Source organism: Leopardus geoffroyi, chromosome C1 (assembly GCF_018350155.1).
Source record: "Leopardus geoffroyi isolate Oge1 chromosome C1, O.geoffroyi_Oge1_pat1.0, whole genome shotgun sequence".
Classification (NCBI taxonomy): domain Eukaryota; kingdom Metazoa; phylum Chordata; class Mammalia; order Carnivora; family Felidae; genus Leopardus; species Leopardus geoffroyi.
Window position 1 is genome coordinate 207,042,640 of NC_059328.1, and position 72,089 is coordinate 207,114,728.

A 72,089-nucleotide genomic window follows, 5' to 3' on the forward strand; every position below is an offset into this window, starting at 1 on the left:
GAGCAGTTTGTAGGTACGGCTTGGACATGCTGAGGAGAAATCCCATCTACGTCTTTTAAATGTCTTCCTAGCACACAAAATGGAGCTGAATATCATGGCCATTTCAATCTATATGGCTGGACTTTTTGGCTACATACCCAAACATAATTTGTCATTACTTTTTCATTATTTCTAACTGAAAAGTAATTAGCTTTTGTTCTCGTTGGGTGTTATACACTGAATGTTTGTGTCCCCACCAAAAGTCAGATGTTGACGCCCTAATATCATGAAGTGATGGTATTTGGAGGGGGCAGCCTTTGGGAAGTAAGTAGGTTTAGATGGGGTGCTGAGGATGGGGTCCTATAATGGGATTAGTGTCCTTAAAAAAGAGAAAGAGACCAGAACTCTCTTTTTCTACCATGGGAAGACACAAAGTCATTATCTGCAAGCAAGGAAGACCAGGAATTGACTTTTCTGGCATCTTGATCTTGGACTTAGCCTCCAGAAATGTGTTTAAATCACCCAGTCTGTAATATTTTGTTGTAGCAACCTAAGCAAAACAAGACAGGCTGCCATTATTATTTATTGCATATAAAGCTCACCAAAACCTAAGGGATAGAAATTATGGTAACTGTATAAATGGATAAACTGAGGCTCAGCGTGGTTAAGTAACATTCCTGCCCCAGGATGAAAAACACTGGAAAGAATAAATTTACCACAAAATCCAGGACTGAGGCTACAGTAAGAACTTATCTAGAGCTACCCTGTCCAATATGGTACCTACTAGGCACATGTGAAATTAAGTTTCAATTTCAATAAAACATTCAGTTCCTTAGCTCCTTCAAGTGTTTCAATAGCCACACAGAGACAGTGGCTGCCATATTGGTCAGTGACACGAAATTGGATGGCACATTTCTACCAACACAGAAAGTTCTGTGGGACAGCGTGGAGATCTTCCTCTCACCAAGTGACTCCAACTAACTAACAGTGGACAACGTCACTCCATTCTCTGACAGATACACACAGCATGGGAGGGGTAAATGTCGCTCAATACTGGTCACAAGGTACCAGTCCTTTCGCCATGTGTCGTGTGGGGAGAAAACACACTCAGGAAGCACTAAAGGGGAAAGATCTGGGGTTCCATCAGGGTCCCAAATAATTACTGAATCATGCACACGTGGAAAGTGTTAAGATCAGAGATAGAAAGTAGAATGGCAGTGGCTAGGAGCTAGAGGGAGAGGAGAATGGGGCGTTACTGTTTAATGGGTGTAGAGCCTCAGTATTACAAGATGAAAAGAGTTATCAGGATGGATGGTAATGATGGCTGCACACCCGTGTGAATATGTTTACTCACAAGACCTAAATCATTGAACTGTACACTTAAAGAATTTGTGTTATGTGCATTTTACCATGATACAAAAAGAAAAAAAAAAAAAGGTTGTACTGTATAAATATCACCATGTTAATAAATACTGCAACATAAAAAAAAGTGTATGGGGCAAGTCTAATTTCCACGGCATCCTCTTCCCCACCACCCCCCCTCCCGCCCCCGCCCTCCACCTATTTTCTCCCCTCTCAGTAAGATTTGGAGTTCGAGACAATTCCAGGATGCACTGTGGGGTCCTCGCCAAAACTCAGTGACAGGGAATGGAAACGAGACCTCTGAAATCACCTGCCCTTGAGATAGTTTTCTCTCGGCAAGTTTGGGTCAGCAAAGCCATCCCAGGAAAAAACTGTACCCGCAGAGTACCGCAGAACTCCCTGAAAGCGAGGGTGCCCGATGACAGGGAGACATGATGTGATGGTCGGCCGGAAGAGTCTGGTGGGTCTGTCTCTCTGCCTGGCATTTGGAAGTAATAACTGGCTCTCCGCTATCCCCAGATCTAGATCATATGAGCCTCCAATTAGTTTTATGTTTCTGGGGGAGCACGTTTCAAGAAGAAACTGGTGGATTTCCCACTAAAAGACTAGGTCCTAAGCGATTAGTCGAAGCTACATGACTGTTATTCGTGCCCTGTTTGTAGAACAGGTCTAACTATTTACTCTTACCTACCTTGACTGCACAGTGAAATTGTCTGGGGAGCTTTACAAAGTGCGGATGCCTGGGTCCATCCCCAGAGATTCTGGTTTAGGGTATTCAGTGTTCAAGAAAAACAATGACAAACGACCCCCCACCCCCAACCAAATTCCCTAGGTGATACTAGGGATTGTAAAACCATGGGCCAGAACATAGAGGTTGTATGAAATGTATTCATTAATATATGTACAGTGCTCAGGAGATTTCCTGGCACGCAGGAGAAGCACATTCAATGTTATAGTTTTTGTTGTTGTTGTTGTTGTCTGGCTCAAAACCAGAACAGACACTGAATAAATAACTAGTATGTCTCAAAACTCACATACTAACCACAGCCTGACCAAAGATCTGGTTTAGATTTCTAACTGCTGGAAGCAGTTATCCACCTAGGAATTGTGTGTCTCTCTCTCTCCTTAGGTGATCCACACTGGGAAGATGTGGCTTCCTTTGATGAATGCCTTCCCAAAGGTTTAGTGGCTCTGGCGTCTAAAATGAGAACGAGTTTGCAACACTGTTATGTTTCGTCATTTGTTAACACCTCCAAAGCTTGGGAGAAGACTTAAGATGAATAAATAATGAGCCTTAAGAATAGATTGGATGGAAGCACATTTGCCATCTTTTTCCCCTCTCTCATGGGGACATTATTGCTGATTGATTTGCTCTGAGCATCTATTATGGGAAGGACACTTTGGAGACCCAGTGTATGATGTACAGAACACAAGACCTAAGCTCTTCAACTAAGTAGCTCACCATATTTATTCATAACACATATAAAATTTTAATGAGAGTAGAATTCATTTCACATGCTTAAATAAAAATCACCAGGCTATTTCTTTTAGAGTTGTGGAAAGCCCATTCAGTGAGTATAACAGATTTCTATCCACTTTGTTACTCGTTGCTCATGTGTGACTGTATCAAATATAACTGTATACACAATATTTCAGTGGGTTTTCTCCTTATTCTCTTTCCTTTTCAGAAAAAGAAGAAACATCGACGCGTGAATAAAAGAATACTTGTTCCTTCCCATTTTTACTCTTTTAAGGTTTTAAATCTGTCTTTACCAGTTGAAGCCGCCCAGTTTCCCAACAAACTGAAAAGTAACTCTCCATTGCCTTTGCATTTTAGATCTGTTCCCTGAAAAAGTCTCTGCGCAGATTATCCTAGTAGAATCTTGTTTTCCTTTGACTCAGAACTTCAGCAAGATGATAGTGTTGCGGTTGGTCGGTTAGGGGGATGTACTATACCTTGGACGTGGGACTTAGGACTTGTCTTCAAATCGTGAAACTGTCACGGGTTCGAGCTGTCACAGGAAGGCCGGGCTGGACCTATTACACAGTAGCCCAACCTCTCACAATGGAAAAGTACACAAAGTCTCAGCGCATGCTACTGCAATCGGGTTTTGGCTCTAGTTCAGAACGTAGGCTGGCCAGCCTCCCCGGTGCCTCTTTTTAAATATAAAAATGGAGCCTCTCACTGTTGACACAGTTTCTTTGGCTTAATTGTGTTGACAGCTCTGCCGGTGACGGCTTGTCCTCACGAGAGCTGTGGAAGGTGGCCCTTGGAGGTTTATTCTGTAAATGACCCCTTCCCCCTTAATTATGCCAATAGGTCTTTCCTGCAAATTAACAGTGCGGGGATAAAACCCCGGGCGGAGTCGGGCTTCTGTAGTCCTTCAGTAATTCGCTGGCTTATCTGTTTACTTCAGGCATGGAGACAAGTATTTATTGGATGAAAACCTGATGCCAGGATGGCTTCTGGCAAAGACCTTGGGAGAAGCCTCGCTCTGCCACTCACTCTCTGGCTGGCCTGACCGTGTGATTTTGGTGCCCCTGCCTGTGGGAAGATCACACACCCCCATCCTGTTGAACGCCGAGGTCCTCACGTGCCTGGCTTTGACCAATGAAATGAACAAGGGTGGCGCCCGTCACTTCCACGTGGAAGCGCTAAGAGCTTGCTGTGGTCGGCCATCTCTCTCTGTCTTCCCTCTTGTAAGCCCAACGTGTCCCTGGTGCGGGGCTACGCCTTCTCTTTAGGTCCAGGAGTGAAGGCAGGGTGGGGTAGGTAGGAGCTGTCACCTGCTAGCCAGGGATCATGCGAGAAGAAACCATCCTTCAGGTTTGGGAGTCATTTGTTGCCACAGCCCAACCTAGTGCGTCCTGACTGATGACGTGTGTACTTCTGCCCCCCTTATAACTGAGGTCTAAAAGTCCCTTCCTCGCAGCCTCCATCCCCTCGCCTCTAGTCAGGACCCATGTGAGCCTGCATCGTCCCTTAAGCCATGTTGTTTCTATGTTGAAACTTTCGTGAGTGAGATTTGCCTCCTGCACACTCGAATGTGAAATTCCTCACACATAGTCGCTTGCTGTCCCTGCTCCCCAGCGGGGAGGGGGGAGGAGCCGGGAGTAGGGGAGGGGGAGGGGAGGCAGGGTGTCCTGGGGAACTTTAGAGCAGAGCAGGGGAGAGCTGGGGAGCTGCTTCAGGGATTTGCGTCTGCAGGAACTTCTGCTCGATTCTTGCCCCCGTGTCACAGCCCACAGCTGCTTCCAATCACTAGATGCATGCATTTCCTGTCCAAACCAAATAATAAAAAAGTAAAGACGCACACCACCAGGGCCCTCGTCTCCCCTTCCCCTCCAAAGCTCCAGATTCATAGTTCTGGATTTAAAGAAACACATGCAGAAAGGTATAGTACTATTATTTGGGAAAGCAAAAATACTTTCTTCAAATCATTTTATTTTTTGAAAACGAGCTCCTTCTGGAGTCAGAAGCGACTCCCGAGTTGGTGGTGCGATAGCTCTCTCTCTCGGCAGTGGGCGTTGGCCTCAGGATTCAGTCCTGATGCCTGAGCCTGTGCTCTGACCTAGTCCCGGGGGTGGGGGTGGGGGGGGGTGGGGGGGGGGGTTGAGAAGCACTTGGAGGGAAGTTAAAAGCCTTGGGCCAAGGCTCTCTGGTTTTAACCTCAGTTTATCCCTCAGCCCATTGGTTTCGCGAAACAATATTAATTCAAATATTCATCCAATCGTTCTACAGTTATTCACTGAGCATTTATTATGTGCCAAGATGTTTCCAGGTCCTGGATATAATGAGTTTTCGGATCCCACTGTGGCTTGCAAATGAACACATAAAGCATGCTGCCACGTTTCCATAATGCTGCCATTGGAATTATATTGAGGATCCTTGAGAAGCCAACCCATCTTTAGATCACCACCAATATACTCTGCTGGTGCCTCAGGCTGAATTTCCAAGGAAACTGATTCTGCCCCTGAACTTTGCACACACACAGTTTTTTTTTTTGGGGGGGGTGGGGTGGGGTGGGGGGAGTGTGTTGGGCAAGAATGCTTTGCACACTTCGGGGGTATGTTCAACAGCAGTGCCTGTGAGACAGTGCAGGCAGCAGGGCGGGACAGAAGGGAGAAGGTGAGCTTCGAGGAAGCAGCGAAGAGGCTTCGCCAAGCCCACTGCAGCGGAGGAGCCGAGATGGCTGTTGTTTATTGCACTTTGGGGTCAGGAAGCTTCTATTCTTTCCCTTCCTGGTATCTACTGGTTGTGGGATATAGATGGCTTCTGCGGAAGGAATGGAACTTTGGAGGTGCCTGTCTTTGCCGGAGGGCAATTCCGTCTTTCCACTTGGGCTGGCGGCTGTCACTTCCAGCGGCTGGCGGATGGTCCCTCGGGGGCCCTGTGCAGTCCAGTGGCGCAACCGCTAGGGACAGAATCAAAGCAAGACCCCCACTACCCTCTGTTTTCCATAAAGGATCTGCCTGAGTCAAACTTGGGAGCTAGCAGAACTTGTCTTCAGCTCCCGTACTCTTACTCTGCAAACTTTCCTGGCGTTCTCATTCTACTCACTGAGAAACCAGTGCCTGGATAAAACTCTCCTCTCCAAAAAAGAGTCGTTTTTTAATTTGCTTGGAGGAGGACGCTATAATCCTGGAGGAATGTGTCTGCACTAACGCTTCAGAGAAATAAAGTTTATGTCTCAATAGCACTTTCGAGGAGAGAAAACTGAGGTATTCATTGTCCATTCCAGGCAGTTTCACAGACGGAGCACCGAGGTGGGGACAAGTGAAAAGACCTGCCCAAGATGCCTCGGTAGCCAGGGCTGCACTCGGGGTTCGAGCCCAGGCTTGAACACTTTCACTGCAGCAACTGCCCGTAAACTCCAGGAGTCCAGCGGGTGGCCAGGAAGATGTCAGGGGCAGGCTGCCTCTTCTGCCTAAAGCCCAGCCTTGATCTTCTTGTTAATGATGTCCAAGGCCATTTTCTAAGTTAAGTGGATTCACTTTCATCTTCCTTTTCTTTGGGAATAAAAGCCCATGTTTGGTTTTTACTAATAGTATGAATTTGGGGTCATTGAAGAAAAAGTGTTCATTGAAAGACTGTTTGGATTGATACATTTAGTGAATATTTATTAAGGACTATGAGCCAGGGACCGTTCTGGACACTGAAAGAAATGAAACTGAATGAAGGTCTGTTTTTCCTGTTTCACATGAAGTTTTTCATTCAGTGGTTTGTTCCAGAAAATCATAAAAGAAAACTGATAGCACCAAATACTCTTTTAATTAGAAATCACTTGAAAACCCATCTCACTGGTTTTCATTTTCTCATCAGAAGGATTTGGACGAGGGGATACAATTGGGTAAACAGAGGGGGACATGCCTGAACCCCTTAAATTCCTTTGGTCATGAAATCCAATCTCCTAAAAACGTAAAGGGAGTTGAACATTTTCCAAATGAGTACGTGTTATCTGGAGTTTTAGACACATTTCGGTTGAATCTGATATGTGCACAGAGATCACAAAGGCAGGTGGTTGTAAAGAGTGACATGTATTGTTCACAGAATCACCAGTTTTCAGTTTAGGTATTTCTTTATGTACGATGGGGTCGGACACTTATGTCCACTCAAAAGAAAAACAGAATCACAAGTAAATATTAACTCTTCTATGTCCAATAGATAAAAGTTTGCTCCTTTGTTCAGGATTCAGGACATTGATTTTTTAAAAATAAGTTTTAATGTTTATTTATTTTTAAGACACACGGAGAGAGAGAGAGACAGAGCATGAGTGGGGGAAGGGCAGAGAGAGAGGGAGACACAGAATCTGAAGCAGGCTCCAGGCTCCAAGCTGTCAGCACAGAGCCCGACGCGGGGCTCAAACTCACGGACCGGGAGATCATGATCTGAGCAGAAGTCAGACGCTTAACCGGCTGAGCCACCCAGGTGCTCATTTTGATTTCTATTAAGTTAGCAAATCTTGTCACCTTGAGCTAATCCTAGGAGCAGAAGCTTCTTGTAAGTGTCGTTTGACAACATAACCCTGGCTATGGAGGGCAAGGAGAGACCAAAGAAAGAGACAGACCACTCCAGATTGGTAGGCGGCAATTTTCATAGGCAAGGGAACTTGCATATGAGACTCGTCTTAAGGTGGCGATTTACAAGGCAAGTAAATTCTTACACCTGGCCACCAGAATCCTGAAAGTTTATGTAGAGTCCTTAACTGAGTTCAGTCACATATTCAGTCCAGGTGATCTCAACACCATGCTCTCTCAAGGCTATGTCTTTGGAAGAGCTCCAGCTATGGGAACTGTGGACAGAGCATACTTTCCAAGGACAGGGGAGGGGGTGAGGAACCTCCCATTAATTACCTGAGTCCAGCTCGCGGGTCAGCTGGCAGTCACATCCTCTTGATGATCTCCCTCAACAGTGAGTGCTTTGCTTTGGAGCTTTGCTGGTGAAAAGGGCTCTCAGGGGGCCAAGTCACCTCCATAGCATCCATGTGGACAGATATGACATGGAGGTCTAGATAGATACAAGGAGATGGGACATTTTTATTTACTAGAATTCAGGGGCACTCATTAAGAGAAAAGGGGGTTTAGAGCTGATATCCAGAATGACTTCATGCTGTGAGGAGGCGTGTGTGTTGACAGCAGGAGCTCTTGGAAGGTGGCAGGAGCCACATAGCAGGAAGCAGAAGAAATGAGAGTTAAGTGCCATATGCTGGTGGCTGAGCTACATGGAGAAAGAAGAGAGAAGGAAGCAGCTGCTATGGGGTGAGGCATTTTGGGAAAAGGAGAGCCGTTTAGAGTGGATTTTTATAAGGTTTGCATATGTTGTGTCCCTTCTGTCAAATCTACAGCAAAGTATGGTGTCATTTTTCAAGGCCTTTGGATGACAGATGGGAGTGAACTGACTCTCTAATCTAAGACATGCCTAAAGGACAGTCTGGGACAGGTTGCATTATGTGCTCAGAGAGAAGGGACACCTACACACAATGGGTTTATGTTGTGGCTTCAGTGCTGGGGAGATGGGTTTCGTAGCCTAACATCATGTCACGGGTTGAGAAGCGTTAGAGCTACTAATCCAGTTTATTGGTGAAAAAACTCATGGGCGAAACTTGAGATGCCTGGGTAGCTGTCCCGTTGCTGACCAGTAAGTGCAGAGCTAGAACGCAGAACCTTGAAATCCCAACTTCTCCTCCTGCAGTGTTCTTTCTAATTTCCACTGTACCCACACTGGTTTTTGAAAAGTGGAAGGGTGGGGCGCCTGGGTGGCGCAGTCAGTTAAGCGTCCGACTTCAGCCAGGTCACGATCTCGCGGTCCGTGAGTTCGAGCCCCGCGTCGGGCTCTGTGCTGATGGCTCAGAGCCTGGAGCCTGTTTCCGATTCTGTTCTCTGCCCCTCCCCCGTTCATGCTCTGTCTCTCTCTGTCCCAAAAATAAATAAACGTTGAAAAAAAAAATTTAAAAAAAAAAAAAAAAAAGAAAAGTGGAAGGGAAATGAAGAAATAATTTAGCCTAGGAGAAGCTGATAAAGGAATTCCTTCTGTGTGTTAACTACGAGAGAGGTGACTTCTCTATGCAAATAAATAATATACATAATTTTCTGATGTAGTATAAAGTTATTTGCCTGATAAGGAAATTTCGAAAGCTCAAATGATGAAGAATGCTACCCATAGAAAACTGGCGGAAGAACAAGGCCTGAAATTCCTCCTTTATTCTTCTTTTACATCATCTCAGCATGCTTGGCTTTGATGTTCAAAGTTGTCTTTCTGCATATTTATATTGCTGCATAATGGTGTTTGGATGCCTTCATATTCAAACTTAACCAAACAGGGTTAGATTTTATTCCTGAGGATTTAGATACTGACCCAGACAGGCATCCTCACCACGTCAATGGGATTTTGGTCCCTAATTTGACCAGAGTTAGGTTAGTTCTTCCCATCACAATGTGTCTATTTAGTGGAACAGCTAATTTGCAATTGATGACAGCATTGTTATGTCCCGTTTGTCTAATCTTCCCGGGGTCTATAATCCAATCACGGATTGCACAAGCTGTACAAGAGAAGACAGGCTAGTATTTGGAGAATTCATTAGGACATTTTTTTGGAGGAAAACATGTTTCCTGACAGATAGAAATAATCTCCAATCTTCAAATTTATTTCGTAGACGAGACTACAGAGAGAGACAGTTTTACTGAATGAGACCCATGACATCACCACCTCTTTATTCCTCAGATTCAGTGTTTTATCATGTCAACCTAAGAATAGGGATGGGCTTCTCGGGATGGTGGGAAGCCTTAAGACATTCTTCCCATCAAAACAATAATAGGAAGATGCTCCACGTTTCAGATCCTCTGTCTTTCACTCTTCAGTGGGTATGGGATCAGTAAAATCTGCCTAAGTCATCCCAGCCAGGTTTCAGAATTTTGGGGAAGAAGAATCTACAAATTCCTTGGCAAATCTTTCCAAATGAAACTGACTGTAGAACCCGTAACGACAGGCATCTTTAAGATCGAGTCTGCATCATTGCTATAGAAAATGTCCCCTTTCCATAAAGCTCCTGGCACAGTCAGAGATCCTAGGACTTGCTGGGATCTAGAAGTGTGCTCCGTTACGAGCCATGCTATGAGTATGTATCTAGCTCTCAGAGATATTTACTCAAAACACTAGTGAAATATGGTCTATTAACTACTAAAAGGTGGAATTTTAGTAACTGGCCTAGAAAAACTTATTAACTTTGTAGAAATGCTCATAGCTGTAGGCCTAGTGAACGAATTACTGAACACATTGATGAAAGAATTACTGAGATGACTTAGATTACACAATTCTTGAGGTGTGGATTATGGACTTATATATAGCATACATCTTCACTTTAATTCAAAGAGGAAATCTTGGATGATGACTCTTGGTTTTTAACTTAGCCATTTCAAGAAAGCCAAGGTACTTTCAAGAAGCCCAGGTATCCTAAGCATTGCTTTATTTTATTTTTTTATTATTTTGTTTTGTTTTATTTTATTTTATTTTATTTTATTTTATTTTATTTATTTTTTAGAGAGAGAGAGGCATGCACACAAGCAGGGAGGAGGGGCAGAGGGAGGGAGAGAGAGAATCGTAAGCAGGCTCCACACTTAGCCTGCAGCCTGGCCCAGAGATTGATCCTGCAGCCCTGTGATCATGACCTGAGCTGCAATACAGTCAGTCACTCAACTGACTGAGCCTCCCAGTCAGTTAGAAGAGATCCTAAACATCATTTAGAAGAGAGCCTTGTGAAAGAAGACATTATAAGAGGCAAATATTTTCTTGATCAACAGAACACTTGTTTCCTACTCATTTTCATCTGGGTCCCCTTTTTATCTGCACCCGAATTTCCATTTGAGAAGGGCCCTTCCGCATTTGTAGTCTTCGTTGGAATTGGACCATTTCCACCCGCAGCTCCAGGGGTTGGCCCTAATTGGCTGAAGCACAGGGCACTTCCCTCCCACAGTGCTTGGCATCTGCGTGGGTATGTGAAAGTCCCCTTGCTGTGGAGCAGGCCTTTTTTTCCCCTTGTTTTCCTTTTTTTTTTTTTTTTTTTTTTTTAATGATTGAAGGAGAAGGACTCCTCCTCTCCCTTGCTCTCTCCTCATCTTCTTGAGTCTTGACTGACACATGGGCAGAGCATTTTTTTCCCCAGTAAAATTAATTTCTCTTGAAACTGAGATATCATGATAGAAGAGATGCTTGAAAATCTGGACACATTCTGAGATGTGTTCTTGGAATTTTCCATAGAAAATTAAAGCCTGATCCACAGTGACACATTCAGCAAGTATTTGCTTAGTGCAATCTCTTCTCAAATGATGAGATAGATCTGAAGGGCTTCAAATAAATCCAGGATTCTCCATCGAGCTTAGGGTAGTTTAACATGGTAAAGGGATGCTGGATGGATGTTTGGAGGTCAATCGCCTAAGCAACTGGAGGGGCTCACAGGGGCTCCAGAAGCCTTTACTTCCAAAATCTTTGAGGCCAAGGGGGCTCTTGATCAAAGCAAGTATGCAGTGTACTGAATCTCTTGGAGTTTCAGAATTTAGCCATCTGATTAGATTAACACGCTAAAATTTTGTATTCTACTTCAACCTCATCTAAAATGTTCTATGTAAGTTGACCGTGGTGGCTAAGGATATGAACGTGATGAAATCTTACTATCCTGGGTTCCTTCCCTACACACAATGGGATGGACAAAATTTATAGAGTTAGTATAGGGACCGTATACACCCACTGGCTGAGTGACACAATAGAAACTATGTATACAAGTCTCCTTTGGTTACTAAAATTCCCTTCTCTCTTTCACTGCCTGGATAGTTATGTGTGCGGCTAATTATACTTAGAATTACTTGTGTTCAAAAATCCTAGTAGGTTTAATTTTACCCACTGGCAGTGGATTCCTTGGTCCTAACCTGCCATAGAAAAGATTCCAGGAGCTATTCCTCTATCGCTCTCGATCACAAAGATACGGTTAACTTTATCAACTTTTAACATAGGTGCTTTGAAACTGATCTAAAAAAATTCACAAACTCACCTGAACCTCTAAGTGTAAGTAAGAGTTCCTTTAATGTAGGACTTTGTTTATACCAACAATCCAAACTCTGTTTCCAAACTTGAAAACATCTTTGAGTTTTTCTTTGCCATCCTAAAATGCTTTGTTAAATATTTACTTTTTGAGGATGGATTAGACTTTCAGAAATTTAAGTTGGACTTTGGTCTAGGCTCTCGGTGGAATAATCAAGCTGGCTAATCTTTTTGTAAAGGGAGGTAACACTAAAAGAAATGGGTTAGCTGTGCGTGTGTGTAAGTGTGTGTGCATGGGCGTGTGTGCACACACTCATGGGTAGGGATACATGGGTGTGCACCCTCATGCCTGAAGGCAATTTGGAAAGTTGAGTGCTTTCAGCTAAGGCAAATCACTGGGGTAAGCATCCATACCCCCAAGTGTGAAGAGAGCAACACTCATTTTTAGTTAAGTTTCCTATAGTTAAAAACCCAGTTTTATCATTATATAAGTAGATTCTGTATGTAAGAAAAGCATTGTAAATTGATTAGAATATTTACTTTGATTACTTTCATTTTCTGTATCTGTATTGTCTTTGCATATCAGCCCGTCTTTTCTATTTTAGGGCTTTGGGGGCACATGCATGTATGTATAAATCTTTGTATAGGCTCTGCTATAGCAGAATGTGGAAATAATTGGTCATCAAATTTTCTTGATAATTGTTATGATGGGTCTGCACAGGATTTTAATTCCATTTCTAATTGTGGATTAAGATAAATACTTAGCTTGCTGTAAATCTCCAGCTATTTCATACTTAATTAACATTTGGTTTCTGATTTATTCTGATAGAGAGACTATATTTAGATACCTAACTATTCACACAAATGACTTTACACTAGAGTGTGAAATATCAGAGTTCAGAGTTTTTAGAGGAACAAAATAAGATTCTGATGGTCCTGTCAACCTTGTAGCAAATCTGAGCAGAAACCAGCCAGTTGTCAGAAGTCCTGCAACAGATTCTCTTGGAGTTCTCATTTACAAAATTGGATGAATGAAAATCTTATATGAAGAACAACAGCATTAAAACATAGGCCAAAATATTAAAACACTGAATATACGAGAAAGACCTCTAAGTAATTAAAGCCACAGTTGCAATTTCCTAGGAAATGGATTTTAGTCTTTAAAACAGGAACATCATGGCTTCATGTCACTTATATTTATAATAGAAATTAATGCTGGAAAGAAAGGGCTGCAAAGCAAACTTTGCAAATCAATTGTTATAAAAACGATACAACGTTACCCAGTTTGCCCCTGGCTTCTTCCAAGATGGTTTCTGAATTCCCTTACCTTGATACATATATTTTTCCATTTTGTCTTTTTTGGAGTAATAATAAAATTAGAATTACAAGCTAAGATTAGAATCCTGTACATTCTTGGGGCACTTGGGTGGCTCAGTCAAGTATCCATCCAACTTTGGCTCAGGTCACCACCTCACGGTTCATGAGTTCGAGCCCTGCATTGGGCTCTCTGCTGTCAGCACAGAGCCGGCTTCAGATCTTTGGTCTCCCTCTCCCCCTGCCCCTACCCTGCTTAAACTGTCTCCCTCTTTCAAAAATAAATAAACATTAAAAAATTTTTTTTAAAAAGAATGCTGTACCCTCTTATACAAGGCCAGAACTGTACAGCACATTAATTATAGTCTTACTCTACTTATTAGTCTACTATATCATTAATTTGATTTTTTATACCTTAGAAAATGTTCATTATAGAATGTCATTCCATCATTTAAAATTGATTAAATAAGCCGCCTGAAGTCATTACTTCAAAAATTGTGCATCTGATCCTTGATCAAAACTCAGAAATACAAGAAAACATGCAAAATATCTAATCAAACATGGTTTTGCATGACTTTTTTTTTTTTTTTTTTTTTTTTTTTTTTTTTGCCATTGCTGTCCACAGTGAAATTTACTAGGGGAAAAAAAGGATCAATTTTGAATTTTTTTTTTAACATTTGTTTATCATCAAGAGACAGAGAGAGACAGAGCATGAGCAGGGGAGGGGCAGAGAGAGGAGGAGACACAGAATCTTGAATGAAGCAGGCTCTGGGCTCTGAGCTGTCAGCACAGAGCCCTATGTGGGGCTCGAACTGAACAAACCATGAGATCAGGGCCTGAGCCGAAGTCTGACTCTTAACCGACTGAGCCACCCAGGTGTCCCCACAAGGATCAATTCTGAATCCTAGTTTTCTTGTAAAGAATTTATTTCTTCTACCTTCATTCCAGGATAAAAAGAAAAAGAAAATGGATTTTAGCATCTTTACCATAAGAATCTCAATTCATTTTGCAAACACCAGCTGTGATGTATTAAGAATTTCCTGTAGAAGGAAACATCATAAAAGGGGAATCTTTGGTGTTCAAGCCAGTGTGATAGTGAAAAGAAAACCATTGACCACCATTGACCTTGGGAAGTTCTTAAGCCCTTTGAGTATCGGTTTCCTTTTCTGTTAAAATGGGGCATTTCCATGTTTCATTCACAGGATCCATGAGGATTGCTTCAATAATGCAAATAAACCACCTGCCCCATGGAACACAGTTGGTGCTTACTAAACTTTAGTTTGTGCCCTTTTCTTTATGCTTTTCATCTCCCTTGCTCTTATGTAACCCATTTCTGCTGTATCTCGGAAGCTACCAGAAAAAGCATACAGTAATCTGCAGCCCACAGAATTTAAATCCCATTGCATTGTTTCTGGTAATGAGTAAGAAGATGAAAATCACAGGGAAATATTCCTCACCTACAAAGTGAAGTTAAGCGACTTGCCCAGACCACCCAAGACTCGAGAGAAGGTAGTAACAGGAACTTCACCACCAAGGATGGGAGTGAAACTTGGTACAATGACTTTGGGAAGTATTTCAGAATTAATCTGTTTTTTTTTTTTTTTTAAGTTTTGCTTTTCCTAATGTCAAGATTTCAGCTTTATTTTTTTAAAAATACAAGTAGAAAAATGTAAGCACTTTTAAGAATAAACTTCTAGTAAGAGTTTCACATGGGCAGAAAATGTAGGCTTTCCTTGTACAGAAGTGTTAATTCTGTAAACGGTCATTTTTTTATAGATGCAACAGAGTTTCCCATTGAAAAATAGATGTCTTCTTACTAAACTGCTTCCCGTGGTATATGGGCACAAGCTCAAGTTTTATCATCAAGCGTGACCTCAAACTTCTCCATACAATCTTCATGTAGGATCATGGTAGAAAGTGCAGGATATCTTTCGCACTCTGATAGCACCAAGATCTGCCTGATTATGTTTGTTTGTTGATCAGGGTCAGGACATGTCTTCAGAAGGACTTTGCTCAGCTGGTGGGTCTCTGCAGTAGCTGTTGGTGCTCACGGGGTAGTTCTGCTGGAACGCTGAGAAGGTTCTGTCAGAGGGGAAGTAGGGCTTCTGGGGAAGCCATGACTTGGAGATGCTCCCTGATTCTTTGCTGGAGGCTGTTGCCAAAGCATGGGTTGAACGTGTGCTTGCTTGGCAGGCAATACAAGAAATACAGAAATACAAGAAATACAGAAAACATGCAATGCAAGAAACACAGAAAACATTCGGAAAGCTGCACTTTCCTGGAGAAGACTTCCAGAGAGATTCTTCTACACTGCACGTTGACTTTATATTCTAATGGCAAGAAAACGTGTGAAGAATATGCCAACCTTATCAGTTATCGGTAAATGCAAATAACCTCACAATTTTATAAAATTTATTTTTTTAATGTTTATTTATTTTTGAGACACAGAGAGACAGAGCATGAACGGTGTGTGTGTGGGGGGGGGGCGGGGTTCAGAGAGGGAGACACAGAATCCCAAGCGGGCTCCAGGCTCTGAGCTGTCAGCACAGAACCCGTCGTGGGGCTTGAACCCAGGAACTGTGAGATCATGACCTGAGCCGGAGTAGGAAGCTCAACCGACTGAGACAGCCAGGCGCCCCTCACATCACAATTTTATAATACCAGGTTCACAAAAACGAAAGCATCTGATGATGAAGAGCAGGAATCCATGAAATGCTGGTGAGAACACAAATGGGTAACATGGCTTTTGGGAACAATTGAGCATTGTTTTGTAAAAGTTGAAATTGACATGATTTTTCATCCAGAATTTCATCTTTCGGGTCCATACCCAAGAAATGCTCGTGCGCATACACTTCTGGATACACACATAATGATTGACATGCAGGATTGTTCCAAATACCTAAAAACCAGAAACATGCCAAATAATCCTCAACATGAGAATGTGTAAATAACTTGTATATTTAGCCAGCGAAATATTCTATAGCAATGGAATTGAATAAAGCATGGCTATGTATCCCAATGTAGTTGTGTCTAAAAAACATAATGATTGGGAAGCAAAGTAGAGATTCAGTTTATATGAAGTTCAAAAATACGAAAACTTTGTCAACATATTGTTTCAGGAGAATGGTAAACTATAAACGGAAAGCATAACATTCAGAATAGATGGGGTGGTAGAGAGGTTTGAGAAACAAAGGTCATTTACAAGATTTTTTTTTCCTTAAAATTTGGGGGTATGCACATCTTAGTTACCTATATTATATAATACAATAAATAATCATACAAAACATATGTAATATTCCTCCATGTGTATTAACTTCTCAAATTAAAATTTAAAGATTATTTTCACTGTAAATGTTTATGTAATGGGAGCTTGAAACTCTGCTTTAAGCAATGTAAAGAGTAATTCACAAAGACGAGAGGGATTCTCACTATTTTTTTTTTAAGTTTAAAACAAACTTAAAAATTGAGAGAGAGAGAGAGAGAGAGAGAGAGAATACATGTGGAACAGATAGAGAGGGAGAGAGAAAATCCCAAGCATGCTCCGTACCATCAGCACAGAACCCAATGCAGGGCTCAAACCCAAGGACTGTGAGATCATGACCTGAGCTAAAATCAAGAATCTGATGCTTAACTGACCAAGGCACATAGGCTCACCCTCACCGTTTCTATTACAACGTTTCATTTGATAACCTGAATAAATCCTCCTGGCTCTCCAACCAATCAGTCTCTTTAAACAGTCATATTCCCCCATCAGCTTTATTGAGATATAATTGACCTATAACATTGTGTAAGCTGAAGATGTACAGTGTGTTGATTTGATACATTTATATTTTGCAAAGGGATTACCACCACAGCCTTAGCTAACACCTCCATCCTGACACATAGTTACCACTTCTTTTTTTGTGGTGAGAACACTTAAGGTCTACTCTCTTAGCAACAAGTCTATGATACAGTATACTTAGCTATAATCACCATTCTGTTACATTAGATTCCCAGAACTTGTTAACCTTATAACTGGAAGTTTGTACCCATTATGCCAACATGTCCCCATTCCCGTGAACCCCCAGACCCTGACCAGTACCACTTCTACTGTCTGTTTCTCTGAGTTTGGCTTCTGATGTTTACATTTTCAATTATTATTTTTAAAATTTTAATTCCAGTATAATTAGCACTCAGTGTTAGTTTCAGGTATACGACACAGTGATTCAACAATTCTGTGCATTGCTCATTGCTCATCATGATAGGTACACTCTTAATCTCCTTCAACTATTTCACCCATCCCCCCACCCACCTGCCCTCTGGTAACCATCAGTTTGTTCTCTATATTTAAGAATCTGTTTTTTTTTTTTTTTTTTTTTGGTTTGTCTCTCTTTTGTCTTGTTCATATGGTTTTTTTTTTAATTCCACGCATGAGTGAAATCACATGGTGTTTGTCTTTCTCTGACTGACTTATTTCACTTAGCATAATGCCCTCTAGATCCATCCATGTTGTCGCAGATGGCCAGGTTTTATTCTTTTTTTTATGGCTGAGTAATATTCCATTGCATGTATATACCACATCTTTATCCATTCATCTGTTGATGGACACTGGCTGAATCCATACTTTGGCTATTGTAGATAATGCTGCTATAAACATCGGGGTTCATGCATCTTTTTGAATTTATATCTTTGGAGTCTTTGGATAAATACCTAAGTAGTGCAATTGCTAGATCGCAGGGTGGTTCCATTTTTAACTTTTTGAGGAAACTTCATGCTGTTTTCCAGAATGGCTTGAACTTCCACCAACAGTGCAAAAGGGTTCCCTTTTCTCCACACCCTCACCAAGAGCTGTTGTTTCTTTCATTGTTGACACCTGACAGGTGTGAAGTGATATCTCACTGTGGCTTTGAGTTGCATTTCCCTGATGATCAGTGATATTGGGCATCTTTTCATGTGTCTGTTCACCATCTGGATGTCTTCTTTGGAGAAGTGTCTATTCATGTCTTCTGCCAATTTTTTAATTGGATTACTTGTGGGTTTTTTGGTGTTGAGTTGTGTCCATTCTTTATATATTTTGGATATCAACTCTTTATCAGATATGTCATTTGCACATATCTTCTCCCATTCAGTAGGCTGTTTTGTTGATTATTTCCCTTGCCACGCAGAAGCTTTTTATTCTGATGTAGTCCCAATAATTTATTTTTGCTTTTGTTTCTCTTATATCAGGAGACATAACTAGAACAATATTGCTGCAACTGATGTCAAAGAGGTTACTGCCTGTGTTCTCTTCTAGAGTTTTATGGTCAGGTCTCACACTGAGGTCTTTAACCTATTTTGAGTTTATTTTTGTGTGCGGTATAAGAAAGGAGGGTAGTTTCGTTCTTTTGCATGTAGCTGTCCAGTTTTCCCAACACCATTTGTTGAAGAGACTGTCATTTTCCCACTGCATAATCTTGCCTCCTTTGTCAAAGATCAATTGACCTTTTGGTTTTTATTTTTTAAGGTTTATTTATTTATTTATTTTGATTGAGAGAGAGAGAGAGAGAGAGAGAGAGAATGAGAGGGAGAGAGAGTCTCCATGCTGAGCATCAATCTAACCACCCTGAGATCATGCCCTGAGCTGAAATCAAGAGTCTGACGCTTAACCGACTAAGCCACCCAGGCACCCCATAACTGACCACTTAATTATGGGTTTATTTCTGGGCTCTCTATTCTGTTCTATTGATCTATGTGTCTGTTTTTGTGCCAGGACTATACTGTTTTGATGACTACAGCTTTGTAGTATAGCTTGAAATCTGAGATTGTGGCACCTCCACTTTTGTTCGTTTTCAACATTGCTTTGGCCATTTGGGGTCTTTCGTGGTTCCATACAAATTTCAGGAGTATTTGTTCTAATTCTGTAAAAAAAAAATGCTGTTGGTATTTTGACAGGGATTGCATTAAATCTGTAGATTACTTTGGGTGGTATGGACCTTTTAACAATATTCATTTTTTTTTCAATGCATGAGTCTGGAATATCTTCCCATTTGTGTCATTTTCAATTTCTGGCATCAGTGTTTTATCGTTTTCAGAGTACAGGTCTTTCGCTTCCTTGGTCAAGTTTATTTTTAGCTATCTTATGATTTTTGGTGCAATGGTAAATGAGCCCGTTTCCTTAATTTCTCTTTCTGTTGCTTCATTATCAGTGTATAGAAATGCAGTGGGGTGCCCCTACAGACATTTTTTAAGAACAAATTCCAGTAGCCAAAAGTTACTAAAATAGAGTTGAATGCTTTATTTGGGACTCTAATTAAAGGAAATCCAGATTGTAACTAAGAGGAAACGTTCCCCTTTCCTACATCCTCCATTGTCTCATAACCTGCGATAGATAACTGGCCAAATGTGTCCCTTCCCCACAGGTTTCCCTAACAAATCAGATCCCACATTGATATTATTGATATTCTCTCTCTCTCTTTTCTTTTCATTGAAGCATAGTTACATAAAATGTATTATGTATCGCTCTCTTTTTTTCTACTTGCTGGTATGGTTTGTGTAAGATTGAAATTTTTTTCTTCCTTGTTGAAAGTGCTTCTCCAAAACCTTCTGGAATTAGTGCGTTTTCAGAGTTGGTTTCTGACTAGCAATTCAACTTATTTGATTATTTCTGGTTTCTTTGGGATTTCTGTTTTGCCTTAAGTCATTTTTGTTAATTAATATTTAAAAGTTTTTAAGTGTTATTTATGATTTGTAGAGCGCTGAACTATCATTCTTCTTAATAATCTCATTATTTCAAAATTGTCTATTGTGTATGAGTTTTGATCCATTTTTCATTCCATTATTGTTTATTTGTGTCTCCTTCCCTTGTTCAGTTTTACCAGAGGTTTTCCTACATAATATCTTTCAAAAAAACCCTTAGGTTTAAAAAATAAATAGCATTCTTTTTAACATTTTTATTTCATTTCTTTCTGCTATTGTGTTTATCTCTCCTACTTTACTTTTAATTACTTTGCAATTATTTTTATATTTACTTAATTCAAATGTCTAGGACAATAATTTTCAAAACTTAAAAAGGTCTATATGGCAGACAAAAGGCTCTGAGTTCTGTTTTTAAGTTAAGAGATGGTCAAAGACACTTCTACTTAATTCAAGCTTGTTATAAATAGTTGTGGCAGGAGAAAAGAAATATCAAACAATATTTCAGAAAAGTAGAAGTTGTATTGGATTTTTATGGTAGATCAGAAATAAAAAAATCAGCCTAAGATGGAAAAAGAGAAAAAAAATCATTTGTTTTTGTCCTGTAAGTTCAGTTATATCTGAAGTGATAAATAATAGACATTATTCATGAATTATCACATATTTTATGACTTCCCTCGATCATTCAAATATGCTTCAAATATACTCAAGCATAGAAGTTTTTATTTCCCTTGGATACAGATTCTGCAATAAAAAAGCTTAACAATAAAAGAATTTTTATTTTTCTTATGTCAAAAGGCAATGAAGAAGGAAATGTGCGGTTCACCAACGGAGGAATCTATTCCATATTACAAATAGCAGGAATAATCAGATTAGATACTACTTGGGAACTTGGCCTTAGTTGGTTGGCTAGCCCTGAAGCTGTTTGTTTAAGTCCCTAGCTCATGAGTTCAGCTTCCCTTATGTAACAGTGTACATCTCAACAGAGCACTTTGCCTGTTCTTATGTCATTTTTTTAAATTCTTATTCACAAGGTAGCTACCATCAGGTTTCCAGGTTTTGTTCATGACATGAAAAGGGAATTTTAAAAATGTGCATTTCAGGAATATTGTTTGCTAAGACATTTAAGAAATCAGTTTTGCCCTGATCTCTTTGAAAAATGACCCCTTGCAGGATGCACCTGCTCCCATCCTGAGGCAAAGAATGCCAGCCATTCAGGCACTGGGATAGCCATAGGGAATGAGCAGGTGTGGCTGAGCAGGAATGGAATGTTGTCAGTATTGTAACAATCTAAGCACATCAGTCACACTGATATCTTAGCACACAGGGCACTCGAGTGGCAGCATGGAGGATGGCTCTGGCAGCTTTGGGCACAAAGGAAGACAGCTGTTTTGGCCCGGGTACCCTTGATGATAATCCTGGAAAATAGAAAAACAGACAAGTCAGAGAAGCCTGAAGAAGGGAGAAGGAAAATGGCAGATGCCGCATTACAGCCAAGAATATTTATTCATGAGTGCTCCCTGGGGATTTTGTAAAATAATTGAAGGGAATTAAGAGGTGCTTTACTTGTTAGGTTTATTGTGGCATGTGGAAACTGAGACAACATGCTGTGAGGACCAAGATACCTGGAGTAGGAGTAGAAGAAGAACATGGGTTAGGTGGAAAAAACAATAATAATAATTATAATATCCAGCTTCTACTGAACATAAAGCTTTACATGCCATTTGATTTCTTTTTAATTTTTTTAACGTTTATTTGTTATTGAGAGACAGAGAGAGAGAGACAGAACATGAGCAGGGGAAGGGCAGAGAGAGAGGGAGACCCAGGATCCGAAGCAGGCTCCAAGCTCTGAGCCATCAGCACAGAGCCCGATGCGAGGCTCGAGGGCTCGAACTCACAAACCGCGAGATCATGAACTGAGCCGAAGTTGGTCGCTTAACCGACTGAGCCACTCAGGCGCCCCCATGCCATTTGATTACATTTGAATCTCTCAATAACTGAACAAATGAGGTAGAGAAAAATGTTTTCCCTGCTATTACAGATCATGAAGCTTATAAAGGTTATTTAACTTGCTCAGGGTCATGGTATTCAAATGCAGTATCACCATTTGAACTTGAGGATTTCTGCCTTTGGAAGCTAAGGCTGCCTTTACTTTTGTAGGCAGTGCTGTCTTGGGACCAGGAAGGAAACAGGAGTCCAGAAATTCTGGGGGCAGCTCACCGCATCCTTAAGGGGAGTTGTTGAGTGTAGGGCATTGGAGGACACCATGAGACTAGAGTTTCTGGAAAGGGGTTCGGCAGTGTAGTTACCAACAGTCACCATACAAAATTATTGTATCATTATTGACTATTTTCCCTATGCTGTACATTACAGCTCACCTGACTTATTTATTTTATAACTGGAAGTTTGTACCTCTTAAGCCCCTTCCCCTACTTCACCTGCCCTTCAACCCTCCCCACTCTGGTAACCAACAGTTTGTTTCCTGTATCTCTGAGTCTGTTTCTGTTTTGTTTTTTAGATTCCACACATAAATGCAATCATACAATATTTGTCTTTCTCTGTCTGACTTATTTCACTTAGCAGAATACCTTCTAGGTCTGTCCACGTTGTCACAAATGGCAAGATTTCATTCCTTTTATGGCTAAATAATAACACCACACATATATCTTACATCTTTATCCATTCATCTATTGATGGACATTTAGATTGCTTCCATGTCTTGGTTATAGTAAATAATGTTGCAATGAACATAGGGGTATTTCTATCTCTTCCAATTGGTGATTCTATTTTATTTTGATACATACCCAGAAGTGGACTTGTTGAATTGCATGGTAGTTCTAGTTTTAATTTTTTGAGGAAACTCCGTATTGTTTTCCATAGTGGCTGCGCCAATTAACATTCCCACCAGCAGTGTACAAAGGTTCCTTTTTTCTCCATATCCTCCATACTTTTGTCTTTTTTGATAATAGGCAATCTAACAGCGGTTGGGTGACAGCTTATTGTGGTTGTGATTTGCATTTCCCTGATGATTAGTGGTTTTGAACATTTTTTCATGTCTGTTGGCTATCTGTATGCCTTCTCTGGAAAAATGTCTATTCACGTCCTCTGCCTATTAATCACGTTGATTTTTAAATATTAACTTGTGTAAGTTCCTTATGCATTTTAAATATTAACACCTTATTGGCTGCCTCACTGGCAAATATCCACTCCCATTCAGGAGGTTGTTTTTTTGTTCTGTTGATGGATTCATTTGCTGTGCAAAAGCTTTTTTAGTTTGATGTGGTCCCATTTGTTTATTTTAGTTTTTGTTGCCCTTGCCTGAGGAGACTAGTCCAAGAAAAATATTGCTAAAACCAATGTCTGTTTTCTTGTAGGAGTTTTATGGTTTCAGATCTTACATTCAAGGTCCTTAATCCATTTTGAGTTTATTTTTGTGTATGGTGTAAAATAGTAGGCCAGTTCCATTCTTTTGCATGTAGCTGTCCATTTTTTTTTTAAACCATTGATTGAAGACACTGTCTTTTCACCATTGTTTTGCCTCCTTTGTCATAGATTAATTACCATATGTGTATGTTTATTTCTGGGCTCTTCATTTTACGCCATTGATCTATGTGTCTGTTTTTGTTTTGTTTTGTTTGCTTGTTTGGTTTTGGTGTTTTTGCCAATACCACACTGTTTTGATTGCTATAGCTTTGTAGTATAGTTTGAAACCAGGGAGCATAACACCTCCAAGCTGCTTACTTTGTATGACTAGGGTTTATACAGCAACCGCAAAGAAATACATGGCAGAAGTAGAAATGTTTGTGAAATTTTTCCACTATAGGTCTTTTAGCCTGTTTTCTGGTATAGTGTCAGTGTTTATCTTATTGTCAAGAAGCTAACACATTGCCTGATACCTAGTATGGTGACTGGGATTTGATAAGAGTTTAATAAATGTTAACAGAGTAAATGCATTGGGAAAAAAATGATATTCACCTGGTCTTAAATTTTTTTCTCTCACTGTCTTTGGAATTCTACTTAGCCTTTTAAATGATTTTGTAACACCTGGAATTAAAGTCGTTCATCTTTATTTTGCTGATTAAAATGCATTATTTCTTTAAGAATTCCCAACAACAAGAACAGAAAGATGAAAAGTTGTGAAATAAGAGTACACAAGCTGTAATTGGATGGTTGCCTTTGGAAACTGAAGTCGGTAGGCAGATTGTTGTAGCTTCCCAGTGTTCAAGTGTTTTTAAGGGCTGTTTTTGTTATGTTTAAGCATTTCCATCAGCCATGGCAGTGATTTTCAAAAAGCACATCTCCTCCAATAGTTGTCACCAGCCAGTTCTGCTAGAAATTCCAACTTGCAGGGCCTTTTGGCATTTCAGCCACCAGGAGGGAACGTTGCCTGCTCGCCTGGTTGTCATTAATGAGGTAGACTTTCCTGGGTACTCCTCCTTGTTGGGCACTATGCAAGGCACAGGGGGAAGCAAAGGCTTAAGAAAGCATGGTGTCTACCCTCAGTATGGCATGACCTAGAAGAAAGTCCTTCATTTTCACATTTATTTTCTGATCCATTCTGTTGACTTTATATTCATCTAACATTTCAACTGAGAGTCACAATAAAGGTCAATGACGAAGCTATTTTCCTATCTAATTCAATCAGTGTCAAGAAGATTTGTAACACATTGAACTCTACTTCCTCCCTTCTGGGAGGGTGAAGAGTTTTCAATTGAAGGAGGGGCCAAGGGTTTTTCCCAAAGGGACAGCGTGCCTCTGGAGAGATGCCTCAGATGGACTGATCTACTCAGGGGCTCACTGACTGATTGTGACCAGGGCTTCTTCTCTGAAGGGAGATTTGTCATTACATCCTGGGGCGTGCTCCGGGACCTTTTCTGCTGCCTCGTGGCCAAGTAACAAAGCTCTAGCTAGCTGCCTTCTCACAGTTGAAAGATTCCGTTCTGATGGCATTTGGATGTGGATTGACTGTCCTGCAGAATCTGGGGGAGAGTGGCTCTCTGTGAGCGGACACTCTTAGCATTCCCAGCGTTGAAAAGATCAGACTCGTGTCCTGATCCAGCTCGTTCACTTTATTACCGTATTAATCATTGGAACTCTCAAAATTTCTGAGTGAAAGGATGGCTTAGGGGTAGCAGTCTTTTTGAAAGGGTGGGCTTCAGGTCTTTCTTGAAGGTGTAGACAGTGTAACTTTTTAAGGTGATTTGTAGGTGATTATTTGAATGCTTATTTAGGATGCTTTGGCGCGAGGTTTTGGTGAGGGGGCATAAGCTACGTCTTGCTACCCTCGTTATCACAGCGCAAAGGACAGTCAACACAAAGCTCTGACAGAGGACAATTCTAATTTTAAGGTCTCCTTTTATACTTTCAAGACCTCTATTCCCTCCTTCCTTCTTCACTTTCATTCTCTGACATTATCTTTAGATGAGGATTCCGTCGACTTCTGTCATCAAAACTGCATCCATAGCCAGGCTCCTCTCTTCTCATTTGTTACTGTGGAAATTGTGCTTTTTTTTTTTTTTTTTTGTCAAAACAACCCTTCCACCTGTGTCCGGGATTCCATCTCCTTCCGTTGCCTCTGACACCACTTTTTACTTTCTCTTTGCCCCGGAGCCTCTGTTCCTCCATGTGGTTTATAGATGTGTTTTAAGTTATATGTAAATTTCTTAAAATTATATGCAGAAGTTTCTTTCTGGGTATTTTTGTTTTCATTAATTTTAATTTAATTTAATTTACCTTAATTTGTATACCAGTGATATCTACATATAGTCAAAGTGACAAATAACGCTTGTAAACTTGTAACGAAAAAATTGGTGACACTTTTCTTTACTTCTCCAAGGCCCACCAGTGCGACTCCAAAGGATGACTGTCTTCCAGCTAATTCTTTTTTATGTTCCTCCAAATTTGTAAATAAAGTGCTTACATTTTCCATTTGAAAATTTTTCATTTTACTTATTTATTTATTTCGGTGAGAGAACAGGGGAGGGTTAGAGAGGGAGCCCATGCTGTGAGCACAGAGCCCGACATGGGGCTTGAACCCACAAACTGTGAGATCATGACCTGAGCTGAAACTAAGAGTCAGAGGCTCGACCAACTGAGCCACCCAGGTGACCCTCCATTGGATAATTTTTAAACTTTAGACATTATCTTTTGCGGTTTCTGTGATGCTGGCTAAGAATTTAGCTCCAGTAAGCCACTCATATGCCCAGTTTTTATTCCTATATCTTGTCAATATAGTTGCATTGTAATTTTTGGTTATAATATTTTGCCTTTTTAAATATGATTGCTGCTTCACTAAGGTTTTCTTTTCTTATGCGTGGTGGCATTGAATTTTAATAGAAAATCATTGGAAGGTCTAGCTCTTAGTGGTTTTTTTTTTTTTTTTAATCTTTAATGTACGTAAATTTCACAATAATATGTTTGGTGCGGATTTTTTTCGTGAACTTTTCCAGACTCTCATTGAACCTGTTTACCCTGAAGATCCATGTCCTTAAATTCTGTTTTTGTTTGCTTGTTTGTTTGTTTGTTTGTTTTTTAATATCTCTTTGATAACTTCCTCCTCTTGGACTCCATCTGTGTGTTTTTTTTTTCTGCAATTCCTGTTAGATAGATGTTGGACTTTGTAATTTAGTTTTCTAAACTATAAAATTTTCATTATTTTTATTTTTCTTTTCTACTTTATGGGAAATGATCTTTACCTTATGTTTAAATCCTTCTATTTAATTTAAAATCTTGTTTACCATATTTCTTTAACTTCCAAGAAGTTTTTATTTGTTAATTATTTACTTAAAACCCTCTTGTAGACACACAAAGTGGTCTAGAGAAAAACAACGAATAAGACACACTGCCAATTAAAAAAACAATCACTAAATAGAGTCGAGATCCCTTGTGAATAATTTCTTAATTAAAGTGCCTTCTTTTCCTTTCCAGAGGTATCTGTATTGGTCTTTATCACTGTCATGGATATTTTTATGGCATTACTACATTTTTCCCTATGTATTTTACATTCCCAAACATTTTTGGCATATGCAAATGGCATCATATTGTAAGAATTATAAAGCAAATTTGCTTTTTTTGCTTAAAATTGTGTCTGTGAGGCTGACTCATGGTGACATACGTAGCTCTCATTTATGCATTTTCATAGTGCTCATTGTATGACTGTAGTCATACAACATAGTTATTGTTGTTTCCAACAACAATAGTTATGGTTGCTTCCAGTTTTCTTTCTCTTTTTTGCTATTTCCAAGAATGTCACCATGAACATTTTGTTCAAGATTCCTTGTGTACGTGTTTAAGAGTTTTTTAGGGGGGCGCCTGGGTGGCGCAGTCGGTTAAGCGTCCGACTTCAGCCAGGTCACGATCTCGCGGTCCGTGAGTTCGAGCCCCGCGTCGGGCTCTGGGCTGATGGCTCGGAGCCTGGAGCCTGTTTCCGATTCTGTGTCTCCCTCTCTCTCTGCCCCTCCCCCGTTCATGCTCTGTCTCTGTCACAAAAATAAATAAACGTTGAAAAAAAAAATTAAGAGTTTTTTAGGGTTCATACCTGAAAGTAGACTTGCTAGTCACAGGTTATGCTTACCTCCAACTTGGCAAGGTCCTCCTTTAAAAATTTACACTCCCACTACCAAACCTTTCCAGCATTTGATATTGTCAGACTTTTAAATTTTTTCCAATTTAATGATTGTGAAGTTGTATTGTACAGAATGGCTTTAATTCTCATTTTTCTCCTCACTAGTGACCTTAACCATTTATATTTTCTTTTCTTCTTTCTTTCTTTCTTTCTTTCTTTCTTTCTTTCTTTCTTTTAGTTGCTGGTTCATTGTCTTTGCTTCCTCTTCTACTGGGTTGTACATATTTTTCATATTGTTTGGCAGGATCATTCCTTTTGCATAGCACTGTTTTTGCTTTATAGATGCACTATCTTCTATTATCACTCTAAGAATATTGTTTTCTTCTGGTTAAAACACTGATTTTGTTTTTTCTGGGTCTTTACATTTTTCTTTCACATTTGTGTATTTCCTCAAATATCTGGTGATTTGTGGTTATCTGTTCATATTGAAGGGTGAGGCCTATAAAACTGATGTGCAGCTCTATGAGCTTGGACAGAGCCGACCAACTGCAGAGTTACTTATTGGCCAATTTGCCCTTTTTTTTTTTTTTTTTTTTTTTTTTTAAATTTTTTTTTTCAACGTTTATTTATTTTTTGGGACAGAGAGAGACAGAGCATGAACGGGGGAGGGGCAGAGAGAGAGGGAGACACAGAATCGGAAACAGGCTCCAGGCTCTGAGCCATCAGCCCAGAGCCCGACGCGGGGCTCGAACTCACGGACCGCGAGATCGTGACCTGGCTGAAGTCGGACGCTTAACCGACTGCGCCACCCAGGCGCCCCATCAATTTGCCCTTTTATAGAAGACTTTTATTTAGGGCCATTTAGGTTTTCCATCATTATTTGTCTTGGAATCTTGGGATATACTGGGAGAAGGATGGTATCTTGGTATATACTGGGAGCAGGGTAGATATCTTGAGATATACTAGGAGCAGAATAGGAAGAATGGCCCCTCTAATCAGTGTGTAGAATTATTCTTAGTTCTTAAGGGGCCAGGGTCTGGAATTTATTCGGATTGTCAAACCTATCACTATGATTTGTGAGGCCGTGGGAAAGTTAATTAGCAATATGTGCCTCAGTCTCCTCATTTGTAAAGTGGGAATAAAATCAGTGCTACCTTGTGGATTGTTATGGGAACTTACAGATATTCAGGAGAAGTTGTAACACATACTAATTAAAGACCATAATGAGAAAAAGAAAACTCCGGTATTCAGAAAAATACTTCAAGATCTAATGACTCAATCCTCATACTTAGAGAAGTTCATGTTCTAGACTCTCCCTAAGACCACAATCATGAAAATATAACTATGGTAAACACACACACACACACACGCACACGCACACGCACACACACACACACACAAAACCCTGGCAACTGAGAAAGTGAATGCTCATACAAACCTCAGAAAATTCCAGTTTGCTTCTCGACTTACAGTCACCCCTATAACAAGTTCTCATGAGCTCCAGATTTCTCTCTTCTGGGGTGGGAGGGAATCCTTGATCAGACTCCCTCAGTACCAGATTTAACTCCCGGAGCATTATCACTGAACTCTGAGCCCTGAGCAGGGGGCTTTCCTAGAAATAACCGGTGGCGTTTATTTTTTTTCCTGAAGAAATCTGGACCGAAGATTTCTTCCCAGAAAAAGTCTACTTACTGAAATTAACTCCTCCAGTTTCCAATTCTTAACCTTTGAGCAGCTGGAAATAAATCAAATTGGAATAACTCTCTTTGTTCGTAGTAAGCTTAGATCATCAAGAACCCAGAAGTAAAATAATTATTGCTTGTTTTAGGCAAAGAATCTTAACTTAACCAGAGACATTGAGTAGATGTTGAGGTTTCAGCAACTCTGTTTTAACTTGTTCTGGTTTGCAGATAAAAGGATTTTATTATCTGAAAAAAAAAAAAAAGTTAGCTTGGAGTGTCTCAAATGTATAATCTTAAAACCCACTTATTGGAAATGTGCCTTCTGAAAAACAATATACATATGAAAAAAATATGAAGTGTGGCTAATTTGTATTTGAAGGTTTTGATGGAATATGGCTTGCTTAATTTTTTAGCTACAGTTCAGGGTAATATCAAATGTCTAAACTGAATAACCAAAAATGCATCAAACTGTTTTAATTTTTTTTTTCAACGTTAATTTATTTTTGGGACACAGAGAGACAGAGCATGAACGCGGGAGGGGCAGAGAGAGAGGGAGACACAGAATCGGAAACAGGCTCCAGGCTCTCAGCCATCAGCCCAGAGCCTGACGCGGGGCTCGAACTCACGGACCGCGAGATAGTGACCTGGCTGAAGTTGGACGCTTAACCGACTGCACCACCCAGGCACCCCAACATCAAACTGTTGTAAAGCAATTTTTGTTAGTCTTCTTACTTCCCCACCTATAGAACAGTAAGCTTAAAAGGAGAAATGTAATTTGAGGTCAGAAGCCACACCCCAAGTCATTGGTAAGAGGATTGTGCCAGAGATTGGCCTATTAAAAAAAAGTTTAAAGCATTCTATAATAGTAAGAGCCCAGACTTTAGAAAAATGGGAGATTGAGCTTTTTTTTTTTTTTTCCTCCTCTTGCCACAACATTTATCCTAGATTTGTGGGTTTTTTTGGAGGGAGGGGGAGATATGCATTTAAATGTAAAAAGCTGATATTAACATCAGCAACAGAAAGAACAAAATAAGACTGGAAAAATTATTGTCTGCCTAACATCTAAAGAATGCATTTCTGTGTGTGTGTGTGTGTGTGTGTGTGTGTGTGCATGGGGATATGTTACTCTGAGTGGTAAATCCAATTACTAAATAATGAAAAATTGGGAATTAGTGTCATGGAATTTTTAAAACTTTTTAAAAAATTTTTAACATCTATTTATTATTGAGAGACAGAGAGAGACAGACCATGAGTGAGGGAGGGGCAGAGAGGGGGAGACACAGAATCCGAAGCCGGCTCCAGGCTCCGAGCTGTCAGCACAGAGCCCGACGCGGGGCTTGAACTCACAAACTGCGAGATCATGACCTGAGCTGAAGTCGGATGCTTAACCGATTGAGCCACCCAGGCGCCCCAAGGGGCATGGAATATTTAATTCCATGTTGGAATTTGGATTTCAACACGAAAAGTCAATAGCTAAGGCTTTAAGTAAATGTTTTGCAGAATAGGATTTTAATGAAAATGTATTATAATTAAAGTGTTACGGTTGAAAAACCAGTTGCTTTTATGATATGGTTTTAGAAGCACTCAATCTAGAAATTATATGTATCGAAACAAAAGTTTCCACTTCTACTTTTTGGGTATGATTTTATTTTATTTTATATACTTTTTTTTTTCAGCATTTCAGAATTTATTTTATTATTTTTTTTCAATATATGAAATTTATTGTCAAATTGGTTTCCATACAACACACTTTTGGGTATGATTTTATAGTGTAACATCTGATACACTTTCCAGGTTTAAAAATTTTAATTATTATCATTATATTTTAATATATTGACTTATATTTGATAAGCATTCTGTCTTGATACATTCTGATGATATTTTTTAATGTTTTGTCTTTAGAAAGTTTGACCTTGTATTACACTAAAGTAATGGATATAGTTGTACTTAACCAGAGGTCTCTACAAACTTGGGATTCTATACTAGGATTATCTAGGATGAAAATAAGGATATGAATAGATTATATAAAGTTTTATTTATATACGAACAAGACTTGTCAATGATATGTGATGTTTACCATCAGTGTTCTCTGTTAAACAGTCTTAGCACTTATGCCTCCCTGTCACAGGTATGTGCTTCCTTATCTGCTCCTGTGAGACTGTGCCCTCCTTGGAATTGGTGCCGCCTGTGTTTTCTTGGTTGCAATGCCTTGCACGGTGTCTGACGTGAAACCGAGGCTCAATAAACATTTATTCGATAGACTGAAAGCCAGAGTGGACTCGCTCATTTTATGACAAAGAACCTGAGCCAGAGCCACGTTAGAATGACACTGCTGGGTTTTTATTCTAGATCTCTTGCCACTGTTGCCTGTGGTTTTATAGTCCAACAGTGTTACGGTGTGAGGAGAGACACCTATCTCAGATAACAACACAAAACCCCCCACCCCATACCCTGCAAGTGTCCAAAAATGTTCAACAGAGAAAGCAAAGGACCTCGGTGGAGTCTTTGTAGTCAGATTACATTTCCAGCACGCTACTCCTATTTCTTCCGTGACTGCTTCCCCCAGCCTTTCCCCCACGTCCATCGCAGTAGGAGGATTTGTCTCATAAAGCCTCTGAAGGAAAGTTAGAGGTTGTAGGGAGACTGAGAAAAATGCCCATTAGTGAGACCTGCTTGATGGACAGTTAATGGCTATGTTGAAAGAGAAATTGGTGTTACTGAAAATCGAGGGGAACAAGTCAAAGCTTTGTGCTCAGTGGTAAGAAAACTAATTTGTTAGACGTGAAGAGATTGAATTATATACACCTTGAAATCTAAAAGCAGCTGTGGCATAACGGGACTCACACAGTGTCTGGGAATGATCACTTCCCACAAAAGCAAGACAACAGGCTTACTCTCCTTACGAAGGCATAGAGGCTCGATGCCCCTCCATGTGGGTCCTCATTCTGAGCTAGCTTTTAGACAATCCAAACATGCAGGAAAGGGACAAATTACTTTTTCATAATTCCCAATATTTCAAGGACCACCAAGGCCTCCTGGCGGTCATCAGTAACATCCTTTGGTCAGTGTAGAAATGAAAGAGGCTTCTTGGTAAGTTCACCAGAATGGAAATTGGATGAGAAATTCCACTTGACTCAAAACTTGTCCTGGAAGGGTTTTATTAGCTATGTGGCTCAAAAGAAATGGATTTACCTACTTCTGCCATATAAGCTGACCAAAGCACTTTATTCTTCCTCTACTGATGGAAAGAAAGGAGGGTGAGGAAAACACAAAGGGAACGCTGAATCCATCTCAGGACTGCTTGTGGACATTCCATCCTCAGATGGCAATTTTTTCTTTTATTTCTGTTTTTCTTTTTTAATTTTTTAATATATAATTTATTGTCAAGTTAGCTAACATACAGTGTATACAGTGTGTTCTTGGCTTCGGAAGTAGATTCCCGTGATTCATTGCTTACATACAACACCCAGTGCTCATCCCAACAAGTGCCCTCCTCAATGCCCATCGCCCATTTTCCCCTCTCCCCTGCCGTTCCATCAACCCTCAGTTTGTTCTCTGTATTTAAGTATCTTTTATCATTTGCCTCCTTCTCTGTTTGAAACTATTTTTTCCCCTTCCCTCTCCCCGTGAAGGGGAAACTGCTAAGTTTCTCAAATTTCACATATGAGTGAAAACATATGATATCTGTCTTTGCTGACTGATTTATTTCACTTAGCATAACACCCTCCAGTTCCATCCAGGTTGTTGCAAATGGCAAGATTTCAATCTTTCTCATTACCAAATAATATTCCATTGTGTATATGAACCACATCTTCTTTATCCATTCGTCAGTTGGTGAACATTTGGGCTCTTTCCATAATTTGGCTATTGTTGAAAGCGCCACTATAAACGTTGGGGTACATGTGCCCCTGTGCATCAGTACTCCTGTATCCTTTGGATAAATTCCTAGTTTAAAAGATGTTTTGTATCCTGCTGCATGGTGTGGAGGCTTTTTTTCAAAGGGGAAAAAAAGTCTCTTAATTGTGATCTATGAATGAGGTTACTTTCTTTTTCTTTTAATAATTTCTATGGTTTTTTTGTTTTTGTTTTTGAATTTTGAGTGCTGCTAGGGGAAACAATACCCCTTTCACTCTTCACAAGTCCGTTTCCTCCCCAGGCCAGCTTCTCGTGGAGAAAGCTTTTTTAAACTGGGGAGGAAGGGATGTTTTCCCACACCGGAGAGGCACTGTAAGGCGTGGAGAACACTAGGTTACGGAGTGAAGCAAAGTTGGGTTGAGAGCTGCTGTTGACTCACAAGATGGGACAGACACTAGGTCTTGCTAAGCCTCAATGCCCAGCATCCATGTCTCCTCCTGGGGACTGTACCCAATATCAATTTCATCTGGGGAATGACCCAGGGGAAACCGTGTTATGCCATGGTTTGGGTGAAATCGACTTTACCCTTGCTCTAGAGATAAGCCTTGATTAGCCAAAGCAAGTGGATCTTATTCTGTCCCTTGCTAATTATTCAGAGCCAACGTAATTTGATGGAGATATTTGCTACTGTTTTGGGGAAAAGGTATTTCCTCCCTTCTGCAGCAGACCGTCTCCCTTGCCTTCTAGGGCTGCCATAACAGAGTACCACAGATGGGGTGGCTTACACAACAGACATTTATTTTCTCACAGTACTAGAGGCCAGAAGTCCAAGGTTAAGGTGTTGGCAAGTTTGGTTTCCCCTGAAGCCTCTCTCCTTGGGCTGCAGAGAACAGTCTTCTTGCTGTGTCTTCACCAGTTCTTTCTTCTGTGTGCCCACCTCCCTCGTGTCTCTTTATGTGTCCAAATTCCCTCTTCTTTTAAGGGCAACCGTCAATGGATGAAGGCCTACCGTATAGGTTTCATTTTAACATAATTACTTCTTTATAAAGGCCTTGTCACCCAGTATGGTCACATTCTGAAGTTCTGGAGGTTAGGGCTTCACCATATGGATTTTGAAGGGACGTGATTCAGGCCATCACACCCTGACTGTGTGTGAAGATGTAAAGTCAAGAATGACTACATCCATCTCCCTACTTTGAGGAAAGCCAACCTGAGGACGAGGTTCACCCACAACTGACACGGCAGAATGATGAGAAGAAGCCGCATCTTTGAGTTACGTTATTTTAGCTGCTGGATTAAACCTTGGTGGCATCCCAGGATACTTTCTGGGCTTCTGAGTGACGTGGAATTTTACCTTTCTTTTATTGTTGGAACCGATATTGAGTTGGAGTTTGGCTAGGCATTCAGGACCAATAGTTTGGTCCTATAACCAAAGGATACCTAATTGACTGTTACCTTATGTAGCTTGGAGTTGTCTCAAGAATGAAATCACATGAGATGGTTTATTTAAAATGCCCAGTGTAATCACTAAATCTAAAATGCCACTGTTGTAAGGCATACCACTAATTATTATGTGCCATTTAAAAAAAGAAAGAGTATTGTCAATTAAACAAATGAGGACTTATCACTTAGACTTTTACATTTAAACATATTAAAAGAGTGGCTTTACAGCTGTTTAAACATAACTTTTTATTATATAAAGTCTTTTTTTCATACACAAAAAAAGGGAAATAGAAGCAAAATAAATTGGTGAAGGTACACCTAAAACTTCTCTATACCCACACTCATTTTATTTGGAATCAGTTTTCTTTCTTTTTTTAAAAAAATTTTTAATGTTTTTATTATTCTTGAGAGAGAGAAAGAGAGAGAGAGTATGGGGGGGGGGCAGAGAGAGAGGGATATAGAATCCGAAGAAGGCTCCAGGCTCTGAGCTGTCAGCAAAGAGCCCGACATAGGGCTTAAATTTGTGAACTGTGAGATCAGGACCTGAGCCAAAGTTGGACGCTTAATCAACTGAGCCACCCAGGTGCCCCTGGAATCAGTTTTCAATTCAGAGTTGTGGAAGCCTGAGTTTGCCTCTTTGTAAGTAAGCAAGAGTGTTGGTGATATAGTATTTCTGAAAAAGATGCTCTGTTATTATCTCCAGGATTTCCTTTTTTTTTTTTTTTTTAATGTTTCATTTTGAGAGAGCGAGCACGAGCGAGAGAGGGGCAGAGAGAGAAGGAGACAGAGAATTCCAAGCAGGCTCTGCACTGTCAGTGCAGAGCTCAATGCGGGGCTCAAATTCACAACTGTGAGATCCTGACCTGAACCAAAGTTGGGCACCTAACTGAGCCACCCAGGTGCCCCTCTCCAGGATTTTCTAAACCATAAAGTTTGATGTATATGTACAGACGATGATAATGTTACCACAGTTGCCGCCTATACAATAGTGATCATAAGATGCCTACTGATATCAGAGATTTTTTTTTTTTTTTTAATTTTGATTGTCTGAACTGTGTATCTGTCTTGTACATGCTGGATTAAACTTGTGCCATGATTTAAAACTCCTTTTTTTCCCACAATACTGAGCTACACAACTTTTTTGTGCATGACTTATAATTTTAAAGAGCATTTACATTAGGTTTGCTTAATTTTTACTGTTTTTTTTTCCAAAGGTGAACAAAAAACTAAATGCAATCATATTTATAACTGTATTCACCCATCTATACACACTTTATGGAAGACTAATCTTTCTGAAACTGAAAACTTTTCGTGAATGTTCTTTAATTTTTGGCACTTCAAGATCATCACTCAAAAGAGCACATTGTCATTTGACTTGAAAAGGTCAACATTTAAGATAGGAGTCTTCATTCACATTAAGCTTTACTTATAGTCGAAATTGGAGTTTAGCTACACATTTGAAAAATGTCAGAGAAGGTTCTCCCACCCCAAATGTCACCCTCATGTATTTGACTCAAGCCCTGAAATTTCATCATTGAGACACATTCATTTCAGCTAAGGCATCATCTCTCTTTGTACCTTTCATGAGAATGCTCCAGTGTCATACCGTTAGATCCAAAAAGTAAATTCCATGGGTTTGCCACCTCCTATAACATGGATTTTAGGCAAATTTTGAAAAAAGATTTTTAAACTAAGAAATTTTTATTCTTTGTAATGCACATTTCTGAGTATATTTGTCAATAGTGAATGGCAAATTAGGAGGTTAGAGGTTAGAGGCTGACTAAGGGAAAGACAAGCCAGCAATAACATTATGAGGTTATATTCCTAACCTTATATACATGTTCTAAATGTAAATCCTGCATAGAATATGAACCCTGTGCATTCAACCAAGCATGACCAGAGACACTGGGGACCCAATTAGAATATTATTGCAACGTTGAGGTTAGACAAGGGTGGACTGGCTGGCTGAGAACTTCATAATTTGGAAGGGCTGGTAGGGAGAGGATTCTTGCTAAGGAGACTCAAACTGCCAATCTTGGCCCTGGAACAGATCCTCAGTCATCATAAGACCTTCTTGGAATCTTCCTGGTAGGCCCAATGATCCGTGGGATCTTGTCTCGGGCCTGAGGAAAGAGAAAACAGAGTAAATATCAGAGAATTTTCTAGTAACTACTCCATACAAGATATTGGCAGACAGCGGAGTAGTGCTTCTATCCTCTCCTGCTTCCATATACATGCTATGTGGCTTGAGACTCTAGGGAAGCCACACATCAGTGGTGGTGTTGAGAGGAAGCCCTGGAAATGCCTGGAGGAATCAATGGCACCTGGTCTATGTGGAGGATTCGGCAGAGAAAGGGTGGACGAGGAAAAATGGTGGCTGTCACGCAGTCTGTGACTGAAATGGTCTGGGACTCATGTAAGATTTTTCTTTGAGGATTTTAGCAGTACTTGAGGGCCCTTTGTGGAGAGCTGTGGTCCAGCAATAGGGAAGAATTGTCAGCAAAATAAGTGATGGGATTTATGTGCCCTCCCTTTAAACTGGAAGCTAGCAAGACTTTTTGGGAATGAGGGTTATATACACATATATTTATGGCTAACATTAGAGAGTCATTCATGCATTCCTTCATCATTTATTCAGTACTTACTAAGTGCCAGAAAATTGCTCTAGATAAAAATACTGGGTATTTTTATACCCAGATCTTGGCTCATGGAATCAGGGTATAGACATATCTTCTCCCAAAGGAGTTAGTAGAGTTCCCTTTCTAGACAGTAACCATTGAAAGATGGTACAGAGTAATATCTAAGATGATAGGGTCTAGAGTAATTAGTAATTAGCGAGCTCTGTCCCTTGCTGTGTGGCCCTAAGCAAGTTATTCAATGTCTCTGAGCCTGTGTTCTCATCTTTGGAATGAGGATAAAAACACCCCCAAATGCACTGAGTTATTGAGATTATTGCAAGAAGTTCAATTAGATCATCTGTAGCAGGTGCATACGTGCACCACCTAAAGGTCTTGAGCCTATCTATTTCTCCCTGTGGATCCACTTCCAAGGATTCCTGTCTACATCTCTTTGCACAAGCCTTTCTCTGAATCTGTGAGAGGCTGCAGCTCTGAGATGTTAGGGAAATCATGCCTAAGGAGCACCTCACAAATAATGATGTAAGGGAATTGGTAGATAAATATCTTAGCTCCCTCACCCCTCAGGCAGGATAGCTGGGAGACATGTTTTATAATGTTTTCTAGCATTTTCCTCCAGACTTAGGTTCCCTTCTCCTTCAATGGTAACTGATTTGATAATGCACTCTTTATTGACCTTTATCTATCTCTTCCTTGTCTTATCTTTCTAGCCCAGTTCCAGTTTCCTTACATTTTGCAATGAACCACATGCCCTTGAATTTTTGTTTTAGAGTTCTCTTCTGGCTAACACAAATTAAGAATAATCCGTGTAAAGGATTTAGCACATGGCAAACACTCAAATACAAAAGAAAGCCAACAAAAATTGTTAGATAACTTCTTACTTCTTTTACATCCACGAAGTTCCTGATTGTTGAATATCATGAAGTAGTCATTGTACTGAAAGTATTCAGGATTCATTGTTCTTTAAGTCCCTTCCTTTTTAAGCTCTTAATTTCATGGTTTATCTAAGGAAAAAAAGATTTTTAATGTGAGATAAAATGATAGCACATGTGAAAGGTTGCTCCCCCAAGCCACAGTTTTTGTAACGTAATTTTCTCCCCATGGGTCTCTTGATATTTTGGTGGATAACCAATGAACTCCATCCTATTTATATTTCTGTATAAATTTAGTTGTTTACAGGATGTTTGCCTGATTAATGAACAGAGAAGAATGAATAACGGAAATATACCAATGATAATATGATAATGACACCAAAGTACATTTGTGTTAAGACATGAAAATTAAAGGTCAGGCTGTTCTAGGAATTCTAAATTTGTCTTAGAGGACATTTAAATCTTCAACTATCAGTTGAAGGTGAACTTCAAACAAAAGGACCTTAGACTTTTGTTTTGACTGATAGCTTTGACATAAATTCCTCTAAACAAAGTTTCTTTTTTGTTCTGTCATTGATTAGTGATTCTCCAAATGGATAAGCTCCATTATTTGTATGGATTTTATTTGTATTTTTTGCTTGAAAGAATGATGAAGAAACAAGCATCATGCACGAGGAATTTGAAATATAAGGCGTGTGACTCTTGTCTATATATTTAATTTCATGGGTTGGTTAAGATTAAGGGCTCTGGAGTCAGGCAGCCTGGGAACAAATTCTGGTTCCCTGACTAATGAAATATTTGATCTCAGTCCAGTTGTTCAATATTTCTACTTAGCTTCATCTTCTGTATCTGTAAAATGAGAATACAATAATGCTAGTCTCATGAGGCCGTTGTGAAGGTCAAATGGGATGATACGAGTAAAGCCTGGTACATAGGAAGTGCTCAGTAAGTGTTAGCTATTGCCTTTGTTTTTAAAGGAACCCCTTTTCTTCTATTTTTCCTCTTTCGAAATGGAAAAAACTCAATGGCATGAAAAATTTATAGATCTTCTAAAGTTTTGTGTATATGCGCTATGATCTGAATATTTGTCCCCTGCGCGCTCCCCCCCCCCCATTCGTGTGCTGTAAACCTTAAGTCCAAGGTGATGGTATTAGGAGGTGGGGCCTTTGGGAGGTGATCAGGTCACATGGGTGGAGCCCTTGTGAATGAGATTAGTGCCCCTATAATTAGTGGAAAACCTGGGGCAGTCCCAGAGAGCTAGCTCATCTGTTCCATCATACAAGGATACAAGAAGTCAGTGACCTGAAGAGGTCCCTCACCTGACCATGCTGATACCTGTATAACAGATTTCCAGCCTCCATTTCTGCGGTTTACAAGGCACCCAACCTGTGGTATTTTGTTACAGCAGCCCAAATCGATGAAGTCACTATGAAGCAATTAGTGTCTGTCTCCAAATTTAAGTCCTTATATTTTTGTGGAAATGTTGATGCGAGAGTTAACGTTATAGTTTTTCATAGATAAAACATCAGGTGTATAATATACATGTATCTTAGAAGCCACATTTAGAATCTAGATCCTCCTTTTAGTGGTTCCTGTAGTCTATTCTCTAATATTCCAGTGTATAATTTCTAATATCACAGTATTACCATCCTATGCACACACATTCACATTTCACCAGAAACTTAAAAGAATAATAGCTATTTGTTAGCCTTGTTTAAAGTCAGAAAGACAAGGGGCACCTGGGTCGCTCAGTCGGTTAAGCATCCGACTTCGGTTCAGGTCATGATCTCCCCGATTCGTGGGTTCGAGCCCCGCGTCGGGTTCTGTGCTGACAGCTCGGAGCCTGCAGCCTGCTTCAGATTCTGTGTCTCCCTCTGTCTCTGCCCCTCCCCTGCTCACGCTCTGTCTCTGTCTCTCTCTCTCTCAAAAATAAATAAACATTAAAAAAATTTTTTTAAAGTCAGAAAGACGAATATCACCAAAATATAAGTATAATATGGCAGTCTACACTTATTTTTCTGCTTCAATATTTTACTCAAGATTTCTTCTCAAGTCCATGCTTCTCAAACAACTAATATGGGGCTTATGATCTTCCTTCTTTCCTCCCTCTTCTCTCTGCCTCCCTCTGTCTCAGTACTTCAAATCTTTCTCTCCCTACGTGTTCCCTATTGTCTCATTCATATTAGAGAACCAAAAGGACTTTGGAGAAACATTACCCAAGGCAGTGTAGTGGGAAATATGTATTCATTGACTTTCATGGGTCACAGAAATGGTGCTATTTTAGGAGGGCTCCAGCTAAATGGGAGATCATTTGGTAAGGGATATCAAAGACTCACAAAGCTATTTAAACTATTAAATAGAAGAGAGTAATTATATAAAAATTTACATCTCTCACACTGAGGAAGGGAAATCTAATTATAGAAGGTGATTTAAAGGTAGACACACTTCATATCTTTTATGCTTTATCCTTGTTGTTTGGGGACTGATGTAGTTTTGAAGGAACGAGAGAAGAAGGAACAAAGTTCTTACAGAATATCTGGAAAACCTGGGGCGGTCAGATCAGTAGGGTCTAGTGAACTGTTCCTTAGATTCTTCCAAGAACTTCGGGGCAGCCAGCCAACGTTTCTAAGAAATTCTAGAAAGGGGCTGATGTCCTTTCAGAGCAGCAGGAGGAAAGTGGTGCACATATATTTAAGAAAAAAAAATAAAAAGGATTATTACTGAATGGTATAGTACCAACTCTTACAATTTATTGGAAGAATATTTTAAATAATAAAGTAACCACGACCCGCAGAGGCACAGATGATCAGAAATCAAAAAGCATAACTTCGGTGTTAATAAATCCTTCTGAAGTTAAGTAGTTATTTATGCTGTAGTAGTGAGCCATGCAGATAAAGGGAGAGCAGAAGGTACACTTTGCCTCAGTCTCCCCATGACTCATAACTCATAAGCTAGTTAAGAGATTCCGGGATATTGACAATACTTGTGAAGGAAACAACACCCCTGGTTTTCATAATGCATAGTTACTTATTGCTTACATGCAATATTTTCTTGCTCCACATTTGGAATATGAACTCCTAAAGTTCAATTATGTCAGAGCAGCTAAATCAGAATCTCGGAAGGTGGGGCTGAGATATCTGTCTTCGTAAGCTGCACGGGTGGTCCTGGAGCTTAGTGAGGGTTGAGAGCTAGTGTCTGGGAGAAAAGGTATTGCATCTCTACACTCCACAGCGGGGAGCAGAGACTGTCAACCCATTGAAAGCTTTCTGTTTGTCCCATTCGTTTTCCTGCCTTCCTGCCTTCAACCGTGGCATTCCCTGTGCCTAGGAGGTCACCTATGACTTTCTGAGGTGTCGATGTCCCACCCTCGCTCAATTGAGCCTTAGCTCAGCTTCCATCCCTCTTAACCAGCTTACTGCTCTCGCCCTTACTAGACAGTCCCTTTCACCTCTGGGCATCTACAGTCTCGCTATCCAGAGTGTGGTTCGTGAACTCGGAATATGAGCATCACGGGAGAGTTTGTTAGAAATGCAGACCTTGGGCCCCACCCCGCCCCAGACCCACTGAATCAGCAGCAGCTGCATTTTAAGAAGACCCCAGGGGATCAGAGCGCACCTCCAGGTCTGAGAAGCCTTGGTCGGCAGTACTTAAGCTGCTTAGCACTTCCCTGTGTGTGGTCACAAACTGATTTGTTTGTTTGGTTGGGCTCATCTTCTCGAATAGATTATGTGTTCTTTGATGGAAACGACCACTTCTTACAGCTTGTTGGATCTCTCTGTAACATTTTGTATATGGACATGCCCTGGCTAATAATAATAGTAGCATTTATGGAAACACAGATTTGTGTGCCAGGCAGGGTGTTCAATGCTTTATATGAATCACTGAATCCCCACAGCAGTTCTGTGGTGTAGGGTCGAATACCCATTGCAGATGAGAAACTGAGGTTCACAGGGGTTGGCTAAGTTGTGCCAGGCCACACAGCTGGCAAGTGGCCGAGCTGAAACCTAAAGCCAGGGCTCGTAACCTCTACGGGAACTCTAACGTGTGCTCATAAATTGTTTAATAATTCCAAGCTTAAAAATAGATGTCATTAATCTAAAAGTCCTATGGCTTTTACTTGCAAATGCGGAGCTAATGGACACAGGTCCAGGGCCCAATTTAGGATATTTGGCAGGTTTACAAAAATCTTTATGGACAACAGCTCTTCTCCAGTCTTATCTAGCCTTCATGGTAGCACGTTATTACATTCTTCATCTGGTTTCTCTTCTTCTGGTTTGTTTCTAGAACTAGTCTCATTTGTGTTGTTTAGGGTGGCAAGTCTCAAACCTGACTTCCTTTTTTTTTTAAATGAAATTTATTGTCATATTGGTTTCCATACGACACTCAGTGCTCATCCAAACAGGTGCCCTCCTCAATGCCCATCACCCACTTTCCCCTCCCCCCCAACCCCCATCAACCCTCAGTTTATTCTCAGTATTTAAGAGTTGCTTATGGTTTGCCTCCTTCCCTCTCTGTAACTTTTTTTCCCCCCTTCCCCTCCCCGCTGGTCTTCTGTTGAGTTTCTCAGAATCCGCATATGAGTGAACACATATGGTATCTGTCTTTCTCTGTATGACTTATTTCGCTTAGCATAACACTCTCCAGTTCCATCCATGTTGCTACAAAAGGCCAGATTCCAGTCTTTCTCACTGCCAAGTAGTATTCCATTGTATATATAAACCACATCTTCTTTATCCATTCGTCAGTTGATGGACATTTAGGCTCTTTCCATAATTTGGCTATTATTGAAAGTGCTGCTATAAACATTGGGGTACAAGTGCCCCGGTGCATCAGCACTCCTGTCTCCCTTGGGTAGATTCCTAGCAGTGCTATTGCTGGGTCATCGGGTAGATCTATTTTTAATTTTTTGAGGAACCTCCACACTGTTTTCCAGAGTGGCTGCACCAGTTTGCATTCCCACCAACAGTGCAAGAGTCAAACCTGACTTCCATTATTATTCATCTCTTAGTTGGTTTTATCTAAGACACATCTGGTCTGATTCTGGTAAAGGAGCTGGGGTGGGGATGCTGTGTCTCTTTGTTTTTATTTCTGTTGTCTTTGTTATCATGACCACAATAGCACTGGGCAAGAGCATGGACTTTGGTAGCAGCAGGCTTGGGTTTGAATCATGACCCTATCACGTGGGTAAGTTATTTTACCCCTCTGTGCAGTTTCCCCATTTATAAAACGATCCCCATAGTTTCTACTTCATAGGATTGTGACGATAAAATAAAATAATCTATTTAAACTTCCTAGGGCACAGTAAGCATTCAGTAACTATGAGATCTGACCATCAATGTCAGCCAGACTCCCTGTTTTATTTGCTTGTTTTTGTTTTTTACCTTGTCTTAAGTCAACTTCTGGTAGAAAGCAGACCACTGGGCTGTCAGCCACCTGGAAGACGATTTTATTTCTAGTACACTGAACAGGGTAATGCACATAGTCTCCAATGGGAAATCTTCGTTGGATGTTTCATAGTCAAGGTTGAAGATAATAATAAGTCATAAACACAGATTTCCCACTTGATTACCTCTCTCTCTCTCTCTCTCTCTCTTTTTTTTAAGTTTTTTAAAAATTTATTTTGAGAGACAGAGAGGGGAGGAAGGGCAGAGAGAGAGCGGGGGACAGAGGATCCGAAGCAGGCTCTGCACTGACAGCTGAGAGCCTGGTGCGGGGTTCAAACCCACCAACCGTGAGATCATGACTTGAGCTGAAGTCGGACGCTTAACCAACTGAGCCTCTCGGGCACCCTCTTTCTCTTCTTTATATGTTAGTGCCGAGTAAAGTTCGACAGATAATGAAGGCAGGGGTCTCCGGGAAGCTGCAGGAAGCTCAGCGGGGTGGTTCATCAGGTTCTTCCCTAGATGGCCAGCCTCTGCCAGTCACAGCATCAGTAAGGCATGCATAGTATCTGTCGACTGGCTTTGCAGGCAATGAACTCGACACGATTGCTAACCTAAAGTTAACTGTGGACAAGGATCGCAGCATCAGGATAAACCGATTTGGAAAACTAGATTTGGAAATCAGCGCTTTTAGAATGCCACTGTTTTTCCAGAAGTGGTTGAATTTGGGGCACGTTTCTGAGCTTTTGTAGCCTCAGCACTTGGCAACAAATTAATCACATGTGTAGCTGGATCCCTTGTCTGTTCTGCAAAGGTAATAATGTTTAGCTTCTCTCAAAGGGATATTGTGTAGGTTTGCTAATTAGTGTCGGTAATGAACTCTAGAGCTACCAGTGAGCGCCAAATTAGTGCTAATTGTTAGTTTGGAATAATTTGATTCAGATGCATTCTGATGCTCATGTTTAGGCATTCAATGTCCTCAGAATTTCAATTCTAGACCTTTTTTTTTGTTTTTGGGTGAATCGACTTAGGCCTTTAAGGAGAACGAAGTCTTTAGTAATGCGTATATCTTTGATGTTCTACCATCACATATTACATAGGGTGAAGGGGCAGCCTAGCTTGGGAAGCCAGAAACCTACTTTTGGTTTCAGTTCTCCTACCATCTCACTGTGGGCAACGTTCAGTCCCCTGGAGCTTCAGTTTCCTTATCTGTAAAATAAGAGAGGTGGACAAGACCTTTCAGTCACTTACAGCTTTGAAGTCCACGACCAGGCTTTGCTTGGCTTTCCTCCGGGCCGAGATTAAACAATCTCATCCATTGCCATGCCACACAATGTTTTGAGAATCCAGTATTGTGCCCTGTAATACTACATATTCAATGTATAAAAGCATTTGTGGGTTTATAAGTCCTGATAGTTACTATCACCTGAATTTTATTTTCTATATAACTTCCAATATTCCTTAGCTCTTTGGGTTGGTGGCATAGTAATATGGCTCATTGGCATTCCCAATGAACAACAACAGACAAAAAAAAAAAAAAAATACACAAAACCATTCTTCACTCACTGAGAGGGTGTGGAAGGTATTAACCATATAAGGTACCTATCGTGCATATACCTACAGACTATATACTCTAAATAGTACCTATAGGGTACTCCACTCCCAAGCAACCCTGCTGTTTTGTTCCCTACTCAGTTCTGTTCATAATTTACAACATGCTTGAGGGAGGAAATCTTTGAATATTATTGCTCATCTAAATACTAGTACATTTTGTGCCAGTTTCAGTGGAAAGGAAAATGGGTTTTATTTCATTTAATATGGGCCTGCTCCTTTGGGGAAGGCAGGCTACTAAAAATTACGGGCTGGTAAATATTTTCCATTTGTTTCCAAGACTCCAATAAATGGCATAACACTTCAGGGATCAAGGAAAATTTTCCATTTGGATAATATGTCTTTTGAACCAAAATTCCATTTGCCAATTCAATTGAGGTCAAGAATTGTGATAAAAATGTTAGTACTTATCTTCAAAAACTGATGACATTTAGCAGAAAAGCAGGTTGAATTTTAGTGATGCAAAATATAATCTTAAACTTCGGAAGAATGTTATGAAGAAGTGTGATAAGCCTTTTAATTTATTTAAAATGTATTCCCACCTACTTCTGAAATGGATTTGAGGTGACGAAGTGACTAAGAAATTTGAGTTGCAATAAAAATTCATCATTACTGCTGTGCTGAGGGTTATTTGGTTAATGGAATCTTAAGGAGCTAAAACTGTCATTGTTTGGTAAGGATTTATAAGTTATTTTATTGCTTCTTTATTTTCACATTGTTTTCATCAGCACTTATGGTTCAGAAAATGCAAGCCTTTTGGAGACCTGCAGTTTTGAGAAAGCAGACTGCAAAACATCAGTATTGAATTTGTATACAATGAAGAGTGCCTTTGTGTGAACATGGCCGTGCCATGCAATTTACGTTTTAAAAATTTAGTAAACCTCTTCCAGAATGTTGATTTTTATGAAGAAGCCATGGAAAGGGGGGCTGGCCTTTTTTTTTTTTTTTTTTGGATCTTTAATTCTCATCTTGCTATTTTTGTGATTAGGATAGTACAGAGTGGGAAGAGAATTATTGTATTATATTAATTCAAACATACACCTTTTTCTTTTACATTTCAACATATCAAAAAATTTTTATTGAAGCATAATTTTTTAAAAATGTTTTGAGAAAGTGCAAGCAGGGGAAAGGGGCAGATGGAGAGAGAGAAAGAATCTCAAGTAGGCTTCATGATCATTGCAGAACCTGATGTGGGGCTCGATTCCGCAACCCTGAGCCGAAGTAAAGAGTTGGATGCTTAACCGACTGAGCCAGCCCAGTGCCCCACTGATATTTTTATGCATTATGAAATGATTCCCACAGTAAGTCAAGCTACCATCCATCACCATCAAAAGTTATTACAATATTATTTTATTACGTTTAAACATCTTTGAAATCAGAATGCATCTAATAGTTCAGAACGTCTTACAATTGTTGTCAATCAAGGGACATGGTTTCCACTGCTCGCATCGGAGCAAACTTGGTTGGGTGAAAAACAACTGGAGGTTGCCATCAAACTGTTTATGGACCATTTGACAGAAGACCAAAACCTCCTTGTTGCCAGAAAAGTTTCATGTGACAACTTGGTAAGATGAAGGAAGTACCAATAATAAAGCTTTCAGAATGGGTGTCAGAGGATGTGCAGAAAATCCAGAGATGGTCGTGCAGAAACTCTGAGAGTATTCAGGAGGTTGAACTCAGAATGAGTAGAAGTTCAACCTTAACCAACTTATTTTACTTATATTTTATTTCACTCATGTACATATATGTACATAAGAATGATATATGATAAACATGTGTACTTATACCTATAAAGTAAATATCCTAAGTAAAGGGGAAACATTGGTCATAGTTTAATTAGCAGATATTTTTATTTCTTAAAAATATAATACTTGATGGTGTTGTACTTAAAACAAAATCCAGTCCTGCACTTATATATTGATTTAGTCTCTACAACCAAAATGATGGGGGTCACCAATAAGGTAAAATTAGTCCCATATTGCCAAAGAGTCAAAAATACTTAGGACCTTCTAAACACAGGGTGTCCGGCATTATTGTTTCAAAAAAACTGGTACGCTTTCGAGAGACTCCATTTTTTCAGGAGCTGTCCCTTTGATTGTGGGAAAAAGTGAGAACTTGGACAACACAGATGTTTCCAATTTGGAGAATGAGGAAGCCCGTGTGTCTGCATCTTGTTGTGGTTCTTGAGGATCATGGGAACGTTTTCCGGCTTCCCCTCCATCATCAACATGTATATAACATTAAGCTTTTATAAGTGTACTTGATGCTAACCTCTGCCCCAAACCCAATACGCATTAAAAAAAAAAAAATCTGTAGAACTTTCTTCTTGACTTCCTCAAGAAATTTTGGTTAGTATGTTGTAAAGATTGATCTTAGTGTTAAGTTTTATAATAATGAAAGATCTACCTTCATGATTTACTCTTCCCAATTGATGTAACGGGCAGGCAAAAATGGTCCTCCTTCTCTAGGGAACGCATATCCTGGACATTAGGAAAAGTCAAAGAGAGAAGCCATATGGAGCTATAAGGAGGAATGAACATAGCTATGGCTTATTTGCACACTCAGGGCTTCAGTGTTCAGATTTCATGTCAGTTTGCCAGCTGCTAAGATCTGTGCTGGGATGCTAGGGATAACCGCCCCCAAATAAAAAGTTTTAATTAAAAAAAAAGTTTTAAATATTTTCATGGTTAGTACTATGATCACATGGAAACCTCCCCAGCTCAACAACGTCAACAACAAAAGTATTTCCAATCCTTGGTCAATGGCCTACTTTTTTCCATAACGTTAGGTATACTGTGATTCTGGGGCAGGAAAACAAATGGGATAGACCCTGAAAGTGGTGACGGTGGGATTTGGTCTCTCCTTAGGGCAGTCTCTTGCAATTCTATTCAAGTCTAATAATATTCAGGGCATGAGGTTTTATTTTTACTTTTTAAATTTATTTTTATTTTATTTATTTATATTTTTGAGAGGGAGAGACAGAGAGACAGAGAGAAAAAGAAAATCTCAGCAGACTCCATGCTGAGCCCATTGTGGGGTCGATCCCACGACCCTGGGATCATGACCGGAGCTGAAATCAAGAGCCAGTGACTTGGTGGACTGAGCCACCCAGGTGACTCAGGGCACGAGGCTTTAAAATATATACCAGACCTCAGGGACTGGAAGCAGATGTGGGCCTTGGAGACAAACATGTATACGACTGTTCTGCCATAAGAAAAGAGCACTGGGAAGAAAAATCTTTCTTCCTTCTTCCTCCACTCTTCCGCTAAAATGTATTTATAATACGCCTACAGTCCTGGACACTTGAGATATATCAGCAAACAAAACACAAACTTCCCTTGTGGAGCTTATATGCTGTTGGCACAAGAGGCACTAAGCAATAAATAAAATACACAAGCCATAGAGTGTATTAGAAGGAGATACGTGGGATGAAAGAATAGAGCAAAAAAGGCTACTAGGGGCATGGGAATGAGCTGTGGCGGGAAGCGTGTGATATAGGGTCACTGGGGCAGCCCTGGTCAAAGGTGAAATTTGAGCAAAGACTTGAAGGAATGAGAGAGTTGGACAAGCAAATACCAATGGAAGAGCATTCCAGGCAGAGAGAAGAGCTGACGGAACAGCCTGGATGCTGAAAGATGCCTAGAGCATTAGAAGGATTGAAGCACTCGTGTGCAAGATGCAGACAGAGTGCCAAGTGATGATGTCAGAAGGTAAGAGGGTCCCATCAAGGGGCACTGCGTGGCCCAGTGAGTCTCCTTTGGTGCTCTAAGGTGTGTCTTTTCTCTGATACCGAACATGGTAGGGTCACGTCAGACTTTGGACGTGGCTGTTTCTGAACTTGCGATGCTCTTCCCCCAGACCATGCTGTAGCTCCCCCTGTGCTTCACGCAGACCTCAGCTTTAACGCCACCTCCTCAGAGAGGACTTTTCTCATCACCGCAGCCCACCCCCACATTGCTGAAATTATAACTGTCAGCAATAAGCTGTGAAAACGCTCCCTCTTAGTGACGGTGAATGGTGGCCGAGGGCTTAGGCGTTGAGCCGCTCCGCTGAGGAAGACAGGTCTGGGCTGAAAGAAGCTACGAAGAACAGACCGTCTTACCCTCTCAACTGAAGCCACCGCAAGTTCGTTGTTTTCTGGGAGTCAATATTTCCTCGCTCGTTTTCTGAAGCAGAAATTCTGTTTCCTCCTCTGGTAGATCCCTGTGGTAGATTTGGGGATAGACACGTGGCCCAAGTTGAACTAACAGGAGCTGCCACTGAAACTTTTATGCCAGAGCCGCGGTAAAAGTTCCTGCTCTGGTGGGGTTGCTTAGTGGGTGTGGGGGCCATTAGTGGCCATAGCTCTCCCCAAAAGGAAAAATCTCCTACAAGAGGGAGGGAGAGAGACTGAGATCTGGTGACATCATAGGAGACCTTGAACTTGCTGTGTCTGAGTCTCTTGGGCTTTTGGACTTTTTAGTTGTAGCAGCCATAATTACACTGGTTAGACTTGGGTTGCTCTCCCTTGTAATAAGAAAAGTATTAATAATACAGGCATCATTCTCATCTCTACTCTGTTTCGATAACTAATAGTGATTATGGTTGCTCCCTAGTCACTATAGGATTCAGAAGCCTTTTATTATATGAGGACTTCTCATATACCTCATACTGTCTACCATTGCTGATTGGAATTCTATTTGTTTCAGTTCCTCACCCAGCAAATGGAAGTTCTTCTTTCCTTCTTGAACTTGTATCTGTAGTTCCAGTTTAATTATTGCAAAGGTCCCCAAAGAGCTTGGGAAACTAAATTAGGCCTATATGCAAAATTTCAGGCTCAATTAAGAAGGTCCTAGGAAATCCAATTTCTTCACAGTCTCTTGCTCTCCCTAAAACGATATTTTTCTACTTAAAAGGTGAATTTGCTTCACATCTCAAAGCTGTTAATGTTAATGGGCGTTTAGGAGAAGTTAAGAGGAAAAATGAGTTTCTAGGAGGATGTTTCTCTTTGTTTCCTGCTATGCCCTCTCGGGTTTTCCAGCATCACGGGCCACATCTATTTCTCAAGAATGTACAGAAATAACCCCATCTCCAAAATAACAGTATGAAAGCATTTTTCCTTGCTGATAAAAATCAGGGGTATCCAAAAGCAACATTGGAACAATTCTGCTTCTTGGTATATATCCAAAAGAATCGAAGACAGGATCTCAAAGGAATATTTGCACACTTATGTTCATTACAGCGTTATTCACAATGGTCAAGAGGTTGAAGTAACCAAGTGTCTTGTCAACAGATAGATGCATAAAGAAAATGTGGCTTGTATACCTACATACATATTATGGGATATTATTCAGCTTTAGAAAACGAAGGAAATCCTGTCTATGCTATAGCACGGATGAGCCTTGAGGACATTGTGCTGAGTGAAATAAGCCAGTCAACAAAAGACAAATCCTGGAGAATGCTACTTATGATAAGTATCCAGAGTAGTCAACCTCATGGAGACAGAAAGGAGAATGGTGGCTGTCAGGAGTTGAGGGATGGGGAAATGGGGAGTTGTTGGTTAATGAGTTCAGAGTTTCAGTTTTGCCAGACGAAGAAAAGTTCTGGAGAGCTGCAACACGATACTATGCACATAGTTAACGCTAATTTATTGTACACTTCAATATGGCTAGGATGGTAAATGTTTTGTGTTTTTTTACCACACTGAAAAGTTTTTTAAAAAGGAAAACAGGGGCGCCTGGGTGGCCCAGTTGGTTAAGCAGTCAACTTGGGCTCAGGGCACGATCTCACGGTTCATGGGTTCGAGCCCCGCATCAGGCTCTGTGCTGACAGCTCAGAGCATGGAGCCTGCTTCAGATTCTGTGTCTCCCTCTCTCTCTGCTCCTCCCCCTGCTTGTGCTCTGTGTCTCTCTGTCTCTCAAAAGTGAATAAATGTTCAAAAAAATTAAAAAAAAAAAAAAAAAAGGGAAAACCAAAACAACACCAAAGCATTTACTTTATTGTCTTCGTGAAGCTCCTGTACCCGGGAATTCAGTGTCACCAAGAGCCAGAAATCCCATCAGAGGGGTAGAATACTAATGCTTGAAGGTCACTCAGTTATCTTTGCTTCCTGAACCTCGTCCTCTTAATTTTTGCTTTGCCTGTTTCATGGGAACATAGCCACACCCACCTATTTGTACCGTCTCTGGCTGCTTTCACACAACAATCGTGGAGCTGAGTAGTTGCGACAGACACCGGATGGCTTCCGAAGCTGGAGATATTTGCTGCCTGGCCCCTTACGAAAAGGTATGCTGACTTTTATGGGCTGAAATGCATCCCCCTAAAATCCATATGTTGAAATCACTCCCAGCACCTCAGGATGTAACTGTATTTGGAGATAGGGTCTTTAAAGAGGTAATTACGATAAAACGAGGTCATGGGCAGGGCGGGGGGTGGGGTGCTCATCCAATAAGACCGGCATCCTTATAAAAAGAGGAAATTTGGATATGGACACCTGGAGGGAGGGCAATGTGAAGACAGGGAGAAGACGGCCACCTACACGCCAAAGAGAGAGTCCTCAGGAGGCAACTCTGCCGACACCTTGATCCTGGACTTCCAGGCTCCAGAACCATGACAAGATAAATTTCTGTTGTTTAAGTCACCCAGTCTGCGGCGCTTTGTTATGACAGTCTGTTATGCAGACTAACATGCTGACCCCTTGACCGTCCTTTGTTTTCCGGCGGGTTTCAATGCCAGCCTTGTGGTTAATACCTCGTTACTCATTTTCAGGGAACAGATCTGTTTCCTGTCTGTTGTGTCTGATGGGAAACCATAGTTAAGTCAGACCTTAACGAAGGAGGACTGGGGAAGGGCTGGCTGCGTTGTGGCCCTTTCACTTGCTAGGAAGATGGTTATCTAAGCAGCTTACTACTTTCGATATGTAATCGAGCCTTGCAGTGGGCTGAAGGGTGACCTCCCCAAAAAGATATGTTCAGGTCCTAATCCTGGGAACATGTGAATGTGAGTTTATTTGGATACAGGATCCTCCTGGATTGTCTGGGTGGACCCTAAATCCAATGACAAGTTGCCTTACGAGAGTCGCACACAGAAGAGATAGAAAAGGAGGCAATGTGACCACAGAGTCGGGAACTTGGAGCGATGTGGCCATAAGCCACGAGCCCCTGGAGTCATCAGAAGCTGGAAAAGGCAAGAAATGGATTCTCTTTAAGAGCCTCTGGAGAGAGTGTGATCCCGTTACCAACTCAATCTAGGATTTCTGGCCTCCAGACCGCGAAAGAAAACATGCTCATTGTTTGAAGCCAAAGTTTGCGCTCAAATGTTGCCAGATGCAATGCATGCTACCTTTATTATGACCTGGGGTTAAAGAGAGAAACAATGTTGTAGCTAAGGAATTGATTTGGTCTGGAACTGATGTCTCCTTTTTCTGGATTCTCACTGCATGGATGATCAGGTTTTACATTACATTACATATCAATATGCATAGCAGTTTCCAAAGGGCTTTCCATGTTATATTCTCTCACTTGAGAGAGTGCCACACATCATCTCTAGGAGATGGGGAAAGCATGATTGCCTCCAATCCACAGATGTAAGGACTGAGGTTTGGGTTAACAACCTATCCCAGTGATTCGGATCCAGGCTTCCCGATCACCAGTGGCTATCCTGTCGACCCCGACCCAGTGGTGCCTATGGACCAGCATCAATTATGGGAGCAACTGACCAAGGACTTCCAAATGAAGCAGGCCGTGGACTGCAGTGATTTCCTGGTTTCCTTGATAATCTCAGGTACAGCGCTACATTTCCCATTCATTTGGACGGGATTTTTGTTTGCTGAAAAGCAAATGCAAATGAAAGTATTTTTATAGTGTAATATTTCAGATGCATGGGGCATTAAGGTGAAGGCTTGTCTCTGTGAGGCTAAGGTACCTGCCGAGAATGACTGGCTCAGGTCCAGAGTTTGGACCTGAAAAGTCGAGGTAATGCTACCATTTCACCTCTGGCTTTCCTCAATTGTTGCTATAAGCCCAGCAGGAAAAGTTTATATAAGACTTTTATTTTCCTTTTTTGTTTAAAATGCAGTAACAACCATTTCTGAGTGAGGGTTTTTTTTGTGTACTTATTTTCTCATTTAGTCTTATTTTATTTTCATAATAACTCTACAGGTGAGCACCAATATCCCTTTGAATGAAAAGCACTGGGCTTAGAGTGGTTAAGCTGTGTGTTTCCAGGTCACAGAGCCCTGCGTGTTGCAGCTGGGATCCAAAGCCTGGATCATTTGATTCCAAAGCCTGAGGAGGGAAGCTCCCTCCATGTTGCAGGACCTAAGTGCCATTGCCCCATCCCTAGTGGTCATGGACACCATCAGACCTGGGTGGGCTCAGCTCTAACCCCGAGGTGAACCCAGAGATTTGGAGCCTCCCTTCGGCCCACCATGTGTCACAAAGCAAAGCAGATCTGTTCTGGCAGCCCTGGGCTGCTGGGTCCCTGACACAACATTGACTGAGTGTCATATTTTCCTATCTGATTTCACTGCGTTTCACAAGGCTATTATGTAGTGTGCGGCAATAAGTGAGCATAAACACAGCTCTGACTTTTTGGAAGTAAATAGCAGCTAGAATAAGCACTTGGTCTCCCTGAAGGCTTTTAAATCGACTGAAATGTCAGGTGCAATGAGATTCTGGGCAAAGGACAGAAGAGCAAATCTCTGCATTTTATAAAAGTTCCCTGAATAATCAGTGCTTTAAATGAGCCAACTGAGTTCTGCTTTGGCTAGTCTCTCCCTGGATCCTTTATATGCTTCTAAATTCATCTCCTTGGGTAGGCAAACGAGTAAGGATTGAACGTAGCGGTCAATTCAGGTAATTATTTAAACTGTGAGCACAGATCACAGATCCATTTCCCTTTTATGGTACCTAGAACATCACGTGGAACAGAGACCTGAGTGGATCATGCTCATTATGAGGGAGGACACAACTGAAAGAAGAATATAGTTCTATGGATTTAGCCTTTCTGGAGGCTCTTGGTAGAGAGACACTTTCGCATTTGTGTCGCCAGGAGGAAAATTGTTTTGTTTTATGTTGCTGTTTAACATAGATATAAATCCTTCTGGCAAATATACAACATTAGCTGGAATGCACAGTAGTATAGTCAGAGAATTCCTAGCCTTGCACCCATATGTTTCCAGCTACACTACAGCCCTGGATTTCCAAGCACAACCATTTATATAAGGGACTCCTCATATTTCTCCATCAGAATATTAAGACTGTCTATGTGAACGTGTTGCATACTTGTTGGATATTCTGGACAGATGGATTCTTCCCATGTCTACCAGGGTCTTCTGTGGAATTTACGTGGCCAAAAATTACTGGTAGCTTTTATAGGTCACCCGAGTGGAGTGGTGATACTAACTCCTTAAAGTATTTCCCCCATTACTTGTATGTCTTTAGACTGGTGGCAGTGATTCCCAAAGCCAATACCAAAAATTACAGAGTTATGCTCAAACTACCTCTACGACCACCACCACCAAGAGCAACAAACAATAACGATAAAATAACACCACCACAACAGCCGATAGTATAGATCTCAGCACCAGCAGGGACAAGCATCCTAAATATAATTCAATCTAGTCCTTTAAATATCTTTCTTATTATCTGTGTTCAAACTATTGTCAGAATTTGCTCCCTACTAATATTGGTCAAGTCCCCGGAACAAAATTCCTGTTGAGTATTTTTCAGGAGTCCTTTTTGTGCTTTAAGGACCTATGAAAACACAAAGAAACATCCTTAAACTACCATTCCATTTTTTAAATTTTTTAATGAGTTTATTACCTCTCAGGAGTTAATTCTTCTTTGATAGGTGCTTAAAAGGCCATGTGGGGTGCTCATAAAACTCTAAAACAGCCTATTAATTATAGGAGGCTTGCATAATTTATAGTAGTTTTGAGAAACGCTAAGTAGCAAAAAATTGCTCTTAAATTCATGTTCCCTTCTTTCTGACCTCAGGAAAAATCTTAATAAGATTTATTATTTCGTGCTTGGATGGTTGATATATTCTGCAGATAACAATTCAGAGAGGACACTCAAGATTCAGGAACTCTTGTTTTATGACTCTGCTTATATGGGTATAAGGCAGTGATCTTTTGGAGTATGCAAAATCAGTGCTATCCTGTCCTTTACTCAGGTTGCATAGGGGTTTCAAAGTCAGTGAAGTCTTTAGCCTTGGCAGTGTCTTTTGGAGTGCCTTGTTTCCAGAGAACTCGATGCCATTATTTCTATCTTGGTCTTCATTTTTGGTTGTGGTCGCTGATCAGAATCCTTCTTGGTGTTTCTTTCTTTAATCATCAAGCTGGAGGTTTATGTCAACTCCCCTTGCCTGAGTTGATGAGACCCTGCCTGCTTGAATGATTATCTTGACTGATGTTAGATGCCTCTCTTCTCCTGTGGCCGTCTACTTTCATGGCCTTTCTCTGAGTTAGGCAGGAAGGGCAGGAAACATCGTCTCCAAAATGCCATATCGAAAAGTACAAATGCTACCTAGAGGCAAATGGACAATCTGAGAAATCTGTTTCGTTTTTTTTTTTTTTTTTCCATAAACCCTACTGAGATGATCATTTTGCTTATGACCTGGGGAGGCAGAGGTGGAATGTAGCAATAAAAGGTCAGTGACGGGGCGGAAAGGGGAGACGTGAGTAGAGACCAGCTTTTGGTAACCTGCTGGCCACCTGGGAAGACTGACGCTGAGAAAGGGTGCTTCATGGTGGTATTTGTAGTAGGCAGGCAATTGGAACACAGACTCATAGGTCGGGTGCTTGATGGATGGCAAGTGTGATGGTGAAACATCCCAGAGGAAAGATGAAGGTACAGCAAGGGATCCGCTTCATCTGTTTTACCACCAAGCCTGAAACAACCTTACAAATGGGATTACTACTAGATTATAAAGCCTCTGGGCCTCTCGCCAGCATTAATTTTAAGCATGTTTTCCAAGCTTTGAAAGCATTTGTGTATGAAGCCAACAGTTCACAGCAGCTCTGTTATTTGTAATAGTCCATTTTAAATCTCGGTTGCTCTGCTAAGCAAATCATGTTTTAATGCTGGCGTACGAAGGATAAATACTGGGTCCTAGCGTGTCATCTTAATATGCCTTCAGCTTAGCATAGACTTCGGTCTTTCTGAAACTCTTGTGGTCCCCCACCTCCACTGATGTTATAAGCTCAGTCTTTGGCTACAGGAACATCCTCTCTGGTCCTCAATTATTTACCTACAATCCCTCGAAGAGTCTCACAGTTCCACCACCTTAAGCACGTCTGTACTTGAACCATATAAGCACTAAAAGCAATCAGGCTTGGCTTGCTAGCATATGCTGCTCCTTAGGGACTTTTGGTATTATCTAGAGGGATACTGATGTCTGGAAGATTGCTGGGTAAGGGTGCAGAGGATGAGTTGCACTTTGACTTAAGTGCTAGTCAATGGATTCAAGATACGTAGGATGGGAACTCAGAAGACATTCTAGTGATGGGTCAAGAGAGTCATTCTGCTGAAGGGGAATGTTAATGTCTTAAGTATGTTGAAGGATGTATCAGTTTGGGGGAAAAAAGTTGCTTTAATAGAATAGAAGACTATATCTCTCTCATGTCATGAAGGGCTGCTCGTTGGTAGTTCAGACCTAGTATGGCGGCTCCACAAAGAGTGACCTAGCTTCTGCATGGGCCTCAATTGTCTTTATGGTCGAAGATGGCTGCTAGAGCGCTAGCCATCACATCTGAGTTCCTGGGAGCAGGAAAGGCACACTTACTCACTTGAAGGAGACTTCCAGGAAGTTTCACAATGTTTCATCTTACTTCTTACTGGCCTAAATTTAATTACCTGGAAGCCTGAAAGGGAGGCTGGTAGATGTGGTGTTTTGGCTGGGTGTTTTGGCTGGGCACTAATGATCTGCATGATCAATTAAAAATTGGAAGTTTTATTACAAAGTATAAAGGAGAGGAAAGTGGATGCTGGGAGGTAATTATCAGTGTATCAGTGTCTGCCATAAAGGGCCAGAGAAGGAATGGGCAAAGAGATAGGAACACACCAAGAGAATGGGATGTTCCTAAAGCCAAATGATTGCCTCGTTTCCAAAAAGAAGCCATCAAATGTGCCGATACTACTGAGAGCTCAGGAGGATGAGGTTCATTGAATCTGATGAGGAGGAGTGGTTCCAACGAAATCTTATTGAAGAGGGTTAAAGAGAGAAAGGAAAGTAAGAAATGGATAAATCAAGTAGAGACAGCTATGTAAGGGGTTTTTCTATAAAAGGAATCGGAGAAATGGAGCAGTACTGAAAGAAATAGGAAGGGTTTACATTTTTTTTTTTTAACATGGAAAGATATTTCAGCATTTTTGCATGGATATGGAAATACCCAGTTGGGAGAGAGAGAGAGAAAATTGGTGATGCATATGAGAAAGGTAATCATGACAGACAGAAAATCCTTGAGTAAATAAGAGAGGTGGGATCCTAGGTAGAGTAAGTGGGCATTTTAGATCAGTAGAGGGTCAGTTCAAACCTTTAATAAGAAGGAAGGCAGAGAGTGGAGGTGCCCACTCCCATGGTTGGCTAGATTTGGTGGTCAAAGGTAGGCATTCTTTTCTGAGGTAATTATTTCCTCAGAGAAATAAAAAGCAAAACCACCAGATGAAAGTGGGAAGTGGGGCGGGGGGGCTCTCATCATTTTGTGAGAAACAGAAAATGTGAAACAACCATCTTGGAACTTGGGAGATTGGATTGTGACTCAAGAAGAGTTAGATAGTAAACTATGAACACTATCGTGAATCAGTTTTTTTGATGGTTTCCCAGAAGAGTAGACGGAACAGGGCCAAGTGAGGAAACCGAATTCCTGAGGTGGAACACAAAACAAGAGGGAAAGGGTAGAGAGCAGAAGGGAAAAGAGGGCCTCCTTTGTGATTTATTGCAAGACTTTACATATAATGAAGGAGGGAGTTTAATCAAAAGGACATCTTCTCTTTTAAGGAACACATTTACCAAGACTAATGATAGAGACACATATACAGTGGGATCTTTAAAACAGTAAAGCAGGCAGCCAGACAGGCAAACAAGTGAACAAAACAAAACATAATGGCTTATATAATTTTTACTGTCTGATGAACACAGCATACCATTTTCTAGAGAGTCCGTTGTTTGTTTGTTTTTTTTTACCACATTATTCTAAGAGAAATTTATTTTGTGGGCTTGTTGAAAAGCCCAGTTGAAAATCTCTTCAATGACAATTTTACACAAGTTTTAAACACATTTTGCTATGCCTGCTTCATATTCCAAATTTACCTCGTAGCACATGGTATTATGTTAATTCTTGGCCTGGGAAGACATTGATAGAAGGTCATGTAAAACAATATGGTCTAGTAGTTTTTGCCGCTCAACTTATGCTGGCTGACCCCCGAGGAGGAAGGAATGGTTAACATGTCCTTTAGTTTTCAAATATAAATTACCTCAATGAAGTTTTTGGAAGGAACTGAATAACCTTTAATTTGAGATGAAACTCTCTGCAAAGTATCAAGAGTTTTGGTATATTGTGCTATTATCAAGCAAAGAATAGGCATGGAGACAACGTTGTTTGTTTTTTTTAAATTTATTCACGTCAAGTATTTGCTTAGCACCTATGATACAATGCTTCTGGCACTGTTCCAGGTATTTGGGTTACAGTAGTTGACAAAACAGACAAAGGCTCCTGCCTTCACGGGTCTATGTTTTGAAAAGTGAAGACCCTGGCTTGTTTCATGCTCAGGTAAAGGCTTTGGAGGGGAGGTAGAGTAGTTAGCCAAGAGAGGAAAAGTCTTTGACTTTCATTTCTTTGTTCATGCATTCATTCAGCAATATTTAGTAAGTGGTTGCTGATAAATTAGGCCCTGACCCAGGCCGAGATCGATGAGTGAAGCCATCAGACAGTTATCAGAAAAACAGACTAATGGGCCAATCTGCATAAGTACAGAAACCAACTCAGACAAGTTAATGTGGTCAAATATTGATGTAGAATTAAGGAACATTCTGCCACTTAGGGTCCTTCAACAGTGTGCTGATGTCCTCCTTGTTGGGACAACTCAGAGTCTGAATGAGGTGCATCCCTGAAGAGAGCTGACTGGAAATCCCCTAAATCAATTCCAAATCTAAGGTTTTTCATCCCTATGGTCCTGCTTCCAACTGAATGTCCATTGTGTGTCTAGCTCTGGGGCCCTCTGGGCTTTGAGCTTGGACCTGAGCCTAATAATATATCTTGAAGGACAGGCAGTAGAAGCGAGGAGGGAGGGGATCCTTGGGCAAGAGGTTTCTTGACATGACACAGTTAAGCCCTCCATCCCATGATGGATGCCGGGCTGAACTAGTTGTTTCCAGAAGCCACCCTTATTGTGGTAGAAGTGGAAGTGAGCTGGTGTTTGAGACAGACTTTCAGTATTTGTGCTTTGTTGGTCTGTGTCAGGACCATTTTCTGCCTGACTTTTATCTGCAGAGTTCAGGTTGACTTGAGATGGTTGTTAAATACATGAGTTTTCAAAGACCTTTAGTTGCCCATATTGATTGGATGTAGTTTGATAGGTTGTCCGATGTCATGTGCAGTGACATTAAAGGGCTTTGAGCCTAAAGGCAAGTGAATAATAACAACTCTTTTGCGAGGGTATCATTCCCTGAGATTTGTTCATCTTGTAGATAGTTGTGGATCCTACATCTCTCATCTTACTAACAGTGTCCCTCATTGTCCCTTACTAACATTGTCCCTCACTTCAGAAGGTCCACAGCCACAAAAGTCATATAGATGGGACCTTGGAACATAGGACCTGCAGATCCTACTCATGACATTAACAATGGGAGCCACTTCCTGACCAAGAAAGATCAGATTAGCAGAAGAAGTTTTTCTCCATTAGCGTTTTCTCTCATAATTTTTTGCTTTCAAGTGCTTCTTCTGCTTCTTTTAATCAGGAATGTCAAGCTAATAATTCCAATTTATCAATGTGATATATTTTGTAATCTTTAATTTTGTTAACAATATCTTGTTGTGTTCAGGAAGGAATACTATAATGTTCAGGGGTGCCACTGTACCTGAATACGTTTGAAAACAGCTGTGTGGGGATTCATTCAACAACTATTCTTTAAGTGCCTACTATGAATGTATACAAAAAGTTAACAATATAGGGAGTGGATCCATAAATTCTAAACATTCTAGTAATTCCAAAGTGAAAACTCTGAAATATCTTGGAAATAAAATGGGAGAAATATTGAACAAGTCAGGGTAACATAAGATGTGATAGTTAACGTAGGATAGTCAGGGTAACATAGGATAGTTAAAAAATCCAAAGAGAGTTCAAATAAAGCAATGGTTAATTTCAGCTGGGGAGCTAGAGATGACTTTTCAGACCACATAACAGAGCCTTGAAGACTGAGCAGGTGGAAAGGTTAAGTCAGGACTTTCTGGGCATGAGCAACAAAAACAGGCATGAAAGGGTACACATTGTTTGGGGAAGAGTGACATATCTTGCAATGATGGTACTTGGCAGGATGAAGTAGGAAAGATTAGGTATGTTGAAGTTAAGTTGAAGCTAGTTATGCAGCAAATGTGTATTATATACTTTCTACCGGCTACATTTGTATCCCAGAGTATGAGTGCCTTGAGTGCCATACTAAGGATTTAGAGAACACTCTCCTGACTTTCGTGCTGAAGTCCAAAACCAGTGACCTGATTCTGTCTGCATAATAGAAAATAGGGTTGGCAGAAGCCTGGTGGATAGATTTGGACAGACACAAGACGGACGTATGGAGACCAATTGGAGAATAATGGAATAATTCAGATATGAGATAAAGAGTGTTGCAAATAATGTAGTGGCCGTGAGAACAGAGGCGTGGTGTTGGTTTGTTTTTCTTACTGTAGATAATTTGCTAGCAGGTAACAACAGCTGCATTTCTTACTGCTGACTACCTCAGGTCTCTGGCATGTCATACAAAGCATTATCAGCATATGTCTTAACAAAGACTATTCTGAATTCTTAGCTGTGGGACATTAGAGAAGATATATGTTTTCTATTTTTCTTAATTCATTAATTTACAGATATATATCACATACCTAAAGGGTGTTAAGAATAGAGTGGTCAACAGGACAGACAAGGTATAAACCCTCTATCATCGACATCGTTGTAGGAAAACATAGATGAGGAACACGTAAACAAACAATACACACATGCTTTATTTTATTTCGTAATTATGTCTTGGCTTACTACATCTGCAATGGCCCAAATATGAATCTTTATAGCCATAAAGTCATCATATAAATCTATATCCCCCAATCCTTCATGCTAAGGTCCCATGCTTTATTAATATTAAGAGAAGAATTTAACGTCTAGTAGATAAAAGAAGTCCTTGAGGGCATATTTTTATAGGAACTGTGGACTGGATGTGTATATTTATATAAAATATTATATTTGCGTTTGCAAACCTGCTTCTCACTTCCATGAGGTCCTGATTAGTAATCAGAATTGATTAATAATAAGCAGGCAAGTACAACAAACTATTTCTTAGAAGTATCTGATTGAAAGCACAAGAGACCTTCCAAGAAAGTGAGGGCCAAAATACGAGAGAGGAAGAAATCCCAGAGAGGTGAGACAAAGTGCCTTTTTTCCTCTAAAGGTACCTGACAATTCCAGTGAAGATGATAGAAAAATTGAAAAACTGAGAATAACTTTTGAGATATTCAAAAGCACACAGGGCAAAAATTGGAGGCCAAGGAGAAACAAAGACCTAAAAAATTACCAAAGCTTTTGCTGGGATTTTAAAGAGGTATATGCTCAGAATCAGAATGAGCTGAACATAAACCAGTTCTCATAGGGGCTGGAGTATGCTTTACATCATGCTAATCTCTGATTAGTTGAGGGTGATCTGGAATTGTTAATAATAAACTCTGGTGGTTGATAACATCCAGAGCCTCAAATTATTTCTCCAATTCTTCATATATAGTATCTATCAGCCAAATAAAATAACCAGCTATATGAACAGAAATTGAAGTGTGACGTCAGAACATAAAAAATAATAGACAGTAGGACATGCCCACGGGACATCCAGATAATGGACACACACACAAACACTTAAAAAGCTTTGTTTAATATGTTAAGGAAATAAAAGAAAAGATAGAAAATCTTGGCAGAGAACATTAAACTATAAAAAAGGGCAAAATGAACCTTTCAGAGCTGAAGAATACCAAACAGAAATAGTTCAGTGGCTGGACTTAATAGATTAATCACAGCTGAAAAGTGAATTTGTAAACTGAAAGATGAGCCAAAATAAAATATGTAGATTATAGTACAGAGAGACAAAAAGATGGACACTACAGAGGACAAAGAGACATATGGGATCTAGTGAAAAGATCTAACATATGCATAACTAAAATTGTAAAAAGAAGACGAGAGAGGGGATAGAACACAAAAATTTTTGAAGAGATAATAGCTGAGAATTTTACAAAACTGATGAAAAACATCAAAATATGTTCAAGAGGCACACACCCCAAAAGGTAAGTAAAAAATCTACATATAAGCATGATTCAGTAAATATGCTGAAAACCAGATTGAAAGAGATAAATCTCAAAAGAAGCTAGAGAAAAGATACATTTCTGCTGAAGACAACAAAAAGACTTCCATTTCAAGAAGCCACTAAGAAAATACCAGTAAATAAGACCCATGGTAAAGAGAAGAAAGATGATGCTAGTGATGAGATTAGAAATTAATGAATTTGGGGGCGCCTGGGTGGTGCAGTTGGTTAAGCGTCCGACTTCAGCCAGGTCATGATCTCGCGGTCGGTGAGTTCGAGCCCCGCGTCAGGCTCTGGGCTGATGGCTCAGAGCCTGAAGCCTGTTTCTGATTCTGTGTCTCCCTCTCTCTCTGCCCCTCCCCCGTTCATGCCCTGTCTCTCTCTGTCCCAAAAATAAATAAACGTTGAAAAAAAAAAAAAGAAATTAATGAATTTGAAAACAATCAATGAGAGAGGGAGGGCCAACAAAGCTCAGAGTCAATTTTTTTTCAAAAGAATAAAATTAATCAATATTTGATGAGACTGACAGGTAAAAATGAGAGAAAGCACAGAAAACCAACTTTAGGAATTAAAAGGGGAGCATCATTGCAGAGTGCATAGACATTCAAAAGGTTTAAGAGGATATTATAATCGACTTTATACCAAAATATTTGGAATTTTAGGTGAAATTAGTAAATTCCTATAAAGTATCACTTTCCAGAGCTGACACAAAGCAACTGAAAATCTTCATACATTATAACTACATCTGTATTTAGAAATTCCCTTACAAAGAAAGCTCCAGGCACATAAACAAATATAGCGTCAATCGTATACAAAGTCTCAGAACAGAAAAAAAAGAGATAACTTCTCCACCTGTTTTATGAGGCTAGTATAACTTTGATACTAGTACCTAACAAAGACATAATGAGAAAGGAAAAATATAAGCCAGTATTATTCAGGAATATAGATTGAAAATATCCTGTAATGTAGCCATTCAAATCCCATGATACAAAATATAACGTATCGCAGCCGTATTGTTTATTCCAGAATACAAGGTTGGTTTATTAATTGAATTTTAATTAATGTATTCACTGCATCAGCATAATAAAATATCTACATGAGTGCTATAAATCTGAAAAAATTCAGCATTGACTCATTGTAAAAGAAAATACCCTTGCTAAACTAGCAACAGAAGGGATCTTCCCTTTCAGGTAAAGACTATCTCCCCCAAAACTAGAGTGTCCAACATACTTAATGGTGAGACACTGATAACTTTCCTTTTGACATGGTAATGAGGAACAGATAGTCACTATCAACACCTTTATTTAACATTGTTCTGAAGGTCCAAGCTACAGCAATATGGCAAGAAAATGAAATAAAAGTCCCAAGGAGTAGAAAGGAAGAAATAAGCCCCTCGTAATTTGCAGACCACACAATTGTATAACTAGAAAATCTAAAAGAACCTACAGGTAAATTATTCGAGTTAATAGGTGATTTTAGCAATTTTGTTGGATAGAAAATCAAAACAAACAGTAATATATATGTATACTGGTCACAGAGAGTTAGAAAATAAATATTTTAAGATTTTATTTATTTGTTTTATTTCTTAAAAAAATTTTTTTTGATGTTTTTATTTATTTTTGAGACAGAGAGAGAGAGAGAGACAAAGCACCAGCAGGTGAGGGGCAGAGAGAAAGGGAGACACAGAATCCGAAGCAGGCTGCAGGCTCTGAGCGGTCAGCACAGAGCCCGACGGGGGGCTAGAACTTGTGAACTGAGAGATCATGACCGGAGCGGATGTTGGAAACCTAACCCGACTGAGCCACCCACGTGTCCCAAGATTTTATTTTTTTAAGTAATCGCTACACCCAATGTGAGGCTTGCAACCCTGAGATCAAAAGTCCCATGCTCTGCTGACTGAGCCAAGCCAGATGCCCCAGAAAATAAAAATTTTAAATACCATATGCAATAGGATAAAAGCATCAACCATAAAATGTCAGTTCTCCCCAAATCTATATATTTGGTGTAGACAGAGTCAAAATCCCAGCAGATTGCTTGTATGTTTGTTTGTAATGTGTGTGTGTGTGTGTGTGTGTGTGTGTGTGTTTGCAAATTGAGAAGCTGATTCTTGTCATATACGTGGAAATGGAAAGAGCCAAGCATACAAGATCAACTTAAAGAAGAAAAATTGAAAAACTTATTCTATTGGAATTAAGACTTAATATAAGCTACAGTAATTAAGACTAATCCACATTTAATTTATGAAAAATGTGGTGCTGCAGAATGATGGGAAAAAGATGTTCTTTTCAATAAATTTTGCTGAATTAATTGGATATCCTTAAGTACAAAAGGAAATTTGAACCCTACGCCATACACAAAATCAATTCCAGATGCGTCTAAATCTAATTATGAAAAGAAAAACAATAAAGCTTGTAAAGGACAATATAGGAGACCATTTTCATAATTTTGAGACAAGAAAAGATTTCCTAAACAGGATATAATACCACTAATATGAAAGAAAATTCTAATAAATTACATTGCTTTAAAATTAAGATTTTTTGTTCTTTTAAAAACACCACTGAGTGAAAAGGTAAAGTACACTGTGGGAGAAGGTAATTGTTACACACAAAACTGGCAATGTGCTTTTTTATAGAATGTATAAAGAATTCCTACAGATTCATAAAAAAAGAGAGACCTTTTAAGGTTAAGCAAACAAACAAAAGGAGCATGGGGGAAAATAGATTCGAATTGCCACTTCACAGACGAAGATATCAAAAGGGCCAATAAACATTTGGGAAAGTGCTCAATCTCATTAACAATCAGGGAAATACAAAAGATAACCCTGAGGAGATACCCCTGATAGAACCACCAGAATGAGTCATATTAAGCAGACTGACATTCCAAGTATGGAGCGATGGGAACAATCTCATCATATTGGAACTCTGCATTATCTGTTACAACTCAACAAATGCAAATGTCATAATATAGCAAATCTACTCTCCACAGATATACACACATAGATGCAGCAAGGATATTTGTTGTGGCATTATTTCATTATAGCCCCAAATTGGGAAAAGCCCAAAGGTCCATCAAGAATAAAATGAATACAGAAGCTGTGTTATATTCATGCAATGGAATATTATATAGCAGTGAAAATTAATATCCACACCCATATAACAATATAAATAAATATGTCAAAAATAATATTAAGCAAAAGAAGTCATATGTATAAGCACATCTTCTGTGTGATTTCATTTGAATTTCAAAAACCAGGCAAGAGAAATCTAAGGAGTTAAAAGTCAGGTGGGCAGTTACATTTGCAGAGGAGGAAGGAGTGGGTGCTCTGTTTCTTGGTCTAGGTGGTGGTTAATGGTATGTCCACTGTGTAGTCATTCATGGATCTGTAGGCTTATGATTTGTGCATTTTTCTGAGTGTAAGTTACAGTTTAGTTTAGTTTTTTTTTTTTTAATGTAAGGAATTTTCCATTTCCCAAGAGAAGATTTATTTGAAGGCACCCTGCGGGTTGTCAGAATGTAACTGTCTTAGCCCCCAAACTTTTTTATCTTGTGCGCTGCCTTGGACGTAAAAGCGAGAGGTGCAAAATTTGATTTTTTTTGCCACTATTTGTAGTTTTTAGACTTAATAATCATCCCAGAATTTTTTTCTTTCAGACAATCTTTGCTTATTTATTTATTTTTTTTGCAGTCATACGCTACAAATGATAGACAAATAAATCTCATTCTCTATTTACACTTAACGTCTTCATTGCCGATCACTTCTGAACCAGCCAACTGTGGTAGAGCCCATTAAAAGAATATATCGCTTACACTAAATGTGTTTATCATAAAAGAAAACCAGACAAATTTTTTTCTTCCTTGCAAACTGGTATGATGTGTTTCCTCGTGAAGTTAGAAAACACACTTCCTCTGCTACAGAGCCAGTTCCATTATAAGGAGAAAAATTCATTTAGCCAAACTTTCATAGGGCATTTTCCTTATCTGGGCATATGTAGAACAAACTGAATCCCTGGCTATTTTCTTGGATCATTTTATTTTATTTTTATTTTTAAAAAATTGGGGGGGGGGAGGTCATTTTAACCCAGTATACAGAGGAGAAAGGAAAAGATGCCTGGATCTAGGTTTTTATTTCCATGGCAGTGGCTGACTTTGACTTCTCTTCAGGGTGCCTCTACCTGTTTCTTTGGAGCTTTTGTTATTTCAAACGAAACTCACGATGATGAAGAGACCCTGAAAATACTTGAGGCCAGGTTGCCATACCAGTAAGTGGCCCGAAAGTACTGTAGGCAGGTATTGACAGGTCTGCATTATGAAATTCTGCAAGAATGTCTATTGTGTAAGGAAGAGGGCTTTGGGAGCTGACCCAGCCATCTTTCTGGGCGTTGTTGGGACTGCATGAAACCATATTTCAAGTTTTTTTTAGCAGTCCTGTTGACAAAATTGGATAACCTCCTCAAAACAGGCCAGGCATATTCCCATGATGCTGCGCCCTTCACAGCGATTCTGTTTGGCTGACAGCCATCCCCCCTGCCAAATTCCAGCCTGACTCCCCAGCCTCAGGTGCTGCCACCCCCAACCCCTTCCCGGACAGTCGGAGGCTTTCATTTTCTCCGGAGGTCCCAAGTTTGATCCAAAGATAAGCAGCATCCCACGGGGAACTTGCTGGAAATGCTGGCCCCACTGTGAACCTACTGAGAGGGCCCCGCTTACTAACAAGATCCCGAGGTGGTCTCTTCACCCTGACCGCGAGGAAGCACCGCTAGAGGTGAAAGTTTCCGGAACGCAGGAATAGAAAGACCATAAGCAGCCTCGCATTCATCTGCAGATTTAAAAAATGATGTTAGTTGTTTTGAAAGATGGAGAACCCAATATCAGATTTTTTTTGACACTTTCAGTCATTTATGATGAAATCGAAACACTATTTTTATTTACTTATTCATTCATCTGTTATTAATTTTTAAATTTTAATTCCAATATAATTAACACACAATGTTGTATTAATTTCAGGTGTACAATATAGAGATCCAACAATTGGATACATTACTCAGGGCTCTTAATCCCCGTTACCTATTTCACCCACCTCCCCCCCACCCCCACCTCTCCTCTGGTAACCATCAGTTGGTTGTCTATAGTTAAGAGTCTGTTTTTTTGTTTGTTTGTTTTATTTCTCAAATTCCGCATATGAGTGAAATCATATGGTATTTGTCTTTCTTTGACTTACTTTGCTTACCATTATATCCTCTAGATTCATCCACGTTGTTGAAAGTGGCCAGATTTTATTCTTTTTTATGGTTGAATAATATTCCATAGTGTGTGTGTGTGTGTGTGTGTGTGTGTGTGTCCTACATCTTCTTTATCCATTCATCTATTGATGGACACTTGGATTGCTTCCATAATTTGGCTAATGTAAATAGGCTGCAGTAAACATAGGTGTCTATATACTTTTTTGAATTAGTGTTTTTGTATTCTTTAGGTAAATATCCAGTAGTGGAATTACTGGATCATAAGGTAGTTCTATTTTTAATTTTTTTTAATGTTTTATTTATTTTTGAGACAGAGAGAGACAGAGCAGGAGTAGGGTAGGGGCAGAGAGAGAGGGAGACCCGGAATCCAAAGCAGGGTCCAGGCTCTGAGCCAGCAGCACAGAGCCCAACATGAGGCTCGAACTCAGGACCATGAGACCATGACCTAAGTTGAAGTCAGACACCCAACTGACTGAGCCACCCAGGCACCCCCCTGTTTTTCATTTTTTAAGGAACCTCTGCATTGTTATTTTTACAGTGGCTGCTAAATCAAAACATTATTTTAACCCCTGTTTTAAGGATTGGAAGTTAGAACATTATTTGAGAAATTATGCAAAGAATTTGGATATATATTTTGCACCGTTTAATTTTCTGGAATTTGCGGAAGAGATTATCAGGTAACTCTAGGTGCAGAAAAAAAGTTCAGGGTATACTATGAAGAGTTGGTTGTTAGATTAGGTGGGAGATAAAATTAGCTTTACATTGCTGGTGAGGAAAAAGTTTGCAAGAGAAAATAGACACAGTAATATTAACACTTATAAAGTGTTTATTATTATTCTTAAAATCATGAATGATAATGTTATATTCCAGGCACACAGTAACTACCCCATGAGGTAAGTACTATAATTTTCACTGGTTTACAGATGAGGAAACCGAGGATCATAGTGCTGAAGTAGTTTACCCAAAGTAACCCAGCCAGGAAATGTTAGAACCAGGATTCAAACCCAGAGAAGCTCGGCCTGGTGTCCATCCTTTTAGAACCACACTGTATCATTCTGTCTCTCAGCTTTGGGAGTCTAAACTTTTGAAGTTCTTATCAAAGGGGGTCCCAAGAGTCGTGGTCATACCAGTTTTAGGGCTTGCAGCTGCTGTGGATGCCTTCGATGCATTGCGTCATTTCCCTAGGCAGACCTGTGGCTTTAGCCATTGGGTGGTTCCTTGTTACCTTGGATACACCGTGTGCTGCTTCTGTCTCAGCTCAGTGGTGCACTGACTACCTCTTGGCTTTGCACCCCAGGCCTTCTCTAATGACTGCCAGGCAGCCTGTAAGTGTGGGGAGTTAGAAGACCCTTGGGCAGCCTTCAGTCAGTGGGATCCAGGAACCATTCTCTTATCTCCCAAGTTGGGCATTTCATTTGCCTCTCAAAGACCCATCAACCTGCAGCAGGAATGACCCTAACGCACCATTGCAGTGGCCTTTCCTCCTCTCTTGTCTGTTATGTTCCCCTATGCCTTCACTTCTGCTTCTAGGAGCCACCTCGCAGTTTAACTGCCTGTACTTGGATCCTGGTCTCAGGCTCTGCTTTTGGGGACCCACACTGAGGTGGCAACTCACATGGCTACAGAGATCAGGTAGGTGCTGAAAATGGTTGAAGGGAACCAGTTAAATTTCTATAGAGATACACAATGAAATAATTTCAACTTTTATAAAGAGATATATTCTCATTCCATTTTTCTAAAATTTTACGGACATTTTGGTCTGGTTTTACTTTTACCTCTTTTGGTGAGACACAGTTAGGAGAAATGCTTACTTTCATGTTAAGTTAAAGAAAAACAGCAGTGAAAACATGGTAAAAAGCAGCAGAGTGACTCGGTCTCAGTATCTGGATACCCCAAAGAGCGGTGAGCGCTGGAATGAACCAAGAAGCTGGCACCCAAGGAGCTTCAGTTCGTTGTCATCATGTGTGTCTTTGGGCCCAGCTTTGCCAGAACTTTCCATTTTAAAGAAAAGCTCAAAGCTCTGATATTTGCCTGGAATTTATGGATTTTTAAATGTTGGCAAGCCATTCGAATTGTTTAAAAAAACATCTGGAGGCAAAACTATCAAAGGCTGCCAGTTTGAGACCGATGTTGCACATGATTTCCACTTCATGAAAAGCCTGATCAGGGGTCGGACTCTATTTTCAGAGGCACTGGGTGTGTGAAGACTGCTGTAAGAACATGCATGGGTCAGCCATGGGTTTGGCCAGTTAAAGGTCCCTTTGGGTCAACAGCATCTTGTTCGGATAGCATTGTCCTGGAGCAGGATATTTCACACAGTCTCCTGCTGCTCCATGGAATCTGGGACACCAGTTGTCTTGAAGGAATGCCTTGTTATGTAAGTAAAGCCACAGGGAGGCAGAGACAGGAAGCATTCTTCATGGGAGGTTACTTTGAGGACCCAATGCTGGTGTCTAGAGAGAGTTACAACTGGACGTGGGTTCATCTGTGGCATTCTACCAGGGCCAGGAGTTTGGGGACCTGAAGAGCGGCCATGATTTCCTCGTCTTCTTGACCCTTAACTCCCAACCACTTTGCATCTGTTGTCCCTCTGCCAGACGTTTCCCTGGCTCCCTGTACCTTCCTCAGCCCAGATCTCTTCCAGTCTCCTCTCAGCCAATAGCTTCATTCTCTACCCAGTTCCACCAAGCCTGAAACCTAGCAGTCGGCCCAGACATCCTTGCCCTTGGCTCCCCCAGCCGACCCTCCTCAAGTTCTAGGTATTTGGTTCCACCCAACTCTCGAATCTCTCTCATACCCACTGCCACTGGCCTTTGCCAAACCTTGTCAAAGGTTTCCATTCCTGCACTGGCCCAGCTCAGGCTGCTATAACAAAATTCCATGGGCTGCATGGCTTAAACAGCAGATATTTATTCCTCACAGTGTTGGAGGCTGGTCAGTTAAGGACTAAGCTGCTTTCTTGCTGTATGCTCAACATGGCACAGAGACAGAGAGAGAGAGAAAGAGAGAGGGACAGAGAGAGAGAGCATTCTGGTGTCTCTTTCTCTTCTTAAAATGGCACTAATCCCATCAAGGGCCTCCACCCTCATGGCATCACCTCAACCTAATTACCACCCAAAGGCCTCACCTCCTAATACCATTACATTGGGGATTAGAACATCATTGTATAAATTTTGGAGGGACATAAGCATTTAGTCCATAACAGTGGTCTTAAAAAAATGCAAACTTGATTATTTTACTTGCTGTCCACTTGACTATCCTACATGACCAATTGGCAGGCCTCTTCCCATCATGTACTATGCCCTAACCTCACTGGTCTTCTCGTTTCTCTAAATTCCACATCCCTTTTCACCGCTGGACTTGCCCTGTGCCTACACTGCCGTTTCCCCACCCTTTTGCTGAGTAAACTCTCCCCAGTCCTTCACAACTCAAGGGTTTCTCCCTCAGGGATGGCTTCCCCACCCCCAGACTCAGGCCTAGTCCCCTTTTAGTAATAATAATGTAGCTTATGGTTGGTGATGATTATATTAGAAATGATTAAAATCGATTGACCCCTAACCAGGGTTTCCATCAAAGCTTTTTAGATTTAATCTCCACAATGACATTTTAGGATATATTCTAGTGTTCTGATTTTACAAATAAAGAAACCCAAGTAACTTGACTACAAAACTATAGCAACTTTACCAACACACTTTTATCGCACTTGAAACTTTTTTGAAAATAGTGCTCGTTAGGACTTATAATTACACATTTCCTTTTGTAAACTTTAGAAAATTAACGTTCGTCTTTCCACCAGAGCTTGTGGTCTTGAGATGGCAGGGACTTTTTGGCACATGTGTTTGCTTACCACTGAAAGGCAGGTATCTAGCACCAGGCCTGGAGCATTGCAGGTACTCAATAATAGAATGCCTTTGGAATTTTTTCACTCAAATGGCTGTGAAAAATATCTCTCAACAGGAACAAGAAAGAATCCTTTATATATATATATATATATATATATATATATATATATATATATATATAGGAAGAGAAAAAATAAATCTTAAAAGAAAAGGAGAACCTCGATGGTTCAGTCGGTTGAGCATCAGACTTCAGCTCATGTCATGACCTCACGGTTTGTGAGTTCAAGCCCCACATGGGGCTTGCTGCTGTTAGTGCAGAGCTCACTTCAGTTCTTCTGTCCACCCCCTCTCTCTCTGCCCCTTCTCCACTTATAGGAGTTACTGAGAGACAGGAGCAAGTACACGGGACGATAGTGAGTTATTCCTAAGAAGCCAGAGGTCTTTGTTTTCAGCCTTAGTGAGAAGATCCCGAAAGTGAACCCTGATTGGCTAGGTTTGGGTCATGTGCCCACGCCGAGCCAATGACTTTGGCCTAGGGAATAGGAGTGCCCTGATTAGCCAAGCCTGGTTGTGCCCACCCCTATGGCAAGGGCA